This window comes from Lissotriton vulgaris, chromosome 1_1, assembly GCF_964263255.1.
Source record: "Lissotriton vulgaris chromosome 1_1, aLisVul1.2, whole genome shotgun sequence".
In the NCBI taxonomy this organism is placed as follows: domain Eukaryota; kingdom Metazoa; phylum Chordata; class Amphibia; order Caudata; family Salamandridae; genus Lissotriton; species Lissotriton vulgaris.
In genome coordinates, this window is record NC_141685.1 from 112,159,303 (window position 1) to 112,231,391 (window position 72,089).

Genomic DNA, 72,089 nt, shown 5'->3' on the forward strand with positions numbered 1-72,089 from the left:
GGATACATAAGCCCTGAGGAAGTCATGGATACATACCCAATGGCGACGAAACGCGTTGGTATAAGGGAGTGGAAGACTTTGATCAAGTGAAAAGAAATAAAGACACAAGACAAGTACAATAATTTGGAGATCAATCTGTATATTCTTTTGTATTGTCTATTTATATGTTATTTGGCTTGTGCTTCGGAAAACTGTTAAAATTGCATTCAATCTTCTGATTGATTTAATAGGAGGGATTGGGTGTACACTCTCCTTTTCTGAAGGCACAGCGATACATAGCAAATGTAAGGATACTGTGGGTTCATAACAAATTGTGTGTAAATTTTACATGAGCGCCCCAAATCTCTTTAGACAGCCAATTTTCAGTTTCTACCATTCCAATAACATCGATGGAAGCATTTGTACGTCCAATATTGAAGAAACCGACTGCGGATTCCCAATAACTCAGCAACTACCGCCCTATTTCTTTACTACCCTTATTGGGCAAGCTGCTGGAAAGTATAATTAACAAGCAATGAGGTTCTGTGAATTCTGGACCCGTTTCATAAACATTATCGTATCATGACGATTTTGGTATCAGCAGACCGAAAATGGCGAGTATAATATATACGAGTGTTTTCGTCATGTTCGAGTGACGAGATCACCATGAAATCAGAGATTCCGTTCTGAACCTTCGGGTTCCATTTTGTGCACAGCAGCCATTTTGTGGTTGCCCTCACATAGGCCGATAACTAAGGCCGAACGAGTCTTTGGGACACGTACACCTTTAGCTGACTTCTGTGTGACCTGGGCAAGCTGACTCCGTTGCCCGAAGCCAAACCTGTTAGGCCAGTTCCTTTCACAGCAGCTGGTCGAGATTGAGGATCAAGGCACAGCCTACCATAAACCCATTATTGCACACAACTATGTCTAATCTTACTCACACCTGTCTCTGCTCCTTTCTTTATGACCTGTTTATGGTGAGGAGGTGCCCGATTTTATTAGGGGTCCGTCCGTTTATCTGACGAAGAGTGTTGGGTCTTGCCGATTAATTGATGGTGGGCTGGACAATGAAATGGGGGTTTGCCATGCAATGCTTTTGTCGTGTACACATGGGATTGGTTTACTGTAAATAAGGAATGTTTGCCTGAAGCACAATATTTGGTATAAAAGGGATGACGCGCTTTGTAAATTTGAGCAGTCTCCTACGAATATACAGTTACTGTACTTCGTGGACCTCTGTTACTGGTTGCAGCCAATACATTTGATCTTTGACGTCACCAAGAAGTTGCCGCGTTTCTGTAACTCTGAGACAGGTGAATCCGGAGATTTCGGGTGTGTCCCCTGGCACCGCTGGGTTCTAGAATAACCCGGTTCTCCAGCAAGTAAGTCTATGCCTAGAGTCCAACGAAATTCTGGATCAATCACAATCCGGGTTTCAAACGGGCTTCAGTACCGAGACTGCCATGCTCGCTGTAACTTCCTCGCTCAGACAGAAAATAGACATTGGAGGATACTGATCCTTCTATATCTCTCTGCGGCTTTTGATACCATCTCACATTTAGTGCTCGCGGAGAGACTAGCTTCCTGTGGCATTCAAGGGACAGCCTTGAAGTGGTTGCAGAACTTTGTCAGACAGAACGCAAACTATCATGCTAGGGCCATATCTGTTAGAAAAATTTGTAGAACAGCTAGCTTTTGAGATAATTTTATATGCTGATGATACTCAGCTTATATTTACTATTGGCCCAAAGATAGAAGCAGATAAATTGCGGTTCTCCAGCAAAATGCTTTTTATCTCTAGCTGGATGACACAGAACTGCCTCCAGTTGAATCCTGGAAAAACCAAGGTCATGCTAACGGGGAAAGCCTTGGCTAGCTGGTCTGATGAATGGTGGCCCTCACAATTGGGACTAGCTCCTGTTCCTAAAAAATGTGTTAAAAATCTACGCCTAAAATTAGATCAGCCACTAACCATGAAAGACCACATTGTTGCCACTACTAGCTCTTGCTACTATAGAATGCGTTTACTCCGCAAAATTCTTCCCTACTTGCCCACTAATCACAGCAGAACCTTAGTTCAAGCCATGGTCATCAGCCAATTAGACTATGGTAATGCTCTGTTGGCGGAAGTGGGAGAGACCCTGCTTACTAAATTACCAGTGATTCAGAAGACGGCGGCCAGAATGTTACTGAACCGCCCTGCTGGCTCCCCTTCTGCTCCCTTGCTGAGAGAGCTGCATTGGTTACCTGTAAGGAAGAGATCCTTTTTCAAAATCTGTTGTCTCACTTACAATGCGCTGAATGGCAGAGGCCCTTCCTATCTACAAAAGAAACTCACCGTTCATACACCGAACAGAAATCTCAGATCCAGTACTCTAGGCCTTCTACAAGTTCCTCGTATACGTTTGAGTCAGACTGCTGGAAAAGCTTTTTTGTATCTGGCCCCAAGATACTGGAATAAACTACTGCTGTCCCTAAACTAAATTTCCATATACAGCACCTTTAGGAAACAACTAAAAGCATTCCTGTTCTAACTCTGTTCTGACTTTCAGTCCTCGGGCCAAATTTCTAGGCGAGCGCTGAGATGCCCCCGGGTGAGTAATGCGCTATAGAAATTCACTTAACATAACAACATACATAACATGCCTGAATGTAGCTAAACCAGAACCCCTAAATGTGCGCTGCCAGCTTTGCTCAGTTTGACTTCTAATTATTATAGCAGCGCTCCAGCACATGACAGCTCAGGAAGCCATAAAAATGTGTGTCTTTGCATTTCAGTACGGTGATGCGGACCACCACATTGAAATGTGTTACTCTAACCCCTGATGCGTGGTACTAGGCAGGCCTGCTCCCCTCAACGCAGGCACCCTTGCAGTATGGTGCAAGGCTGCCTGCATTGGCGCTAGGCAGCTAACTTCAGCACCAGCACAGGGAGAAATGCAGGGCTGCACCGTATTCTTGTAAATACGGTGTAGTCCCTCATTTCAGAAGTGGAGAGCGTGGCGTTAAGCCAAGGAGGCCAACGCCGTGCTCCACCACTTCCTTGTAAATATGCCCTTAATGACAACAGCCTGACCCATTTTATCAAGAGACAGAAAATCCTCTCATTTCAGAAGATGCACCGCCTTGATGTAGCATTGCTCCAGGACACACACCTGTCACCTAGTGAACATGATACATTCAGAAGGGATTGGATGAGTACGGTACTACATGCCAGCAGGATCCTGACTACCCTTACACACCCATCTACTCCTTTGGAACAGAGGGAGAGTGGGTTGGACATCTGTGTTCACAAATCCCTGGGGGTTTGCACACTGCAGACATGGTGGGACCACCCTGGGCAGATATATTTTTGCCAAGGTTCAGATTCTCAATGAGTCTTTGTGTGTGGGCTCTATCTATGCCCCGGCGGCTGACCAAACTCCTGCTCTCCTTTGGACAGCCAGGGTATTCATGAGGGGGGTGCTGGAATATGGCACCTTGACAAGTCCAGAAACCAAACGACCAGGCAGCCCGAGACCGGTTCATCCTCTCTGACATTATTGATGATCATGCCTTGATGGCTCCATGGTGGTAGATGCACCTGAGGGACGCGGACTTTACTTTCACCTCCTGCTTCCATTGTAAACGTTTACGCCTTGATCCTCCCAAACAGTACCTCTGATCCTGATCTTCTGCTACTCGACCATAAACTTTGATTGTTGAAAACCCCTCAGGCCTGTTGGCGTATGTATACAGCATGGTATAAAGCCCCTGAAGACAAGCACAGGCGGTGCCAATATCTGAGCCAGTACTTGGAGGAGAACGCTGGGTCCATCTCCTCTGCACAGGTGCTGTGAGAGGGTAGGAAGGCCGAAGAACGATTTGGCTGCCTATAAGTACCACTGTGAGGCACAACAGCGTTGGTTGACTGACCTCAGGCTTCTCCTGGCTCAGACGTATAACGCATTGCTGACACCTGCTCTTCTCAAGGAGCTGCTTGGGGCCAAGTATGATCTGAACTCCCATTACACAGTGGAGGGCCAGATGGATATGCTCTGTGGACGATATAGTAGGGGACGTTGAGTTGGCCCCCTTTGCTACTCTAATGCGTGATTATGGGCTGCCACAGTCGCATCACTAACGGTACAGACAGCTCATGCAGAGCCTGCCACACATGCTGGGTGCTCCCTCTTACGATCTAGAGACTGTCCCAATGTTGCATTATATCCTGATGTGGAAAGGATTCAAGGACACTATGGTGGGATTGTATGTTACCACTATGGACAGCCTTTTTTCGAGCACCACTGCCCACACTTTATGCTGTTTGTGGGAGCAGAGGCTGTGCCTCTCACTGTTTGAGCAGGACGGACACGACCTTTGGAAAGACCATGGCAGTTTCCTCCAGGAGGTCAGGTTGAAATTCAGTTATTTCAAGTCCCTACACCACTGGCGCTGGACGTTGGAGTGAGTCTATAAAGCACATACAGCAGACGATTCCACTTGCTGGAGGTGCAGACGGTGTGGCGCAGTTGCCTGTGACATTTTGCATTTCCTGCGGACTGTATAGCACTTTGTGCTGCTACGGCTCCATTTGGGATACATTGATGACCGACCTAGGGCTGCCACCGCAATTAATGGCCCGTCTGACCTTGCTTCACAAAATGTCAATATTCCAGGATTTAACACACCATGGTAAGAGTTTTCTGGCTACGGCCTTCGTCGTGGGAGTTGGCTTTTAGGGGGGTGACCATGGTGCCTGGCACCCTGACTTTTCTCTCCTGTTCCCACGTCCCTTCCTCTCGTGTTCCCCTTTGTCCTCCTTGCCTGATAATCTGCAGGATCTTCTGGGCTACATCACCTCTATCTGGACGGGTTATGTTATTTATTGTTTTTCTGGTTATCAATGTCTTCTCACAAGTTCTAGTTTACACAGTATCTTGGACTCTGCTGAATCGATAAACTTCCATCCCTGTAATATGCTCATTGTATATGAAAAATCAATAGAGAATTGAGGTATTAAACAAAGACACAGGGAGTGTTGTCACTTAGCATTTGACTTTGACAATACCAAAGGAAGAGACATTACTGAATTTATAGACATGATGAGAACACATGTAAAGTGATAATATTGACAACCAAGTCTCACTAAAATAGACATTCAATTTAATTTTCTACTGAACTGTGTGCAGTACTCATGGTGAAATATGAGGAAGGTTTTTCAAACAAAATGTGGGACAGAGGGTCTTGTCTGTGATGAATAGTCATGTGTGAAGTTCTAGTTACTCCCCATAGTTTGAAAGAATGGGCCAGGTTTGAGTGAGACCTCACCACAACCTACAAATGTGTGAGTGTCACTCGTGATGAGTGAGGCTTGAGGGCTCGGATGTATGCATGTCTTTACTAATGTCATTGTTGTGTCACCCAAGGCATCTTGCATGACAATGCTGCAAAGAGTTGATGCACTCACTAATCAACGGTGTACTGATGACGAGTGTACTATGATATAGGGGCCTATGTGAAGGAGTAGAATATTTTCGAGTAATTAAATGCCCCTCCCCTGTTCTTCAGACCAGTAACACCCACTCATTTTTATGATACACTGCAAACTGTGTGAGAAATTTCTGGTTCATACTTGGTTGCCCTATCTTAGGAATTAATTGTTTCAAAGATATATTGCTTTATTTTTTGTCAGTGAATCCTTGTTGAGAGAGGATGGTGGTTACTGTAAACAAAACACCAAAGCCTGGAAGAGGCCGCTATCTTAATATTTTAGGAGACAGTTGTGCTCTTAAACCAGAAACTCAAAACCTAATTAGGGCCTATATTTCAGTCTTGTTCGAGGATATAAAACCATATTAAATATAAGGAATAAGCCACATACATAGGAAAGTTAGAAATAAGCTGTTCCTTCAATTGTCGCTTTGGCACATGACCTATGCCTCATTGTCACTGATCTGGTGTCTTAAACTCCATGGTATTTACCTCTATTTACTTTGCTATCTAGGACGTTGTGGATTTGAAAAACTGCAAATAAATTATTTAAAAGAATAAATAAGCTGCCCAGTTAAATTGCAAAACTGACCGCATTACTCATATATTCATTAAAATACCGATCTATTCATTGAAATGCAGATATATTCTTTGAAATACAGATATATTCTTTGAAATACAGATATATTCATTGAAATGCAGATATATTCATTGAAATACAGACTGCCACTTCCAGTTGTCACCTTTCTGTAAATACACTTTAGTCCTCTACATCAGTGTTTGGAAGATGCTCATCTGAAGTGAAGCTATAAATACTTTTCCACAGCAGTAGCCAAGTGTGAGGCCCTGTACTTTAACTGTCTGACCCTTAAAAACATTCCCGTCTGTGACATCTGAAATCCCAGGTCTTTACAGGTATAAATGCTTGTTTGCGTGAAATGTATTCACTCCTGGAGCCTGGAGGTGGCGGTTCCGTCCGCGGCCACTAGAGGGCGCTCCTCCCCTACAGATGAAACTATGGAGCTGCACATGGGATGAAAGGAGAAGGGTTTCCTCTTCCGGGTCAGTGGCGGCAGAGACAGCAACAGCAGCGGATGCTGACATCACTTCCGGCCTCTACTCGTGAGTGCAGCCTGCAGCAGAGGAGGAAGGAGCCCTGTCTGGTGGGCAGATACCACCATCTACAGACCTCCCGCAGACCCCAGATCTGCACCTGCCCCTCCCTCTCCCCCCCCCCCACACCCGCCCCCAGCTCCAGGAGGAGGAGTGAGCCTGGACAGGTTTCTGCTCAGGCAGGAGAGCTGCCAACTCACTTGGCTGCAATTTTTAATCCATGGATCAGATGCCCCCCTCCCCTGGCATTCATGGTGACGTCAGGAGAGCTGCTGAGGCTGAGTGGGGAGCGGAAGAGGTGAGGCCTGTTCAGGGGTGCAGAGGAGGAGAGTCCTGTCCGGGGTGCAGTGGAGGTGAGGCCTGTCCAGTGGTGCAGAGGAGGTGAGGCCTGTCCAGGGTAGCAGTGTCTCTCTTCGGGGCCTGTGCAACCTGGTGTGGTTCTCCTTTTATTTGGTCATTCATGAGATTATAGACTGGTAAAAAAAAGCTGCTTTACATTCCTTCAAGATTTAGCCTGAAGGCTGCTCTCCATAGCTATCATCAATAAGGGTTGTTTGGACTGGTACAAGGTGCCCATTATAACTAGTGGACAGCATATACCAGGACAACTTCTCACATTGCCTATGTGGGGGCAGAGGAGATGAGGCATGTCCTGCAAGGGTTGGGGGTGCAGAGGAGATGAGGTCTGTCCTGAGAGGGTGCAGAGGAGGTGAGGCCTGTCCAGGGGGCAGAGGAGGTGATGCTTTTCTGGTGGGGGGTTGCAGAAGAGGCCTGTTCTGTGGTGTGGTGCCGTGCAGAGGAGGTGAGGCCTGTCAGGGAAGGGGGTTGCTGCAGGCAAGGCCTGTCCAAGGTAGTGCAGAGGAGGTGAGGCCTGTCCAGAGCTGGGGGGTGCAGAGGAAGTGAGGCCTGTCTAGTGGGGTGCAGAGGAGGTTAGGAATGTCCAAGGGATGCAAAGGAGGTGAGGTCTGTCCAGTGGTGCAGAGGAGGTGAGGCCTGTCCAGGGGGGTGCAGTGTGGGGGAGGCCTGTCCAGGGGGGTGCAGTGGAGTGGAGGCCTGTCCAGGGGTGCAGAGGAGGCGAGGCCTATCCAGGGGTGCAGAGGAGGTGAGGGCTGTCAAGGGGTGCAGAGGAGGTGAGGCCTGTCCAGGGGTGCAGAGGAGGTAAGCCCTGTTCTGTCCAGGGTGGTGCAGCCGAGGTGAGACCTGTCCGGGTGGTACAGAGAAGGTGAGACCTGTGGAGAGGAGGTGAGGGGCAAAGGAGGTGAGACTTCTGGAGAGGGGGGAGGGGCAGAGGAGGTGAGACCTGTCCTGTCGGAGGGAGGTTAGAAGAGTTTTAGCCTGTCCAGGGGGAGGCACAAAGAAGGTGAGGCCTGTCCAGCTGGTGCAGAGGAGGGGGGGACTGTCCATGGGATGTAGAGGGGGTAAGGCCTGTTTGGAGGTAGGTGCAGAGGAGGCGAGACCTGTCGGGGGTATGCAGAGGAAGCAAGGCCTGTCCAGGAGGCTCAGAGGAGGTGAGTGAGTGAGGCCAGTCCAGGGGGGTGTAGAGGAGGTGAGGCCTGTCCAGGGATGCAGAGGGGGAGAGGCCTGTCGAGGAAGGTGTAGAGGAGGTGAGGCCTGTCCTGTGTTTGGGTGGTTCAAAGGAGGTGGGGCCTCTCCAGAAGGGATGCAGTGGAGATGAGGCCTGTTCGTCCAGGCGGGGTGGTCGAGAGCTGAGTTTAAGTTTGTTAATTGTTGTCCCAAGAGATTTGTGGAATGAGTGTAAGTTGCTTGTAAACTGGCCAATTGAAGAACCACAGAGTGAAGTGCCTCAAAATATTGCATTATATTACAAGAGATTAGTGCAGAGTTACAGACAATATTGCAAAGGCAAAGACCGGATAAAAGAGGGCGCTTCTTTTAGCGTTGCATCCAGAGGTTAGTGCACATATCCAGAAAAATGTGAGGGGCTGCAGACTAACATTCCGGATGAGATTTTGTTTTACGCAAAGTTCTGTAGTGAGAATTTTGTTACTAAGCAGAAAAATATGAAAGAAAAAATAATGATGGCTCAGACAAAAAAGTTCCAAACGGGTGACGAAAGTGATTCTCACGGATTGTATTCTCGTTTTGATTCTGGGTTTGTTGCAGGTGTGAATTTGGGTATGCACGGCATTGGTGTGAGTAATGAGGTTCAGTATGTTCAAGGAGGAAATGTTGTTCCTCTGGGTCAGGGTAGGACTGGGAACCCAAACCAGGCCTGACAATTTTGACAGACCAGCACCCTGCCTCTTTTGTTGCTGGGGGGCGATATAGCAGCACCACAGCAAAACCAGCCCCCAGTAACAAATACGTTTCCCAGCACTGAAGAATCGGCCCCCACTCTTCCAGCCTCCCGGGGAAACACCCGAAGCTCGTTCCGGCCAGTCCGGCCCTGCTCAGGGTGTTGGTTTTACTGACAGTGGCAATTTAAATACCTCAAACACTAGAAAGGTACGTGGTTTATGACCATGTAACAGCTCAAAGGGAGAGTACCCTGTACTTTTTTGTTCTTTGCACCTAATGGCAAATAATGACAGGGGCAACATGTCCTCGCATTTCCTGGACTCCAAAGCTAGGAGTTTCTTGAGGGTGGTTTTAATAGTGGCATTGTATCTTTCAACTAACACATCTGTCTGGGGATGATAGGCAGCTGTCCTGATTTGTTTGACCCCTAACTGCACACAGACTTGCTTCATCAATCAGGACACAAAGGGAGTCCATTGATCGGTCAAGATCTCTTTTGTGAATCCCACCCTTGAAAGAAACGTTATCATGGTTTTGGCTATGTTAGAGGCATCCGGCCTGCGTAAGGGTATGGCTTCTGGAAAACAGGTGGTGTAGTCTACCATAACAAGAACATAACAACATCCACTGCGGGAAGGTAACAAAGGCCCTATTATGTCCATACCTATTCGACTGAAGGGTTATATTTATTTATTTAATTTGTTCAAGCAATTTGTAGAGCGTGCAAATACCCGTGGGTGTCTCGGCGCTATGGACGGAAGAAGCAGTAGTCAAATGGTGTGCTGCTCATTGGTTGAAAAGCCATGTTTTTATAAGCTTCCTGAAGGCCGGTTGAGTTGGGCAAGATTTAATTTGCTGAGGTAGGGTGTTCCACAGTCTGGCCGTAGCAACAGTGAATCTTTTGTCGCCCCAGGAGACCTTATTTGTGCGGGAAATCATGAGGAGGTTGGCAGTTGAGGATCGTAAGGTTTCTTGTGGGTGGTTTTATTATGGGAAGTAGTTGAAGGGGTGCTGTGGGAGGATGGTATCTGTTATTTTTTTGGCATACCGGGCATTCTCTGCAGTATATTTTTACATGTTGGTATATGCCGGGCCAATAAAACCGTTCCATGATCTGTTTTTCAGTTTTGTCTGCCCCAAAATGTCCCCCAATAAGTGGCTGTGGGCTAGATACATCATTTTGTCCCTGAATGGACCAGGGATCAATAGCTGGGGGTTCTGAGTGGGGCTCCCTTTTCTATACAACAACCGCTTTTTCTTAAAGAAATATGGACCTACGTGGTGTGGGTCTTTGTCCTATAGGGCCTTGTTTCAACACCGGATCTTCCCTTTGTGCCGCAAGGAAAGTTCTATCGGTTTCCCAGGGGTTCTCATCAAGCATGGGCGGATTTTGCGGATCCACGATCCGCGGATTTTGCGGATTTGCAGATCGTGGATCCGCAAAATCCGCGGATTTTGCGGATTTGCGGATCCGCGGATTTGGGGCGGGGCTTCCATGCGAGTGCACATGCCTCTTGTGTGTTTAAAAGGTCTGAGAAAGATCAGTTCAGCAGATGAAGAGAAAGAAGCCCCTGGTCACAAGAACAGCATGGGTATTGTGCTCGTGAAAGTCAAGGATGCAAAGGCCTCTATCCATCATCACAGCTGATGTTCCACGGTAGATTTGGGATGAAGGCACACCTGCCCAGCCTCGACGACGCTCACGATTGTTTTTGGGCTAATGAATGAGTCACTGAATTTGAGCTTCAACTAGTTCGAGCGACCATGTGTGTGTTACTATGCAATCGCCCGAAGGGCGCAGGGGTCCCTGAGTGAGCTGTCCATCATAGTGGGTAAATGGCGGGAAGACGGTGCACACCGCGAGTGTGTGAGCGGGACCAAACGTGCGGGGCTTCAATGCGAGTTCACATGCCTCTTGTGTGTATAAAAGGTCAGAGAAAGATCAGTTCAGCAGATGAAGAGAAAGAAGCCCCTGGTCACAAGAACAGCACAGGTATTGCGCTAGTGAAAGTGAAGGATGCAAAGGCCTCTATCAAGCATCACAGCTGATGTTCCACGGTAGATTTGGGAAAGGAAATTACACCAGCCTCGCCTGTTGTAACTATTTTACGATGGCGCCGGCAAGCTGCCAGCGCCATCCTAAAATAGTTACTAAATTAGCTTCAACAGGAAGCTCTAATAGATAAAATCGAGCACCTGCTTTATTTTATCTATTAGACCTTCCTGTTGAAGCTAACTTAGTAACTATTTTAGGATGGCGCTGGCAGCTTGCCGGCGCCATCGTAAAATAGTTACAACAGGCCAGGCTTCAACTTTTGCCCCCGGATCCGCCGCTCGCGGATTTGCGAATTCTCGGTAAATTCGCGGGAGTTCGCGGATCGCGAATTTATCGAAAATTCGCAAAATCCGCGAGCGGAACGGATTTTGAGCTCACTTGTGGAACGGGCAAAACCAATGGATTCCTGCCTTTTTCTGACCTCCTTTGTTTTCTACTCTTCCTAGTTTTTGATGGTGGTCACTCCTTGTCTGTATTCCTGTGAAAAAGGTGCTGTGGCCCACCATTCTTCATCTTCGAGTTTAGTGCTGTGCAACAACTGAGATAACTGTGGGTAATCGTTTCCGAGTAAAGCTTGTTCTGGTAACCGGGGTATAAGTCCAACAGTTAAAGTGGTTCCTGGGTCATGGGGGTGTTGTATTTGTACTTGTGCGGTGGGGTACGGTTTGGTGTCACCATGAACACAACGTATAGCTACAGTTCCATCAATCAGGCCAAGGCGGGATCCCAGGTCTTGAGGTTGGACTATGCTGTGTAGGCATCCCATTTCAGCCAGAGCTGTCACGGGGTGTCCATTCACTGATACTGTACAGCGATAGGGAGGGGATTTTTTTCTGAAGGGGAGCAATAGTAGTCGCGAGCCATACCTATTTCCATGGGGTCTTCCTGTTGGGGACAAAACCGGGCAATACGTCCCATCTCTCCACACTGGAAACATTGAGGACCCATAGTAGGAGGTCTGATAATAGGGGTTCCAGGAATTATTGTTACGGGTTCGGGCTTCTTTGCTAGGGTAGGACGGGGCTGACGATGTACTCCTGGGCCTCCTGTTTTCCCTGTTGACTCCCCTCGCCCTTTTTTTGAATCTCTTGGGCTCTGTTGTAGCCACTAGCAATCTCTACGGCAGTTTCTAGGGTCAAATTAGCCTGTTGACGCGCCCACCTCTGAATGGGCGGATGAAGTGAGGACAAATATTGCTCCAAATATATTTTGGCCATGATGCCATCTTTATCTGTAGTGACTGGCGTAGCTTCACGTAGTATACTTAAAACTTTGCGTAGTCTGCGCTACGCGCGTAGCTGAAGACACTGTGTACTTGTCTGTACTGTGCTAAAATTGCAAAATAATTGCAAAAAGCTTCCTGTACATGACCAGATATGAGAAAATAAGCTTTTCTATCTTTATATGCTAAAATGCATATAGTACTTTCACAATGGTGAAACTGAAAAATTGGCAAGCAGTGGGAGATGTGACCCACCTGTGGGACACCCCCGCGCCGCACGGCCACCAGCTGCTGCGTGTGCCCCTTGCCTGCCCTCTGCCTCGCTGCCTGCCTCGTTTGCCGGTTGCCGGCTGCCTCCGCTGCTGTTGTTTTTGCCTTGTTTTTTCAGTAATTTGTGCCTGTTTTTTATTTTATTTCATTGTGCCTGTGTTTTGGTTTTCCTTCCTTGTTGTCCGCCTACCTCGCCGCCCTCCGCTCTCCCTTCCCGCCACCGCCGCTTTTCCCCGCCCCTTTTTCTATTCTGTACCCTCCCCGCTCCCGCCTCCCAGCTGCTCCTCCCACCCGCGCACTTGGCCTTAAATGGCGACCGTGCGACGCAGGTGAGTGTGACCCACCTGTGGGACACCCCCGCGCCGCACGGCCACCAGCTGCTGCGTGTGCCCCTTGCCTGCCCTCTGCCTCGCTGCCTGCCTCGTTTGCCGGTTGCCGGCTGCCTCCGCTGCTGTTGTTTTTGCCTTGTTTTTTCTGTAATTTGTGCCTGTTTTTTATTTTATTTCATTGTGCCTGTGTTTTGGTTTTCCTTCCTTGTTGTCCGCCTACCTCGCCGCCCTCCGCTCTCCCTTCCCGCCACCGCCGCTTTTCCCCGCCCCTTTTTCTATTCTGTACCCTCCCCGCTCCTGCCTCCCAGCTGCTCCGCCCACCCGCGCACTTGGCCTTAAATGGCGACCGTGCGACGCAGGTGAGTGTGACCCACCTGTGGGACACCCCCGCGCCGCACGGCCACCAGCTGCTGCGTGTGCCCCTTGCCTGCCCTCTGCCTCGCTGCCTGCCTCGTTTGCTGGTTGCCGGCTGCCTCCGCTGCTGTTGTTTTTGCCTTGTTTTTTCTGTAATTTGTGCCTGTTTTTTATTTTATTTCATTGTGCCTGTGTTTTGGTTTTCCTTCCTTGTTGTCCGCCTACCTCGCCGCCCTCCGCTCTCCCTTCCCGCCACCGCCGCTTTTCCCCGCCCCTTTTTCTATTCTGTACCCTCCCCGCTCCCGCCTCCCAGCTGCTCCGCCCACCCGCGCACTTGGCCTTAAATGGCGACCGTGCGACGCAGGTGAGTGTGACCCACCTGTGGGACACCCCCGCGCCGCACGGCCACCAGCTGCTGCGTGTGCCCCTTGCCTGCCCTCTGCCTCGCTGCCTGCCTCGTTTGCCGGTTGCCGGCTGCCTCCGCTGCTGTTGTTTTTGCCTTGTTTTTTCTGTAATTTGTGCCTGTTTTTTATTTTATTTCATTGTGCCTGTGTTTTGGTTTTCCTTCCTTGTTGTCCGCCTACCTCGCCGCCCTCCGCTCTCCCTTCCCGCCACCGCCGCTTTTCCCCGCCCCTTTTTCTATTCTGTACCCTCCCCGCTCCCGCCTCCCAGCTGCTCCGCCCACCCGCGCACTTGGCCTTAAATGGCGACCGTGCGACGCAGGTGAGTGTGACCCACCTGTGGGACACCCCCGCGCCGCACGGCCACCAGCTGCTGCGTGTGCCCCTTGCCTGCCCTCTGCCTCGCTGCCTGCCTCGTTTGCCGGTTGCCGGCTGCCTCCGCTGCTGTTGTTTTTGCCTTGTTTTTTCTGTAATTTGTGCCTGTTTTTTATTTTATTTCATTGTGCCTGTGTTTTGGTTTTCCTTCCTTGTTGTCCGCCTACCTCGCCGCCCTCCGCTCTCCCTTCCCGCCACCGCCGCTTTTCCCCGCCCCTTTTTCTATTCTGTACCCTCCCCGCTCCCGCCTCCCAGCTGCTCCGCCCACCCGCGCACTTGGCCTTAAATGGCGACCGTGCGACGCAGGTGAGTGTGACCCACCTGTGGGACACCCCCGCGCCGCACGGCCACCAGCTGCTGCGTGTGCCCCTTGCCTGCCCTCTGCCTCGCTGCCTGCCTCGTTTGCCGGTTGCCGGCTGCCTCCGCTGCTGTTGTTTTTGCCTTGTTTTTTCTGTAATTTGTGCCTGTTTTTAATTTTATTTCATTGTGCCTGTGTTTTGGTTTTCCTTCCTTGTTGTCCGCCTACCTCGCCGCCCTCCGCTCTCCCTTCCCGCCACCGCCGCTTTTCCCCGCCCCTTTTTCTATTCTGTACCCTCCCCGCTCCCGCCTCCCAGCTGCTCCGCCCACCCGCGCACTTGGCCTTAAATGGCGACCGTGCGACGCAGGTGAGTGTGACCCACCTGTGGGACACCCCCGCGCCGCACGGCCACCAGCTGCTGCGTGTGCCCCTTGCCTGCCCTCTGCCTCGCTGCCTGCCTCGTTTGCCGGTTGCCGGCTGCCTCCGCTGCTGTTGTTTTTGCCTTGTTTTTTCTGTAATTTGTGCCTGTTTTTTATTTTATTTCATTGTGCCTGTGTTTTGGTTTTCCTTCCTTGTTGTCGCCTACCTCGCCGCCCTCCGCTCTCCCTTCCCGCCACCGCCGCTTTTCCCCGCCCCTTTTTCTATTCTGTACCCTCCCCGCTCCCGCCTCCCAGCTGCTCCGCCCACCCGCGCACTTCGCCTTAAATGGCGACCGTGCGAACGCGCAGCGGTCACGCGCAGCGGGTGCGCCGTTTGTGCGCCGAAGGCGCGCCAAAGGTAAGCCCGTCTACGCCCGTCCGCGCCTGGACCGCGCCCAGTGCCAGGACCCCTGGCCCACGAGGACCCCGACCGACCCACCTGACGTACTCCGCCGCCACCCTCATCGCACTCAACACCGGCCGACTCCCAGAATGCCATCAAGCCACTCCACGACGTACCCACGGACCTTTCAGCTGCCACGCCTGCAAGTTCACCTGCATCCGGACCAGCCTCGCACCAGCACCCGCCAAGTCGAACACCAGCAGCACCCACCTCAAGTGCATCCTGCTCAACACCCGCTTCGTCCACAGACACGCCATCGAACTCTGGAACCTTCTAGACGCCACAGCCCCTGACGTTGCCTTCCTCACGGAGACCTGGATGAACGCCTCTTCAGCTCCCGACATCGCCATCGCTATCCCAGAGGGCTACAAGATCGTCCGGAGGGACCGAAACGCCAACCAGATGGGAGGAGGCATCGCCATCATCCACAGGAACACCATCCGTCTCATGACCAGCACCGACAACACCCTGACCAGCGCCGAACACCTGCATTTCCAGATCCACACCAACCCGAACACCACCCTCAGAGGCACCCTGATCTACCGACCCCCTGGACCACGCACACAATTCAGCGAGGACATCGCCGACTTCGTCAGCCCGCATGCCCTCCCCTCCGCTGACTACATCCTCCTGGGAGACCTCAACTTCCATCTGGAGAACAACAACAACCGCAACACCAGCACCCTGCTCGACAACCTCGCCAACCTGGGACTCAAGCAACTGGTGTCCACCCCCACCCACCTCGCCGGACACACACTCGACGCAGTCTTCTCTTCCAGCACAGACATCGACTTCAGCCACGCCACAGAGCTTCAATGGACGGACCACAGCTGCGTCCACTTCACCTTCAAGAGAACGACGACCCACCAACACCAGCAACAGGCCGCCCGCAGAAGCTGGAACAAGATCACAGCAGACCAGCTCGCCACCTCCCTGAGCCAGCACCCTCCTGCCAGCTCAGCGAACCCCAGCCAGGCCGCCGACAACCTCACGAAGTGGATCAGCAACTGCGCGGACGAACTCGCCCCACTGAGGACCCCGCCTAGCAGACCCGGCAGCAAGAAGGCCCCATGGTTCACCGACGAACTCAAGAGCTCCAAGAAGAACTGCCGAGCCCTCAAGAAAGTCTGGAGAAGGGAACCGACACCGGACAACAGGACCTTCTTCAAACTTGCCACCCGGAAACACCACCAGCTGATCCGCGCCGCCAAGAAAACAGCATTCAAGGACCGGTTGGACAACAACGCACACAACTGCAAGGAACTCTTCAACATCGTGAAAGAGCTTTCCAACCCCAGCACAGGAAACAACGACATCACCCCATCGCAAGACCTCTGCAACTCCCTCGCTTCATACTGCCACAACAAGATCGCGGACATACACAACAGCTTCAACAACCAACCAACGCACACCATGACCGAACAACCACCCCCCACCACCACCCTCCACTCCTGGACCCCGATCAGCACCGAAGACACCATCCGCACGATGAACTCCATCCACTCCGGATCACCGACCGACCCCTGCCCTCACCACGTCTTCAACAAGGCTGACGCTGTCATCGCACCCCACCTGCGAGACATCATCAACACATCCTTCGACACCACCATCTTCCCTGAGAGCTGGAAACACGCCGAACTCAGCGCTCTACTCAAGAAACCAACAGCGGACCCCACCGACCTCAAGAATTACCGCCCCATCTCGCTCCTCCCGTTTCCAGCCAAAGTCATCGAGAAGACCGTCAACAAGCAGATGGCCGCCTTCCTCGAGACGAACGGATCCCTCGACCCCTCACAGTCCGGCTTCCGAGCCAATCACAGCACCGAGACCGCCCTCATCGCCGCCACCGATGACATCCGAGCCCTGATGGACAATGGAGAAACAGCGGCCCTCATCCTCCTAGACCTCTCCGCGGCATTCGACACGGTCTGCCACCGCACCCTAGTACGGCGCCTCAGCAACATCGGAATCCAGGACAAGGCGCTGGAATGGATCATCTCCTTCCTCGACGGAAGAACACAGAGAGTCCGCCTACCACCGTACAAGTCAGAGGCCTCCGAAGTCATCTGCGGCGTCCCCCAAGGATCATCTCTGAGCCCCACCCTCTTCAACGTCTACATGAGCCCCCTCGCGGCCATCGTACGCAAACACAACCTCAGCATAATCTCCTACGCCGACGACACCCAGCTGATCCTCTCCCTCACCAACGACCCCGCCGCCGCCAGAGCCAACCTGCACGAAGGGATGAAAGAGGTAGCCGAGTGGATGACGACCAGCCGCCTGAAACTGAACTCGGACAAGACGGAGGTCCTCATCCTGGGCTCCTCACCCTCCGCCGGGGACGACTCCTGGTGGCCTCCCGCCCTGGGCACCGCACCCAAACCGACAGACCATGCACGCAACCTGGGCTTCATCCTGGACTCCTCCCTCTCCATGACCAGGCAAGTCAACAACGTCTCCTCGGCGTGCTTCAACATCCTACGCATGCTACGGAAGATCTTCTGGTGGATCCCCACCGAGACCAGGAAGACCGTCACCCAGGCCCTCGTCACCAGCCGACTGGACCGTAGGGCTTTGTGTGCGTGGGTGAGGAGCTGGAAGGTGATTCTCTTGTTGACCGGGAGCCAGTGCAACGCCCTCTACGCCGGTACCACCGCCAAGCTCCAGAAGAGACTCCAGCGGACCCAGAACGCCTCAGCCAGACTCATCCTCGACATCCCACGAACCAGCCACATCTCCGGACATCTGAGAGACCTTCACTGGCTCCCCGTCAACAAAAGAATCACCTTCCGCCTCCTCACCCACGCACACAAAGCCCTACACGACCAAGGCCCGAGCTACCTCAACAGCCGAGTCAACTTCTACGCTCCCAAACGCCACCTCCGATCAGCCAACCACGCCCTCGCCGCCGTCCCCCGCATCCGAAGAGCGACTACAGGAGGAAGGTCCTTCTCCTACCTGGCCGCCAAGACCTGGAACTCCCTCCCGACCGACCTGCGCCTGACCCAAGACCACCTCTCCTTCAGGAAGAAGATGAAGACCTGGCTGTTCGAGCAGTAGCGGCACCCCCCCCCCCCCACCCCAGCGCCTTGAGACCCTACGGGTATGTAGCGCGCTTTATAAGTGTCACTGATTGATTGATTGATTGATGATTTTGAGATCCTCCCTAACCTAGGGGGAGTACCAAACAGATGCCTTGAATAAGCACATCTTATTGAACGATTTAGTTGTGGACCCAATCTCTTAGGACACACCCAAGCACAGTTATTGGCAAAAAAACATTCCCAACCAAAGGCCCTGCAAAGCATTATGGGATGAAATTAGCAGTGGACAGTGAATATTATATAGTATACAATATCAAAAGAATTCTACAAAGAGCTGCAGTTCCACTGGTCGTCCCTAGATGTCCCTCACGAGTCAAATGCAAATACTTGATAAAAGGGTTTCAATGGTTTTGCATTTCACTCGTGAGGGACATCTAGGGACGACCAGTGGAACTGCAGCTTGAGTAAGAATAATTTCAATGCTTTGCATTTGACTTGTGAGGGACATCTAGGGACGACCAGTGGAACTGCAGCTCTTTGTAGAATTATTTTGATATTGGATACTATAATATTCACTGCCACGGCTAATCTTGTCCCATAATGCTTTGCAGGGCCATTGGTTGGGATTGTTTTTTGCCAATAACTGAGCTTGGGGTGGTCCTAAAATAACGGGATCACCACTGAAGTTCAACAAAATGTGCTTTTTGTTTATGCTCTTTGTGTTCAAGGCATCTGCTTGGTGCTCCCCCTAGGTTAGGGGGGGGGCAAAATCATCAGCTCTCTCATTACCTAATGTTTTCATTGTAAAAGTTCATTTTTGTGAATTGATTATATGCTGTTAAGCATGTAAAATTGCTTTTTCAAAGCATCTGAGAATATTGTTCATTCAGATGCTATATGCTATGTGCGTATTAGCACAAACTTTGCATGCTCCGTCAGCGTAGTGAAGTATTAAGCCCAGGGTTACTCTTTATATCAGCATAAGGAGCTATCCCTTGAACTGTAGCGGCCTGGTAGGCTGCTTGTAAGTCACCAGACAGGAGAGGTCCCAAGTACTGGACCCATTTATCAAATGGCCAAGATGCTGCCGTGGCCATCCTTTTGAAATTATTGAAAAAATAGTCAGGGTCTTCCCCACTCATGTACCGTTGTACTCTCTGAGTAGGACAGGCACGACCTTTGGAAAGACCATGGCAGTTTCCTCCGGGCGGTCAGGTTGAAATTCAGTTATTTCAAGTCCCTACACCACTGGCACTGGACGTTGGAGTGCGTCTATAAAGCACATACGGCAGACTATTCCACATGCTGGAGGTGCAGAAGGTTTGGCGCAGTTGCCTGTGACATTTTGCATTTCCTGCAGACTGTACAGCACTTTGTGCTGCTACGGCTCCATTTGGGATACCTTGATGACCAACCTAGGGCTGGCACCACAATTAATGGCCCGTCTGACCTTGCTTCACAAAATGTCAATATTCCAGGATTTAACACACCATGGTAAGAGTTTTCTGGCTATGGCCTTCGTATTGGGAGTTGGCTTTTTGGGGGGTGACCATGGTGCCTGGCACCCTGACTTTTCTCTCCTGTTCCCACGTCCCTTCCATGATAATCTGCAGGATCTTCTGGGCTGCATCACCTCTATCTGGACGGGTTATGTTTTTTATTGTTTTTCCGGTTATCAATGTCTTCTCACAAGTTCTAGTTTACTCAGTATCTTGGACTCTGCTGAATCGATAAACTTTCATACCTGTTATATGCTCATTGTATATGAAAAATCAATAGAGAAATGAGGTATTAAACAAAGACACAGGGAGTGGTGTCACTTAACATTTGACTTTGACAGTACCAAAGGAAGAAACATTACTGAATTTATAGACATGATGAGAACACATGTAAAGTGATATGATTGACAACCAAGTCTCACTAAAACAGACATTCAATTTAACATTCTACTGAACTGTGTGCAGTACTCATGGTGAAATATGAGAAAGGTTTTGCCAACAAAATGTGGGACAGAGGGTCTGCTCTGTGCCGAATAGTCACGTGTGAAGTTCTAGTTAATCCCCATATTTTGGAAGAAAGGGCCAGGTTTGAGTGATACTTCAGCACGACCTCCAAATGTGTTAGTGTCACTCGGGATGAGTGAGGTTTGAGGGCTCTGATGTATGCATGTCTGAATTAATGTTGCTGTCGAGGCATTCAAGGCTGCTTGCATGACAATGCCACAAAGAGTTGACTCACTCACTAATCAGCGGTGTATTGATGACGAGTGTACTGTGATATAAGAGCCTATGTGAAGGAGTAGAATATTTTAGAGTAGTGAAATGCCCCTCCCCTGTTCTTCAGACCAGTAACACCCACTCATTTCAATGCAAACTGTGTGAAAAATTTCTGGTTCATACTTGGTTGCCCTATCTTAGGAATTAATTGTTTCAAAGATATATTGCTTTATTTTTTGTCAGTGAATCTTTGTTGAGAGAGGATGCTGGTTACTAGATACAAAACACCAAAGCCTGGAAGAGACCGCTAGCTTAATAATTTACGAGACAGTTGTGCTCTTAAACCAGAAACTCAAAACCTAATTAGGGCCTACATTTCAGTCTTGTTTGAGGATATAAAACCGTATTAAATATAAGGAATAAGCCACAGACATAGGAAAATTAGAAATAAGCTTTTCCTTCAATTGTCGCTTTGACACATGACCTATGCCTCATTGTCACTGATCTGGTGTATGAAACTCCATGGTATTTACCTCTATTTACTTTGCTATCTAGCACGTTGTGGATTTGAAAAACTGCAAATAAATTATTTAAAAGAATAAATAAGCTGCCCAGTTTAATTGCAAAACTGACCGAAATACTCATATATTCATTAAAATACCAATATATTCATTGAAATGCAGATATATTCTTTGAAATACAGATATATTCATTGAAATACAGATATGTTTTTTGAAATAGAGATATATTCTTTGAAATACAGATATATTCATTGAAATACAGATATGTTCATTGAAATACAGACTGCCACTTCCAGTTGTCACCTTTCTGTAAATACTCTTTAGACCTCTACATCAGTGTTTGGAAGATGCTCATCTGAAGTGCAGCTATAAATACTTTTTTACAGCAGCAGCAAAGTGTGAGGCCCTGTACTTGAACTGTCTGCCCCTTAAAAACATTCCCGTCTGTGACATCTGAAATCCCAGGTCTTTACAGGTATAAATGCTTGTTTGCGTGAAATGCATTCAATCCTGGAGCCTGGAAGTGGCGGTTCAGTCAGCGGCCACCAGAGGGCACTCCTCACCTGCTGATGAAACCACTGAGCTGCACATTAGGTGGAAGGGAGAAGGATTTCCTCTTCCGGGTCAGCGGCGGCAGAGACAGCACCAGCAGCAGTCTGACATTACTTCCGGCCTCTCCTGGTGTGTCCAGCCTGCTGCAGAGGAGGAAGGACTCCAGCCCTGTATGGTGGGCAGTTACCACCATCTACAGACCCCCCTCAGACCTCAAATCTGCACCTGCCCCTCCCCCCCAGCTCCAGAAGGAGGAGAGAGCCTGGACAGGTTTCTGCTCAGGTAGGAGAGCTGCTACTGTCCAGAGGAGGTGAGGCCTGTCCAGAGGAGGTGAGGCCTGTCCAGGAGTGCAGAGGAGGTGAAGCCTGTCCAGGGATGCAAAGGAGGAGAGGCCTGTCCAGGGGTGCAGAGGAGGAGAGGCCTGTCCAGGAGTGCAGAGGAGGTGAAGCCTGTCCAGGGATGCAAAGGAGGAGAGGCCTGTCCAGGGGTGCAGAGGAGGAGAGGCCTGTCCAGGGGTCGGGAGGAGATGAGGCCTGTCCAGGGGTGCAGAGGAGGTGAGGCCTGTCCAGAGGAGGTGAGGCCTGTCCAGGAGTGCAGAGGAGCAGTGGCCTGTCCAGGGGAGCAGTGTCTTTCTTCGGGGCCTGTGCATATCGCCCCGAGGCTCAGGGCGGAGTCAGAGCTGTATGGGGTGCAATGAACTCTGGGCTCCTCTGTCCTTGATGAGGATCCTTCACAAAAAGCTCCTGTGAAAAGCACCGAGAGGCCTGTCCAGGGGTGCAGAGGAGGTGAGGCCTGTCCAAGGGTGCAGAGGAGGTGAGGCCTGTCCAATGGTGCAGAGGAGGAGAGGCCTGTCCAAGGGTGCAGAGGAGGAGAGGCCTGTCCAAGGGTGCAGAGGAGGAGAGGCCTGTCCAGGGGTGCAGAGGAGGAGAGGCCTGTCCAGAGGAGCAGAGGAGGAGAGGCTTGTCCAGGGGTGCAGAGGAGGTGAGGCCTGTACAGAGGTGCAGAGGAGGTGAGCCCTGCCCAGGGGTGCAGAGGAGGAGATGCCTGTCCAAGGGTGCAGAGGAGGTGAGGCCTGTCCGAGCGTGCAGAGGAGGAGAGGCCTGTCCAGGGGGTGCAGGGGAGGAGAGGCCTGTCCAAGGGTGCAGAGAAGGAGAGGTGTGTCCAGGGGTGCAGAGGAGGTGAGGCCTGTCCAAGGGTGCAGAGGAGGTGAGGCCTGTCCAAGGGTGCAGAGGAGGAGAGGCCTGTCCAGGGGGTGCAGAGGAGAAGAGGCCTGTCCAGGGGCACAGAGGAGGAGAATTCTGTCCAGGGGTGAAGAGGAGGAGAGGCCTGTCCAGGGGCACAGAGGAGGTGAGGCCTGTCCAGGGGTGCAGAGGAGGCAAGGCCTGTCCAGGGGTTGCAGAGGAGGGGAGGCCTGTCCAGGGAAGCAGAGGAGGTGAGGCCTGTCCAGGGGGTGCAGAGGAGGAGAGGCCTGTCCAAGGGTGCAGAGGAGGTGAGGTCTGTCCAGTGGTGCAGAGGAGGAGAGGCCTGTCCAGAGGAGCAGAGGAGGTGAGCCCTGCCCAGGGGTGCAGAGGAGGAGAGGCGTGTCCAGGGGTGCAGAGGAGGTGAGGCCTGTCCAAGGGTGCAGAGGAGGTGAGGCCTGTCCAAGGGTGCAGAGGAGGAGAGGTCTGTCCAGGGGGTGCAGAGGAGGAGAGGCCTGTCCAGGGACGCAGAGGAGGAGAGTTCTGTCCAGGGGGTGAAGAGGAGGAGAGGCCTGTCCAGGGGCACAGAGGAGGTGAGGCCTGTCCAGGGGTGCAGAGGAGGCAAGGCCTGTCCAGGGGCTGCAGAGGAGGAGAGGCCTCTCCAGGGAAGCAGAGGAGGTGAGGCCTGTCCAGGGGTGCAGAGGTGGAGAGGCCTGTCCAGGGGTGCTGAGGAGGAGAGGCCTGTCCAGGGGAACAGAGGAGGTGAGGCCTGTCCAGGGGTGCAGAGTAGGTGAGGCCTGTCCAGGGGAACAGAGGAGGTGAGGCCTGTCCAGGGGTGCAGTGGAGGTGAGGCCTGTCCAGGGCTGCAGAGGAGGTGAGGCCTGTCCAGGAGTGCAGAGTAGGAGAGGCCTGTTCAGGGGGGTGGCGGAGGCGAGGACTGTCCAGGGGGTGCAGAGGATGTGAGGCCTGTCCAGGGGTGCAGAGGAGATGAGGCCTGTCCAGGGGTGCAGAGGAGGTGAGACCTGTCCTGTCGGAGGGAGGTTAGAAGAGGTGAAGCCTGTCCAGGGGGAGGCACAAAGAAGGTGAGCCCTGTCCAGCAGGTGCAGAGGAGGGGAGGACTGTCCATGGGATGTAGAGGGGGTAAGGCCTGTTTGGAGGTAGGTGCAGAGGAGGGGAGACCTGTTGGGGGGATGCAGAGGAAGCAAGGTCTGTCCAGGGGGTGCAGAGGAGGTGAGTGAGGCCTGTCCAGGTCGTTGTAGAGGAGGTGAGGCCTGTCCAGGGATGCAGAGGAGGAGAGGCCTGTCCAGGGTGGTGTAGAGGAGGTGAGGCCTGTCCAGGGATGCAGAGGGGGAGAGGCCTGTCCAGGAAGGTGTGGAGGAGGTGAGGCCTGTCCTGTGTTTGGGTGGTTCAAAGGAGGTGGGGCCTCTCCAGGAGGGATGCAGTGGAGATGAGGCCTGTTCGTCCAGGCGGGGTGGTCGAGAGCTGAGTTTAAGTTTGTTAATATTTGTCCCAAGAGATTTGTGGAATGAGTGCAAGTTGCTTGTAAACTGGCCAATTGAAGAACCACAGAGTGAAGTGCCTCAAAATATTTTATTATATTACAAGAGATTAATGCAGAGTTACAGACAATATTGAAAAGGCAAAGACCGGGTAAAAGAGGGCGCATCTTTTAGCGTTGCATCTAGAGGTAGTGCACATATCCAGAAAAATGTGAGAGACTGCAGACTAACATTCCGGATGAGATTTTGTTTTACGCAAAGTTCTGTAGTGAGAATTTTGTTACTAAGCAGAAAAAAATCAAAGAAAAAATAATGACGGCTCAGACAAAAATGTTCCAAAAGGGTGACGAAAGTGGTTCTCGCGGATGCTATTCTCGCTTTGATTTTGGGTTTGTTGCTAGTGTGAATTTGGATATGCACGGCATGGAGGAAAAGTTGTTCCTCTGGGTCATGGCCGGACTGGGAACCCCAACCAGGCCTGACAATTTTGACGGCCCAGCTCCCTGCCTCTTTTGTTGCCGGGGGCGATATAGCAGCACCACAGCAAAACCAGCCCCCAGTAAGAAATACGTTTCCCAGCCCTGAAGAATCGGCCCCCACTCTTCCAGCCCCCCGGAGAAACACCGGAAGCCGGTTCCGGCCGGTCTGGCCCTGCTTAGGGTATAGGTTTTACTGACAGAGGCAATTTAAATACCTCAAACACTAATAATGTGCAGAACAAGACATGATCCTTGTGAGGTTTGCAGGAACCTGGGAAACTGGAACATGAATCAGATGGCACAGAATGGGATGTCACAGCCAATGGTCCCAGCCCAACTGGCCTCTGTGCCGAGCATGCAGAGTCAAAGACAGATATATTAGAACATGCTTTCAGTCCCGATAGTCCCAAAGCCCAGTGTAGAATAGAACGCCAAAATTCTTAACAAATTTAAGATTTCAACAAAATTCTTTTTTAATTAATAAGGATTTTCCACAACTTGCATCAACACTAGGAGTTTCTACTGGACTGAATCAGACACAATGACTGTGCCTGAGACGGGAGAAGGATTGCATGCTTGGTGCAGTCCTAGAGGTCACCCAGAGTGGCTCTTTTGTAGAAGAAGTAAATGGAAATCCGGCATCACTTTAATCAATAAATGTGCCTCCCGTTCCACAGTCAGACTGACGAGAGCGCCCAACCCACCCCTCTTGGGAAAGGAGTCCAAGTTGTAGGCATTTCTAATAAACAACCAATGAGCTGTCAGCAAATGTTCCCATGCAAATTAAGTCAATGATGAACGGCTAAAAACTTAAACTGTGATTAAGATCCAGTTATTATGTTAGGAAATAACCATGTAAAATGACTTGTGGCTTTTAGTTGAAGAGTCACAATTAATTATTCATTTTGTAGGTGTGGTTTATTAAATTTCATTTTGTTGTGCCATGTTTTCATGAACATTCATTGATTGCTGTCATTTTTACCTCATCATGAACCATGTCAATAATGTGTTCTCTCTGTCTAAAAACGTATAAAATGACTGTTTTGGGATATTTGCTGGAATTGTTTTATTTTATCCTTTTCCTAAAGGCAGACTACATGTCAGTCCTCTTACTGATATTGGACTTAAGAACTTTTTCTTGATTTTTAAAAAGCAGATTCTATGTCAGTTTGCTATTTGATATTATAGAAAAACTTTTTCTTATTTCTTAGCACACATTTGTTGTGGTGGTCTGTCTGTTGACTTTACATCGAGAGTTATTTCTGATTCTGGCTTTTGATATACTTTAGATGTTACTTTTATGTGATCCGCCTGCAAATATTATGATAATTATTTCTCTGACTGAGTACCCATGTTTATGCCTTCAGTAATTATTTGAAACCTTTAATATAGCTTTGAAGCTTGTTGCAGCTCCAAAGGCAAGGGCCTTTACCAAGGGAGCGGTCCTTTAATGGGCAGTATTGCCTGCTATGGCTGACTATAAGGTCATTGAACTGTTTGCCCTATGAGGGCAGAATGTGTTAATTAATAAAAACAACGGTGTCCCATAGACCGAGAGGGGTTGAAACTCCTCCGGTACTCCGAACTGCTGTAAGTGGTAATGTTGAACAGTTAACAGCCGCATGCAGGACCACGGCGGTTAATAGTTGAACATTCACAGCAATAGCTGTGAAAGGAGGCTGAAGTCTGCCCCCGGTTCTCTCTGGGCTCGGCTAAACTGCTTTTCATCATTCAGGTGAGCCGGGAGATGTAGGAGATGAGCAGAACACCCCCACCTTCCGAGACACCAGTGACACTGCGAGATACGGGGGAAGGAAGGGAGGGCTCCTGTGTGCCCTGCTGCAGGCTGTATCTTCTGCCTTCTCCTGTCCAATCCCTATATTTCAGAGAGGCAGAGGCTGTGTATTAGGACATTGTAATGTTGAGAGCAGTGGGCCTATATCAGGTTGTATAGGCTGCTGCTGCTCCATTGTCTCCAATGGAGATCTAAACATTTCAATGTTCCCAGCTTTGTCTCGTGAAGGATTTATTTATACTGACCCTCCGCATCATCCCTTCAGATAAGTTATAGATAAATAGCACCAACACATTGATGCTTTGTTGCTTCCATTGCTCAGCATTCAAACTCTGCATCAGCTTGAACGTGAATTGCTGTTGCTCTGAGAGCATGGTTTGTATGAATCTAAGAGTCTGGTTGACTGATTTATGAAGTGTGGGCAGAATTATGTACAAGGACATTAACATACCTTTGCAAACCAGATTCTTTTAATTTGCAAGTTTCATGGTCTGCAAATGGAAAGATGGGGGTTATGAAAACATGGACTGGGTTGTTAGGGTTTGTTCTCTGAGACTGTGTGTGCACTCTATATTCACAGAGACCTTTTCCAGCATGGGATCATGGTTCTTGGTGAACCAAAAAAGTATTTATTCATACCCATATTTGCATCACAATGGCCTCCAGAGAACAAGAGATTCTTTTGTTTTGCAAGTACAGGACGTTTTTTTTGTAAAATGGGATGAAGTGTGATAGTCGTCTGACGCAAAACTATTTCTTTACTTCCTCTCAAGGTATTCTGGGATGACCAGGCAGTGCAGTGTGGCTGCCACCCTTGGAGGAACAAAATATAACATAACTGTCAGGTAAGGATTTCTATAACTCTTAAGTTTCCTTTTCCCTTGTTTCTTCTTTCTCTATTCCCTTTCTTGATCTCTGTTTTGTTTTTGTCTCTTCAGCTTCAACATTTGACTCCCTCTGTGCACTATTCTTGTTGTTATCAAACTTCTGATAATAATATGATGGAGCCACATTCCTCCTGGAAATGTTGGGGGTGTAGTGCAGGTCCAGTTCCTTCTTAGGTCAGTTTTGCCCAGCAGTTCCTTAACTATTGGCACATTTGGCTTCTCCTCTACACCAGGTGATACTCTCCCCCCTCTGACTGTTCTTTCGGCGTCTTTTCTCTCTTGATCTGACTTCCATCTCTTTACTTCCTCCTAAACTATCCTTTTCTGTCTTATCTACTACAACCAAAAGACAGAGTATATGTGTGTGGACACACATGCACACAAGGCTTGCTTTAGGGTGGTGCAACCGGTGGAGCCGTACCTGGTGCTGACCTTGGAGGCACTGTGTTTATATGTAACTTATGGGTTCACAAGCATCTGCTGCACAGTTTCCTGTGCTGGACCCCTGAGGTCAAAGTGGAAGATAGCTTTTTTTCCCCTTTGCTCTATTTTGTGTTTTTCTTTTCCTGACCCTTTTTGGTTTCCTTTACTGTTGTGCTGTTTTTTTCACTTTTTCAGGTGTTGCAGTGCCTGGGTCCTGTTGGAGGAGCATGATGAGTTCTGAGCCACCAAGTAAGTCCTTATCATCCGCACAATTTGAAATAGTGAATTCCACTGAGCTAACTGGACACAGCGTCAGTCTACAGTGGCATTTAAAGCATTGATTACAACTAGGCGAATTCCTTTTTTCAATAAAATGTCCCTTCCTAGATCCCTTGAAAAAGGAATAGATGAATAGTTTAAGTGAGTAGGGGAGTAAGTAACATCTAATAATTCATTAAAAGAATTACAAATATCTCAATATCATGCCAGCCTGTTTCACAGAGAGTGTAAATTGATAGTGTTGGCTGCTTCTAAGAATCTATGTTGCAATATATGTGCAACTTGTGTTTCTTTCTTAATTATTAAATATGTTTTCTCTCACATCCATGAGCTCCAGTAATCCGAAGCTCCCAATCTACAGTGTCCCCGAGCTGTTTCACCACTATCAGAAATGATACTCAACAGATTTCCTGGCTTGTTTTTGTCAATACTTTCTTTGTGCAAAGTATAAGGTCACATATATTTTTTCTTTGTGTTCATTTACAATTTTTGACTCCATTTCTACAGGTAACTGAAGCATGAACAGAAAAAAGAAGGTTTAAATTTAGTGAAACACAACGAAAAGGATTATTTTAAGGAAAGTTAAAACATTCTCGAGCTCTTGAGAAGAAACACATTCTATGTGCCAGGAATGGTGAGGATGTTGGTGCGGAAGAAACTGGTGAATGAGAAAGTTGTCAAATCCCTATAGTAAAATTGCCATAAATGTTTACCAAGTGTCAGTAACTCAGATTGAGGAGAACATTGGCCACAATTGATCCCCACGCAGTGCACTTGAGAAAACTCAGTGCTGTACATTTTGTTTTTATGGTTTATGAGAAATGCTTTGGAGACCTAAACCCTCCCCAACCGATCAGCATCTGTAGACGTGTTGTGATGTGACAGAACCGTCAAAAAGACTAATATTCATGGTTTACAAGCGCAAGCTTTTGTCTCTGTCTCCTGAAGACGAGAGGAGAGAAAAGATTGTTTAAAAGAAAGTCATTGTAAATACTCTTTCTCAGATGTCGTTACAGCAAAGATGCTGGATTATCAGTTCAAGTCAAGTCAAGTCAAGTCAAGTCATGAAATTTGTATAGCGCACTACATACCCAGAGGGTTTCAGTTCCAATATAGGAAGATTTTCTCCACCAGCTCTGTCTCTTGGGTTGATCCGAGTGGTTTCAAAGTGTCCTGTAACTCCAAAGTCTTATCATGTACCTGTCTTAGCCACTGAGCAAAAAAGCATATACTGGCACAGGAAGTATAAAAGGGGCCAGTGTTAAGCTATTGATAATTCATAAACCACCCTGGCATGCCCTAATCATCTGTCATTACTTGTATGAACAAACATACCTTACAGGCAAACACTAAAGCCCAAAGACCTTATCAGTGCTTTTAAAACTCCTAAATCAAATGTGATCAAACTAGAATCAATAAATGAGACTAATTAAACTTTAGAAAATTCACCCGGGCATAACTTGGAGAAAATGAATCCATGAGAGGCCTCTTAATCAATACAAGGGGCTCCTCAGTGAAAGTTAATAAGACAAGTTAGATCGGTGCCTTTAAAGGTAGGAAAATAATTTCCAGGTAAAAACTATAATTAGTTGAATACATATGTTAAGAAGAGCATCTGGAATGTATTTTAGAAGTTAATGCTGAGTTGTAACATAAACAAGTACACAATCAGAAATCAGATTCAGTCTTAAGATGGCATGTATCCAGGAACAAACCCAGCTTGGAGAAACAAACAACTCGAATAAGAGCAATGACTGTGAGAACAGCTTTAGTTATCAATCCCACCTCACTAAACATGAGAAAACTAGCGCTGGACGAAAACCCTATCAATGTCCCGAATGCCAGAAACACTTCAATCACAAATCCAACCTTATTGTACATGAAAGAACCCATAATGGGCATAAACCGTATCAGTGCTCTGAATGCTGTCAAAGCTTCAGTCAGAAATCCAGCCTTACTGTACATGAAAGGACCCACACTGGACAAAAACCTTATCAGTGCTCTGAATCTGTAAAAGCTTCAGTCATAAATCCAGCCTTACTGTGCATGAAAGAACCCACACTGGGCAGAAACCGTATCAGTGTTCTGAATGCCAAAAAGGTTTCTATCACAAATGCGGTTTAACTCAACATGAGAGAATCCATACTGGGCTCAAACCCTATCAGTGCTCTGAATGCCAGAAAAGCTTCAGTCGGAAAATAACTCTCACTTACCATGAGAGAACTCACACTGGGCAAAAACCTCATCAGTGCACTGAATGCTGTAAAAGCTTCAGTCATAAATTCAGCCTTACTGTACATGAAAGGACCCACACTGGACAAAAACCTTACCAGTGCTCTGAGTGCCGGAAAGGATTCAGTCTGAGATCCAGTTTAATTGAACACGAGAGAACTCACACTGGACTAAAACCTTATCAGTGCTCTGAGTGCCGGAAAAGCTTCAGTCAGAAATCTCACCTTACTGTGCATGAAAGAACCCACACTGGGCAGAAACCGTATCAGTGTTCTGAATGCCACAAAAGTTTCTATCACAAACGCGGTTTAACTCAACATGAGAGAATCCATACTGGGCTCAAACCCTATCAGTGCTCTGAATGCCAGAAAAGCTTCAGTCGGAAAATAACTCTCACTCACCATGAGAGAACTCACACTGGGCAAAAACCTCATCAGTGCACTGAATGCTGTAAAAGCTTCAGTCAGAAATACAACCTTACTGTGCATGAAAGAACCCACACTGGGCAGAAACCGTATCAGTGTTCTGAATGCCAAAAAAGTTTCTATCACAAATGCGGTTTAACTCAACATGAGAGAATCCATACTGGGCTCAACCCTATCAGTGCTCTGAATGCCAGAAAAGCTTCAGTCGGAAAATAACTCTCACTCACCATGAGAGAACTCACACTAGACAAAAACCTTATCAGTGCTCTGAATGCTGTAAAAGCTTCAGTCATAAATCCAGCCTTACTGTACATGAAAGGACCCACACTGGACAAAAACCTTACCAGTGCTCTGAGTGCCGGAAAGGATTCAGTCAGAGATCCAGTTTAATTGAACACGAGAGAACTCATACTGGACTAAATCCTTATTAGTGCTCTGAGTGCCGGAAAAGCTTCAGTCAGAAATCCAACCTTACTGTGCATGAACGAACCCACACTGGGCATAAACGGTATCAGTGCTCTGAATGCCACAAAAACCTCAGATTGAAAACAACTCTCACTAGACATGAGAGAACTCACACTGGGGATAAACCTCATTAGCTCTTTGAATGCTGGAAATGTTTCAGTCGGAAATCTGTTCTCACTCAACCTGCGAGAACTTACCTGGAAAAAACCTCATCATTGTTCTAAATGCCAGGGAAGAGTCTGCTGGAGATTCAGTTTCATTCAACAAGAGAGAACCCACAATGAGAAAGAAAATGACTTGTGCTCTCAATGTGACAAAAACTTTAGTTGTAAATGTAACCTTTCTACATAAGAGAGACAATGTGGGAAAATAAAAGGTGCTCACTGTAAACCCTGGGGGAGGAGCTTTCAGACTCGCAAAACATTTACATGAAGCAGCCACAAAGACATTGATTGTCCATCAAACTGTCTACTGAGAAAAGCACACAGCGTGGGATGGAAATGCTGGAATTAACCTCATTCTTTTGTAACTATTTGTGGCCTCATTCCATTCAGCGTGTTTTTTTTGCTGAGTGTTTATAATCCATGGCTCTGACTCACAGAGTACATTCGATCCTGAACTTTGAGGCCACGCCTCCAAGGATCAGGAATGCTTGAACCTCAAACTGTTTCCAGCCTTAACGAGCCTCACCAGGGGGCTGCAGCAGGAGTCCCTTTGTCATAGGTCTCTATGGGACCAACATCTGTTTATGTCTGTACCACGTAGGGTTGATCATTGAGAAAAACTAAAGGTGATGGATGGACTGGTAGTTAATCTCTGCAACATCCCGCCACATCATTCTCTAGTCTCTGTGTAACTACAGACGAGGCCAGCCATATGCAAACCATTCTTGGCGTCATCCTAAATAGTCCTAATTGTCACGTCCTCTCTGGCTCCTCAGGATCAGGGTGATACTATATGGGGTCCACCTCCTGACTTCCCCCACACTCTGACTATTGAAATATACAGAGTATAGAGATAATCAAGCGAGGGATGGGAAAGGGTAGGAACTGCGGTGGAAAGGGATTACCTGTAACAGAAAAGCATAACATTAATACTGTACAGCAATCATTTCTACTCTCATATGTTCTCGCTTTAATCCTAACTATACCTTATAGGTCTTTCCCAACAAGATGTTCTTCTTGCGAACAGATAAACAACACCACCTGTAAAAGACAATAACCATTCATCAACACCACACCAGTAACCGTGTATTGAAACACAAAAAATCCTTTTACTCAATCATACTCACATCCACACCCCGCGGATCCCAGAACAAAAATAGAACAAAATTATCCTTCTCCAAAGATTAAAAATAGGGTTCAAATCCAGTAAGTTCTTGGTGGAAACAACTCAGTCTCAGTCTTGAGCCAAGAAAGAAAAAACAGTTTAGGGTTCCACCCAACGTGGAAAAAACACAAAAGGAAATCCAGAACTTTAGTCTCCCACAAGTATACTGTCTGAACAGGATAGGAAGTCACTCAGGAATATATATATATATATCTTAGCATATATCAATGAGGCCAAGTGTTTGTCAATGAAAAGGTACAACTATACCCTTTGAAGATCGAGTCCAGGGTGAGATGCTGCCGTGGCTCCTTATCTGAAAATCACCAGACACAGAAGGAATCCACAAGTTCTCCGCAGCCGCGAGAGAACTCACTTCTGTGATCCACACGCTCAGAAGAGCGGTGATCAGGAATACAGCCCAACGCAGCCGCGACCGGGAGAGGAACAAGAGCAGTTCACGCTCAGCCGAGCGGAACACAAGAAGACGCCCGCCGCAGCCACGAGCGGGCAAAAATGAAGGAATCCGGATCGCGTCCTCACGGAAGATGAGACGCGAGGTGGTACAGCGGCTCAGCCGAGCCTCCAGCGATACATGGATCTAATCCCCAGGAAAACAATGGGAAGGAACACAGGAATCCAATCCTCTAACAGCACGGCTGTTGACAGAGTCCAGGAAAGCCAGAATCACGTACAACGCTATCGCTTTGTCACGTGATTTTTATCAACTAGCGCTGCTTCTGCCTGAAGGCATTCTGGGACATGTAGTTCTCGATGTCTGTAACAATGTAGGCGCATGCAGATCTCAGTTCCTGACACTAATGACTTCTGTTCCAAAAGGACACAGCCTCGTATTACAAAGATCCACATGAGTGGCCTCTTTCCATCTTCTTTTTGTTTCAAATGGAACCTGCTATCCCCTTAACCATGCCTCAGGCCTGCCACGTTCCATGCTTTGGCTCTTATCCTCAACCTTGAACCATTTCCATAACTTGGAAGCTCCGAAGACTTTGCAGCTGTTGTAACTGCTTGAAGTTTCACACATTTTGATGGCCGTGGATTCAGGTTCAACTTGATGACCCAACTCTACTCTGTGGGAATTTTGCACTTCAAGCCACTTCTGTACAGCTCGTCACCTTCTGAGACTGATTCAGCCAAAAACCTTGCATCAAATTCCAGTGTTAATCATTACCTGAGACTAAACTTATCTTTGTCCTCTCGAGCATAGCTCCCAAAGTCAGCTACAATTTTGTAGGTGACTTCCTGATTGATTCAGTAGAACTGCTTGTTTTTTATTTATTTACCTTTTTGTTTGGATTTGACAGTTGTTTTTGCTAATTAATAATCCTTAAATCACAGCCCACCTTTAGATTTTGCTTCTGAATAATTATTAAATATTCTTTTTGCTCTAAACTTGGTTTGAATCTTACAGTTCCTTGTCTATTTTTAATAAACTGTATTGAAATTTGTGACTTTTACTGTTTTGCTTTTCCTTCGAGCGTGTCTTAGGCCATACTGCTCAAGCCACGTTACCAAAAGCGTGCTAAGAACACTTTAGTAGAAGACACATTTACCTTTGCTGGCCAAAGTTTGGAAAAAGCAAAGCAGGCTGACTCCAGAGAGCACTCTAAGGTTACGGTCTTAGGTGGCGTCTGCACCACCTGTAGATGCAAAAATCAAAGATTATGAGGGAAGCTGTTGGTAGCTGTGCCCCGGGAATTTGAGACTGCCTCTCAAACAGTCTCAAACAGTTGAAAGAGCTCAAGAGGCACCCGTCAGAGATTCATGTCTCAGCAACTAAGACTGCCCGTTCCTGTCATACAACACTCACACTGAATCACACTCCCTGTGCAATGTACAAACTTTTACATAAACAAGTTGTGTTGTGCTTTGTGAACAGGCTTTCACCCCCCTTTGTATGCAAATGAGTTTCTGTGATCAGACACCCCAGGCTCCCATCTCTTCTAGTGCTGTGATAATGTGAGAACTGTAACGAGATCACAAACAAGGGCTGTATTGAGAAATAATCGTCTTCCAAGTCACACAGTAGTTTGTAGTTCTTTATTAGTATTTTAAATGTACATCCCCCATCCCGTTCCAAGGTAGAGTAAAGTTTGCGAAGCGCGACTCTCTTGGGGCCCGCTCCCCAGATTAAGTCCATAAGAACAGAAACAGAGTCCAATTTCCTGAAGAAGTGCAGAGGCAGATAAACTAGAGTGGTCGAGAAGCAGTATAAATGTATTAACAGCATTTTTGCATTTCCACTCTACCCATGGGTTGATAGTTGCAGGGAGCCCCAAAACAACAGGGAGCTGCAAACCTTGGATATCACCTAAGTTGCCCTGTACACGTTCATTGTCGTGTGGTAAGTTCATCGCTTAATACCTGAAGATGTTAGGGTGCCACCCCAGTGCTAATTTGGGTAGCACTTCCTGTTTTAAGTTGTTAGTTTGCGCATGGGATATAAGCTGGATTTGGTCAAATTTAGCCTTAGTCTAGAAACCCTACCAAAATCGTCTAGAACATCCATCACCTGTGGTAGATACGAATGCATGTTCCTGAGGTACACAAATGCATCATCAGCATACAGTGATATGTCCTCTCAATTTGACTCACTCGGTATACAGATTGCTGGGTCCTGTGACCGAAACAGGACAGCGAACAGATCCATGGCTAGGGCGAAAGTAATCGACAGCATGCATCTTTGCTGCATTCAAAAGAAACTGAGATCTCTGCCTGTCCGGATGCGGGCCAGCATGTTTGTGTAGAGGAGATTTATCCAGTGTAATATTTTTGGCCTAGTGTCATGCCCATCAGCACTTTCATTAAGTAAAACTACTCAAGGGTGTCGAAGGCCTTCTCTATATCTAGTGAGAGTGCTGTGTATGGAGACAATTCATGAAGATTCTTTTCCATCAGCCGGAGAGGCGCCATAGGTTAAGACATATTTTTCTCCCAGGTACGAAATCATTCTGGTCTTGGTGCCAATGAAGAGAGGCAGGGGAGCAACCTGTTTGCAAGGACCTTCCTGCAAATCTTGTGGTTGGTGTACAGTGGCCAGTAGGAGCGTAGCTCCAGGGGGTCCCTGTTGGGCTAAGGCAGGACTAATATCATGTCCTCCCATAGGGATTCCGGCAATGTGCCCACCTGCCGGGCCTGTTGGTACATTTGGAGTAGCTTTGGAGAGAGGGTTGCTCTGTAGGTGAAGTAAAAGTCCACTGCGAACCCGACCATCCAAGGAGTTTTGTTGCACGCGATCTAGTCAATCATGAAGCAAATTTCCTCAGTGGTCAGGGTTTCATCTGGTGTATGTCCCTGAAGGGGGTTAAGTCTGGGGATTGTCAGTCTATTCAAATACTCATCTAATTGGGGCGCTTGCACTCCCAACACATATTTACAACAAGGGGTGGTGAGGGACAGAGTCTCTGAATTAAACAGAAAGCTCTCACCCAGTCAAGAGATCAGGGCTAGATCCAACACCGTTTTTTAGCTCACTGCACCATCCCAGTTTCAGAACCTGGCTGTATGCAAATTAGTCTGTTCCTGTCCCAGTGCATGATGGGAACAGGGCAAACCAAACTACAAAAGCCAATTCTTACACTGGGAAGGAAACAAGCTCCCGGGGACCGGTTTCTGGCATTACAGCCGTCTTCGGCCCGGTTTGCTTGAATCCTGATGGTGCAATGAGCAAGGGTCTCACATCTGAGAATACCCTTCCACGCTTAGGGTGGACAAAAATATTTACAACAAGGGGTGGTGAGGGACAGAGTCTCTGAATTAAACAGAAAGCTCTCACCCAGTCAAGAGATCAGGGCTAGATCCAACACCGTTTTTTAGCTCACTGCACCATCCCAGTTTCAGAACCTGGCTGTATGCAAATTAGTCTGTTCCACTCCCAACACAGCATGGTATACAGACGTCTGGTACTACAGGAAAGCCTGGTTTATATCTGCTTGTACATTCAATATCACTCCCACCGGGGATCTGCTGGCCTTTCTGGGGGTCTTTGGGGTCAATGACCTTAGTAGCCATGCTAGTATCTGATAGTGTAGTGTTCCTAGTCTGACCACCGCCTCTCTTTACTCCTTTCGCAGAGGGGTGATTATGTTCTAGTTTCATGCAGCTACCTCACATTTATTTCCGTTGTTCATATTGTTTGTTCAAGAGAGAGGTTCTGGGCTCGCAAGGCATGTTTTACACAATGCTACATCTTGATGCACTGGCCTTATGTGAGACCCTTAAAGGTACCCCACTCTATCACTGTCGTAGAGGCAGTCCCTTCCTTCGTCTCAAATATGGCGACATGTGTACCTTCAGTATCACAGAAGACTCTGTCCTGTAGGGCCGGGGCACACAGCCTCCTAGTAGATACTGGTGCATGTCGTCTGCCCCACTGAATCATCATTTTGAGGTGGTTGTGGTCTGAAAGTGTGTGGCCTAGACATTCAGGTCACAAGACCAAGGAAGCAACAGAGGGATTGCATAGGAGCAAGCCGATTCTGGGGTGCAGTTAGTGTAATGGTGAGAACAACGAGTATTCTCGTGTACGAGGATTCATCTGCCACCGGATGTTTCACATCTGGGTAAGCATAAGCCAGTCCACAATGCATAGGTCATTCTGATTGCATTCCCGGCTTGTGGTGGGAGAAGGATCTATCTAGGGAGGTGTCGTGGGCAGAATTAAAGTCACTACCCCATATACTCGGCATTGCCAGGGCTTGTATCAAGGGCTTGGATGAAGTACACCTGTCTCAAACTCAACACAGACAAAATGGAAGTCCTCATTTTTGGGAACAACACCTCACCATGGAATGACCCATGGTGTCCCGTGGAGCACGGCACCCCTCCCCCATATCAACATACCATGCCCGCAACCTCTGCATTATTCTGGATAGCAAGCTATCCATGAAGAAACAAGTCAATGCAGTCTCATCCACCTGCTGCCACACCATTTGCAGGCTCCACTAGATCTTCAGATGGCTCCCGGCAAACACCAGAAGGACCATCATGCAAGCCCTCATCACCAGCAGACTGGACACTGGAAACACAATCTGTGTAAGAATTACTGCACGCCTCCAGATGAGACTCCAGACGATACAGATCTCAGCGGCAAGACTCATACTCAACCTCCCAGAAGGATCCAAGTCACACACCATCTCAAGAAACTACACTGGCTCCCGATTCAGAAGAGATGCCAGTTCAAGATGATGAGTCATGCCTACATGGCCTTGCACAACGTAGGACCAGCATACATCAACAAATGCCTGACCTTCCACTAACCGACCAGACAGCTACAATCAGCTTCCCTCTCCTTCACAGACCCCCACAGATCTGCTGAGCCAACAGCAGAGGACGCCATTGGAACTGCTGGAGCACAGCGTTTACCCAGCACAAGATCCTCGCATCTCCTGTGGACAGCAACCTTGATGACAACACCGACACTGGCTTCGTAGGGCGTTAGTTCTATCAAAGTTCAAGCCATCATGTAACCCCATTTCTCACCCTCCCTTCTGCACATCAAGAGCACCGTTGCTTTCCTTCACTATGTTCATTCTAAGGCTGTCAATGCAGGGTCCTAGTGGTGTTTCTGGGGTCATATCACCTTGTCCTCTGTCGTCAGGGCAAGAGCAGGGTCCATTCACAGTTCTGCTGGAATGTTCTCCAAGGGGAGGGCCAACTCTCCATGCAGCAAGGCTCCCCCCTGAAGTGTAGGTGATGGGGTGGGGCTGCTGCAAGATTTCAGTTTCACCATGACCCTGGCTTGTTTGCATACTGCTTGCCCATTTGTAGGCTTCCTATAGGAAGACCTACGCAGCCCTCTCTTCTTACAGGGGTTGTGCCAGTCTTGTTGTGGGAGGGTACAGCTTGGGACCTGGGGCACCCCTTTTGTCTTCATCCATTCCCAGGCATCCACATTGTTTCGAAGATTAGCGCGGCATCTGCATCCACTACTTGCAGTTTGTCTGGGGAAATTAGTGAGTATTTTATCCCCATTTGAATCAGCTTCTGCTTGGTTGACGTGACGGAACCCCAGAAGCATTCCACTTCAGCTGTATAGTCCGGATATATATTCCCTGTACTATTATGAATTTTTCAGGGGCAATTGGTACTCGACACTTGTAGGATTCGGTTGCGATCCCAGTAGTTGAAGAGTTGTGCCACTACTGGCCACAGCAGGGAGTCTGGGGATTAGGCCCTACCTTGGACCCTATGCACCCTTTCTTTTGAGTAGAAGGTCTATCTCTTACTGCCAAGAACTGTATCAAGGAGCCATTGTTCTAAGAAGAGCTCCATGTTAGGCCGCTCTGCCCCCTCTGGGAGTCCCACAAATCTTATGTTGTTTCTGCATGACTCTCTGCATCTTTCACCTTGTCTCACAGCTTTGCGACCTTCCCCTGTAGGGCCTAGAAGTGTGACTGCAGCTCGGTCAGTGTAGGGCACATTCCTCCCAAGACGCAGTCATACGTCTCCAGCCTGACTGTACATCCCCACCTCTATTCCCAGAGTGTCCAGTTTTTGTCTGAGTGTGGCCTTCACATCTTTGATTGCTTGCAAATGTTTGTCAAAGTGCTCTCCCTGGGCTTGTGAACTCTGTGGGCAGTGGTCTGCAGTGCATCTTGTTCAATGAGAAGATGGAAAGGTTCCTTTCCCCCACTGTCCGTGTCCCCTTTGTGCTGTTGTTTTTTTGACCATCTTTGAGCAGGAGCGAGTTGAGAGTGGTCGGCGTCTGAAGTGCTGTGAGGGCCCAGTGCGCAACCCGCTATTCAATAGGACGCGTCCGCCATAGCAGCCACTCCTGCGGGGTAGGCATAAGGAATCTCCCCTCTGGTGCCCCGCTCTTCAACCCTTTAATCAGTAGGACACGTCCGCCCCACCAATCACTGCTGCCAGGTAGGTGTAAGGAATCTCCCCTTTGACGCCTCGCTCTTCCCCCTCTGTTGCTCACCAATGCGATGAAGGAGTCCAATATTCCGTGCTAGGGTGGTGATTGGATTACTCCTGGCTTCTAGTACGGGGGGAAGGTTGTGAGAAGTTGGACTGGTATATAATGCTCACTAATTCTTAGTGATCACTTTGTACCATGCCAAGCAACCCTTATGATGATGGTTGTAATTCAACCTTGTAGACCAGTTATCCTAGTGGTAACGTGGACAAAGCAGTCTTAGGCTAAACTCTGAAAGGCATGTGAAGCCAGCTGTTATACCATACACAACCCCCTTGAATACCAAATGAAAGGGACACCACACAGATATATATTGAAAATATATATTGATTTATTAACTATAAAATCCCCGGGACTCTTTATGAGCACAGAAGCACAAGCGTTAAATCACAAGACAGTTTAAAATACACAAAAGTTGCACAATATGGATGAGCCCTAGGGGCCACCTAAACCATATACTAAGAAAGTGGTAAAAGAGATACCAATAGGAAAGGGAACAGGCCTAGGGCCTTGGGAATCGCTGGAGCTATTCGAGACTAGCAGTGACTAAGTCGGGAAAGGCGCGCAGGACTCGGGTGCAGTGTTCAAAGTGCACGCACTTTCCAATGTAAAGTCTATGGTGCGTAAAAAGTACAAAGTTAGAAAGTTAGGAACTTCCGAATGACCTACAGAGCTGAAACTTAAGACACAGGCCCTTGAGATGTGTACCAGTGCAGAACCACTGGCGGAGCTGAGTTACCTCACACACAGGAAGCGGGTGCACAGGGTCGAAGTAGTGTCGGGTTTCGTCACGCTGGTCGATGGTGCTTGGAGCTGAAGAGGCTGCAGGCGGCTCGATGTGAAGAGTTCTGGTGGATCCAAGGGTGGATCTGAAGTGGTGAAGACCTGAAAGCAGAGGGGACAATGTTCAAAGTCACTAGCCAGTGACTACCGTGGAACCAGATTGGAACCAGGCGATGTCGGGTGCAAACAGGCGTTGTCGGGTAGCTTCTCTCTGCAGCCACGTGGACACCGGGGGTCGAGGACGTCCAGGAGTCGGTCACGAGCTGTCCCACGCAGGCTTCTCGCTGTTGGCGGTGTCGGCGACCTGTTCGGAGCAAACAGGCCTTGGCTAATGCAAGCCACGCAGGAATCGAAAGATGCTTAACACTCGGACCAGCAAGGTCAGAGTGAGTGCTCCTTTTCACAGGAGCTTGGGTAGGCCTGGAGCAACCAGACCTGCTGTGTAGTTTGTCGGTTTCGTCACCAAGATGGCCGCTGACCACGTGGCTAGTGGCCGGGATGGCGCGTCGAGTGGCACAATGCAAAAGGGCCCCACGCAGATCGTGGAGATGCTGGGGGGCTGATCTTCGTGTGCAAGGGCTGCTCGGTGGTGGGCGTTCTCAGTCCCCAAAGCACAACGTCGAGGATGCCTCAGAAGCTGCGCAGTCAGCTTTTCGAGTGTCTTCCAAGAGGTCCTGTCCCACGTCACTCGGTGCCTCCACGGGTCCCTTCTTTGCAGGGACTGTGGATTGGGCTCTGAAAGGTCTGGGAGTCTGGTTCTTGTCGGGCTCTGGGCTCGGGCTCCGGCGGGAGGCGGCGGCAAAGCAGACGTCGAGTTGCTGGTTGGTGCCTGTGTTCACAGGGTGGCCACTCCTAGGCCACAAGGGAGATTCTCTTCAGTCTTCTGAGCAGCAGAATGTCGAAGTCCAGTCTTCTTCTGTATTTCAAGTTGATTCAGGATGATCTGAGTTGCATTGGCACTGCTCCCACTCTTATTCCAATCTGAGGGGTGGATCTCCTGCTAGGTCCCTCCCCTATGGGTGGGACCAGGAAGGGGGGTGGTTACACCCCCTTTCCTTTGTTCAGGTCTCACTGGAGCTGGGGCTGGGCTGCCCCAGAACCGGTTTGACCGGATTATGCAAGGGGAAGCTGTGTGCTCCCCAGGCACTGTCTGGTTTCTTTCAAACCTCCCTGCTACAATCCACTATCTCCTGTCTGGGGTGGTGAGACACCTCCCTGTGACAGGAAATCCTTTGTCCAGGCCTCCTCTGCTGAGTTTCGGTCAGCAGCAGGAGGTCAGACATGTGTCTGTGGCAGAAGCATCCATTTTGTGGATCTGAGGCTCTGGTTAACTTTAACCGGGGTTAAGGCTACACACATGTCGTGTCCCTCTAGAAGGGTGGAATGCTATCCCCGTCGACAGAACTGTCGAGGGGATAGTATTCCAATTCATATGACACCTTACTCGACATGTTTTGATAAAGCCAAACCAAAGATAGCATTTAACCGCGAGGATTATAATGCACTTAAGAGTATATGGTATGGCAATATCCCGGAACAGCTTAGGGAGTGGTTCCCGACAGCTGCAGTCAGGCTCGGCTCATGCTAGAGCACCATCTCACATATTTCCAAGCACTCTGCCTCCAGGATTGATGAGGCCTTCCATAGGAGTGGCTGATAGGAACATAGGTGTCCAGTTTAGGGTTAGATATAGGGAGACTATATCTAAGCAAGAGGTGATTACACCAACTTACCCCAGCTGAGTGATCAGCCAGTTGTGTCAAATATGGAGGCCATGTTTGTTAGAGACAAGGGGACCCCATACAGTAGAACCTGGGGTAACAAGATGCTTTGGAAGAACAATGGTTCAGGGTAGGCCTCAAGAGGTCCTTGGTAAAAAATAGAACAGGGAGCGAAAACTTAATAAATCGCTAGGGAGCAGAGGTAGTAGGTACAAGTAGGAGTATTTTATTTTACTCTTTTCTCAAGGATATACATAAATAATCATACTCTTTTTCAGGTGCTCAAGTGAATAGTGTGGTGCAGGAAGTGACATAAGTGATCAAAGTGAACGGACTGTCACACAACAACAACAACAAGGATAAAACACACAATTATATACAAATAAAGCTAATGAAATTCCTTGGGTAGGTCGACGGCGTTTCGATCTATATAGTTTTTAGATCTTCATCAGGACAGATGAGCCTCCTGAAAATCAAGAATTTTTCAAAGGATTTCGATTTACTTAGCTGGTGTCCTTTTAGCGCTAGCGTCGCTATTGCTTTCAATTTTTCAGATGCCTGAAACTAGTTCATTCAGGTTTCCGGCAGGAGAAGAGGGGGTCCGAGTACCGCTTCCGAGGTTGCTCACTCGGAAGCGGTACTCGGACCCCCTCTTCTCCTGCCGGAAACCTGAATGAACTAGTTTCAGGCATCTGAAAAATTGAAAGCAATAGCGACGCTAGCGCTAAAAGGACACCAGCTAAGTAAATCGAAATCCTTTGAAAAATTCTTGATTTTCAGGAGGCTCATCTGTCCTGATGAAGATCTAAAAACTATATAGATCGAAACGCCGTCGACCTACCCAAGGAATTTCATTAGCTTTATTTGTATATAATTGTGTGTTTTATCCTTGTTGTTGTTGTTGTGTGACAGTCCGTTCACTTTGATCACTTATGTCACTTCCTGCACCACACTATTCACTTGAGCACCTGAAAAAGAGTATGATTATTTATGTATATCCTTGAGAAAAGAGTAAAATAAAATACTCCTACTTGTACCTACTACCTCTGCTCCCTAGCGATTTATTAAGTTTTCGCTCCCTGTTCTATTTTTTACCAAGGACCTCTTGAGGCCTACCCTGAACCATTGTTCTTCCAAAGCAAATATGGAGGCCAGGCCAGGGGTGGCACAATACATGCTGCAGCCCCTGGTAGGCCTTGGATGCACCTATGCCCTGGGTACCTATGGTACACTGTTACAGGGGCCAATAAGGTGAACCAATTCCAATTGTGTTATGCACCTAAGGTACATGGAGTCCATTTTAAGGAGAGAGCAATCAGCCTGGGGCCCCTAATAGCAGGATCCCAGGCCAACTAAGTCAAAAACCAGCTAAACACCAGGCAAAAAGTTTGGGGGTAACCATAGTCAGATATCCACCTTCCTACAAAGGTCATCACATGTGGGACTCTTCACGTTGTTCTGAATGCTCCATATCCTCTTTGGTCCCGCCGGCTCAGGGTATCAGGCTCGCTTAAGGTGTTCTCAGCGCATCCCAAGGTGTTAGTCTGCACTGAGAAAGACAGCAACAATTTGTGTTCACCAGCTATACTATTGGAAAGCATCATGCCCAACGTTCCATGCCTGTTCCAATGATCAGGGTCCTCTGTTTCGCATAGTAGCCCCTGAGGGCGATGGGACGATGGTGCACCCTGTTGTGGTGACTAGGGAGGTGCTGCACGGCATGTATCCCAGACCTGCAGCCTGTAGATTGACCAGAGGGTTTGCTCCTCTTGCCCATGCCTGTCTCTTAGTGGGCATCTCCTTCTGGGGGTGCCTGACCAGAGTTATCTAGACCAGCAGCCCTCCAGGCCCGTCTCTGCGATATCTTCCCCTCTACCAGTGCCAACCAGCTCCGCCCCCAGGTGGCCAGAGCAAACCATGGGAGACCACGGCTACAGATGCATGCAGGCCACGGCTCTCTGGGTGGGTCATGGCAAACTGGAGAGTCTTTCAATAGTGGGGACACTCATGCTACACCTCCACAAGTTCAGTGTGGTCCCTGATGTTTGTCGGTGCCTTTTATGTGTGTAGGGAGCTGTCAGGATGATGTCAGATGGGCCAGTCGGCATCTAGGCCAAATCAGAGCTCCGTGTTAAGGTCATGGAACTCTGAGGTGACTTGAAATATCCTTTTAATGCACAGCAGAGGGTATTTTCTAACTTATGACTCATTGGCTCGACAGATAAATGTGCCCTTTAGTGTGTGTGGGAAAGCGTAGTCGAATGATGCTTTGAACGTTCAAACTTCCAAGAATGAAAGTGTCACAGTCTTGCCCCCACCCTCCCATGACCCGTAAGGGTTGAATTTCAAACTCCCTGGGCACGGACTCAGTTCAGGGCACCAATACAAATTGGAAACCTCGTTGAACTGTGTTCATACACTGCCCACTGTGCAGTGTTGTGCAGGAAGTGTTTTTCTGGTCGTTATCATTCCCACTAGGTGATTCAGGGACAAAGTGAAACTCCGAACCCTCTTTCATAAGTGAATAACACTCAAAATTGGATATGCTTTAAAATATGTAGTAATAAAACCTAAGTGTAGTGCATAAAATATGAACGGTAACCACACAGAAGGTGAAAATAAATGTAGTAGTGCATGACCTGGTCAGGGAAAATAATATAAACTTTTCTAATATGGTTGGAAAGTTCTTTCATCCTACCACCCTAGATCTACTTCCAGGGTCTATGCTAAAATGTAGTACAAGCAGTACACAGAAACCCTGTGAATCGAGTTTCTTGAGATGGATCACTCAGCATACCTTCCCTTGGTGTTTGGCTGTTCTCTATCACAGCTTTGCCCAGGTATGATATCAATCAATCAATCAATAATCTTATTAAGCGCGACTACTCACCCATGAGTGTCTCAAAGAGCTGAGTGTGTGTGGGGGGTGGGTCTGCGGTTCAGTCGAATAGCCAGGTCTTGAGGTCCTTCTTGAATTGCGGCAGCGATAGTGATTGCCTGAGGTGCGGAGGCAGGGAGCTCCAGGTGTTCGCAGCGAGGTAGGAGAAGGATCATCCTCCAGCCGTGGTCTTGCAGATCCATGGGATGGTTGCCAGGGCCACTTGTACAGAGCATAGATGTTTAGTGGGAGCGTAGAAGGAGCAGCGGTGGTTAAGGTATGCAGGTCTGGTGTTGTGGAGGGCTTTGTAGGCAAGCGTGAGAAGCTTGAAGGTGATTCTTTTATTGATAGGTAGCCAGTGAAGGTCTCTCTGGTGGCCGGTGATGTGCTTGCAGCATGGGAAGTTCAGGATAAGTCTGGGGGAGGCATTCTGGGAGGTCTGCAGTTTTGTTGGGAGTTTCTGGGTGGTGCTGGAGTAGAATGCATTGGCGTAGCCTAGTTTGCTGCTGACGAGCGCATCGGTGACCATTTTCCTGGACTCAGTGGGGATCCTACGAAGGAGGCCGAGCGCGTGGATGCCGGAGGATGAAACAGCGTTGATTTGGTGGTTCATTGAAACCGAGACGTCCAGGATGATGCTGAGGTTTCATGCTTGGCCCGTGGGTGTGTGGGGAGTCTGAGAGCTGTGGGCCACCAAGATCCATCCGAGGTGAAGGGAGAGGAGCCCAGGATTAGGACTTCTATATTGTCTGAGTTAAGCTTGAGGCAGCTGTCCTTCATCCATGTGGTGACTGCCTTCAACCCATTGTGGAAGTTGCTCTTGGCGGCTGTGGGTTCATCTGTGAGGGAGATAATCTGCTGGATGTCGTCGGCGTTGAAGACGATGGTGAGTATGTGGCTCCTGACGATGGCTGCAAGCCGAGCCATGTAGATATTGAAGAGGGTGGGGCTCCGTAAGGATGCCTGAGGCACTCTGTAGCTGATCTCTGTTCATTCTGAGTTGAACGGTGAAAGTCTGACTCTCTGCGTTCAGCCGTAAGGAAGAAGCAGATTCATTCTAGGGCTTTGTCGCGGATGCCTGCGTCATGGAGTCTTGCACAGAGGTTGTGGTGGGAGACGGTGTCAAAGGCGGCCAAGAGGTTTAGGAGGATTAGGGCAGCAGTCTAGTCTCAGTCGAATAGAGTGTGGATGTCATATGTAGTGGTGAGGAGAGTGGTCTTGGTGCTGTGGTTGCTTCTGAAGCCCGATTGGGTGAGTTCCAGGATGTTGTTCATTTTGATAAACTCGGAGAGTTCGGTGTTGATGGCTTTCTCGATGACTTTGGCTTGGAAGGGGAGCAGAGAGTTGAGTATGTAGTTCTTGAAGTCCGTCTGGTCAGCAGGGGTTTTCTTCAGCAGGGGGTTGATCTTTGCATGTTTCCAGTCTTCAGGGAAGGTGGTGACTCAATAGAGCAGTTGATGGTGTGGCAAAGCTCGTGTGCAATGGAGGTGCAGGCACTGTTGAAGATGTGGTGAGGGCAGGGATCCGAGGGGGCTCTGGAGTGGATGCTCTTCCTGATCCTGAGAGTGTCTTTAGAGGTGATGTTACTCCAGGTGGTCAAACTCTGCTGGGGGCTAGAGCCATTGGGTGCGGTGGTAGCGGGTGAGTCTTGGACTTGGTAGGGTTTTCATACGAGGATTGCGCCTGATTTCTGCATGGTTTATAGGCCTGCATATATACACTGTTTTAGCACCATGGTAGAGCTGTACCTACTATTTACTATTTTGATGCGTGTAATCACCTTCGCTCTGTGTTTGGCTATTCTCTATCACCACTTTGCCTGGGTATGATAATCAGGGCAAGGCTGAAGGCCACTTCTCGACACTACTTCCGGAGCCTGTCTCTGACTGTTTGTCACTGCAAACTGGGGTGACTTCCGATGTGATAGCTCCATTGTGAAGCTCGTCCTGTATTGGGGGCATGGTGTGTCTAGTCTGAGCCTCAACCTGTATAGGAGTAAGTAGCACAACAAAAGTATTGCCACCTTAAGAGGTAAACAAGTTGTGTCTAGTCTGACCCTAACCTCATTGTAGTGTAAATGACACAACAGGGTATTGCCACCTTATGAGGGAGTGCAAGTTGTATCTAGTCTGATCCTCACCTGATACAGGAGGAAAGGCAGCAATAAATAGAAGGACACCTTATGTTACGTTCCTGGGTTAGGCCCATGTAGCAAAGCTGCTCATTTCTTACATTGTCCACTTTTTCACAATAACATTTCTATCCTGAACTTTTGCAAATATTTGCAAAGACAACAATGTTGGAGTAGTTTCTCTGAAACTAATTTTGTACACATCTAGCTTTGCACAACATTATCATGATGCCTCGAACAGCATGTACAAGGCCTCTTTATGCACTATGTACAAATGTCCTTCTATCTTCATCCATGGGGTGACAGAGCTATCTACATATCCATAACATCGCTAATCTACAACATACATAGCAAGGCTGATTTCTATTATAAATAATGAGCTTCCCGATAGACTAGCAGGGGAGGCTCTTCATCTGACATTGAAGGTCCCTGCATGCTGAGATATCTAGGGAACATTTTCCATATGTGGACATAGAAATTCTGTTAACTTACCAAAAACATATAAATTGGTTTAAAAACTTTAAAGGCGCCCTCCCCCATACCATAGAAGATGTAAGACTGGGTCCGCTCAATAAAGAAGGAGTGACTTGGCCAGAACTAGTTGTTCATACACCACATCCTAATCTTGTCAATTTAGATGCAGCAGAAATAACAACACTATATGAAGATTTAGTAAATATTTACATAAATCTCACACAGTACAGCATGAGAACACTGACAGTTTACTCTGCGCAGATGGCTAAAGCTGCACAACCTCAATTGGTTGCTACGGGTATCAGCCCTTAATTATAGGAAAAGTTCTCACCAGTCAGGAGCAAATTACATTCTGGATTGCACAGAAAACAAGCCAGCATTAAGTTTTTTGTCCCCATATGGGACCACAGAATAAACACAAAATATTAGCAATTCGATTGTCAATGAGATTGGCCCCCTCTGGTGAAGATTGTGCCACTTGGGGTACAGTCTTCGCTGCAGTCTACACCAGAACTCATAGCACCCCTTCAATAGCAGTTCTACCTGATGTACCGAAACAGTTACAGAATGAGTACGGGGCAAGAACTGCCCTGAATTTAGGGATGAAACTGATGGAAATGTTTCAGCAGTATCGACCATTATGTTAAGTAACATAAAAGGGGAAGCAGCAGCATCGGCTGTACAACAATGCCTGAGGGAATTCACTCCTGCACAGCAGGAATGGGAATCACCTAGACTTATCGAAGAAACCTATGCTACGTTAGACAGTTAATTTGGGAGCAAGATCTGGGAAAACACAATTATTTATTTCTTTATTTATTTTTGTGTTTTATAGAGCGCAAACGAGACCCATTAGGGTATCACACTGCTTTACAGGAATTATAGGATTGTACAAAAAGACGTATATCAGGGTCATAGTGGTAGTTGAAGCCAAAATTTAAATGAGGAATTCACCCATAAGAAAGGTTTTGGTATCCTTTTTGAAACGTGACAGAGAAGGGATTATTCTGATGGCGGGTGGGAGAGAGTTCCATATTCTAGGAGCGGCCACAGAGATAGCATGATTGTACTTTTTTTTCTGAAAGTGATCAGGTTGCAGCAGGAGATCTCTAGCGGACCGGGAGTTTCTGATTCCTCCAGAAAGTTGAGAGTAATTCTGAAAAGGATAACTCTAAGCAAGCACCCAATTCTTCCAGGAATAAATTATATAATAAACAAAAAATTAAACAAAATATCACACAATCAGGGTGGGTCTCCTAAGCAGGAATCCACTGCCAAAAAATATGATCTGAGAAATCATGATAACATTAAAAAACCTGACAGGTATGAGGATATTGATACACAATCCTCTTCTTCCTTTCAGGATTAATCTGGTAGAGGCTCTGAGAGAGGTGGATGGTCAGAGCGCAGATTAGAAGAGCATGTGAAGCCAAAAAGGGAAACGCATTACACTTCAGATTACATCCTGAAAGAGGACAAACAAAAGACTCAAAAATCTCAATTTAAAAAGAAGAAGGTAGAGGGATTAAAGTAAGACATGCCCAGACTACTTATGACTCTGCCTCTGAAACAGGAGTGGAAGTGACAATGCTGGACAGCGTGGCAGAAGTCGCAATAGGTCACCGGAACCTGATGGATTTGCTGGTGATTGTAACACTAAATGAGCATATCACGGTGGAAACGCCTGATACAAGGGTAAGTATCCCACATCTTTTATACAAAATAATGCTCCAAATAGAGGGGGACATACCCAGGAAGATAAAGGCTCTCTTTTGGGAGAACCCGATACATGGTCTGACTTTCTTTATCCTGAAAAGGATTGGCCTCCTGAGTTTGTAATGAAATGCCCACTGGGAGAAAAGGTTATTTAACCTGCCTTCTCTGACTTCGTTCCAGAATCAGTTAAACAGGCATACGTGCAGGAGCGGGCATTAGCGCTAGCGCCTGCATTTTACCACTATCATGTTGTGTGGGAAGATGAGTCTCCTCATCACGAAATACCATTAAAACCAGTTCCTCAGCCGCTGAACAATACCCAATAAAACATGAAGCTAAAATGCAAGTTAGGGAAATCCTAGGACAACTTGAGTATCAAGGTGGATAGAAAATTACACTTCACCTGTGAATAATCCTTTGTTTCCTGTATTGAAACCGGACAATTCAGATCGTCTCGTCTTAGACTATAGACATTTGAACACTTCCACACGCATATTTGCATTACAAAATGCACATAGTGCCATGCTAAGAATAACATTGTGCAGAATAAATACAAAACAACCCTAGATATATCGAATTGATTTTTCTGCCTGAATGTAACGCTTGAAAGCAGATATTGGACCGCATTTTCAGTGTTAGGTTCACAGCATCAATTTTGTCGTTTACCTCAATGGTATAGGAACAGCCCAGGGCTGTTTTCAGCCAGGGTAACGGAGTTACTTCAAACTTTTGCTGAGCAAGCATTGTCCTATGTAGATGAAATTTATCTGACGGACTATGAGCTTATGGAACACTTGGCTAGAGTGAACCACATAACCCTTGGGTTCGCTCACCTGGGTTACACATTTAATTTCAAAAATCTAAAATTGCCCACCTCATTATCCTGTTTCTGGGAAATGAGTTGTCAAGTGAAGCCAAAAGCCTGGCAGCACATTTTATCTGAAAAATGTGCACTTCTCCAACCTCCAACAACTCTGAAAGGATTACAATCCATTTTAGGATTTTTTTTAATTTTGGCAGAGCATTCATTTTGGATTACGCAGAATGAGTAAAACCGTTCACGACTTAATTAGACCTGATTTTTCAGTCAACCATTGTACACTGGACCATACAAACATTTTATGTTCCGTACAAGCTGATATGATATCTTCCAAACATTTGCACACACGTGTAAACACAACTAACCTGGTGATCCGCGTAGCTGCTGAAACCACTAGGTACATATATATCACTTGCAATTAAAGTTATACCGTACAGATTGCATACAAATCACGTTTGTACACCAATGCTGAAATGCGTTTTGCACGGAAAACCTCACCGTGGTACAGACTGCTGTAGACTGTTCCCATGAGGCACAGGGTCAGATTGAATTGCATTTGGCCATGTCTGAACTGGGATGGCAGAGTGGGCTAAAGAACGGTGATGGATTAAACCCAGATCTTTGACTGGGTGTGAGTGTTTGATTCGTTCAGATGCTCTGTCCATCACCACCCCCTTTTGTACCCCAGTGAGAGAGAGAGCACTGGCTCAGGATAATCGAGTAATAGTCGGTAACCCAGTACAGACCTTAGAGGCCGTTACCAAAGCAAGCATTCTAGACGCCAAAGCATTACATCCTCGATGGATACAATGGCCTAACGCTCTCATTGCAACAGATGTAGATTACAGATTCAATTCTACATTACAAACACAAGCATTCATGCAGAATGAACAAGAATATCCTTTGCCGAATGAAATAATGCCTCTATATCGCTTTATATATATTATTTAAACCAATGGCCCAGCCTGCCATAGGTACACAATAGCAACATTCTGCGGCATGCGCAATCATAAAGGGGCGCATGCTTGATGGAAAGTTCTGTCCTGAAAAAACACACACTCAGTCCCTAGGGGACTGTACAGCGCAGCTGGTGAAGCTCAACAGTCTGATTATGGCACTACAAACTACGGATCATGGACTCCCCATACTTATAGTGTGTGATTCATTCTACTGTGGCCAGTCCTATAATGAACACCTTCACTACTGGGGCCAGAATGGATTTCGAGATTCATAGGTTGTACTAACAGGCTCAAGCTGCTTTGGGAACAGGTGGCAATGCTGAAAGAAGACCTTCTACTGGCTCATTGTATTCATACATTGAGTCATGAATGTGTTGGTGTTCACGTTGCAGGGAATTTCATGGCTGATTAGGCTGCCAAAGCAGCAGCAGTTCGCACTACTGCCTTTGCTGAAATCACTGGTTCGAGAACTAGAATAGACAGAGACATCATGGTGGATGTCAATGCTGGTCACAATGACACTCTCTTGCCAAAAGGCTTTCAACTCGAGTGCTCCTGCAAGTTAGATGCACCAAACATTCCATATACTGAAATTCCAGGAGTGTGGGATGGAGTAATACCAAACACTGCTCGCAGATTGGGTTTAATACTAGCTGCTCACATAGGTCTGGTGTGAGCACACACTGGGGGCGTGGATATAGTTTAATTACTGAAGTATCGCTGATAATATCTCACCTGGACTATGCCAACGCACTATATCTTGGCATCACAGTAGGCCTATGCCACAAGTTACAGACTGTCCAGAATGCTGCTGCTCGGCTGGTGGAGAGAATTCCTGCCAGACATCACATCTCCCCACACCTCCGTAAACTCCACTGGCTCCCCATTTCCAAGAGATGTATTTTTAAGGCCATGACCCTGGCTTTCCGGGCCTCCAAGGGCAAAGGCTCGGCCCATCTGAAAAGCACTCTGAGACCGTATGTCAACACCAGGACATTACGCTCAAATTCCCTACTTCTGCTGGAAACCCCTAGATTTAAACGTACTCGCGCCGGAGGGAAAACATTCGAGGTCTGTGCCACTCGGTGTTGGAATAACCTCCCGGTTGCATTACGAGCCTGTCAAACCGAATTAGCATTCCGAAAGTCCCTGAAAACACATCTCTTCCCCATATAATGCCCCATTGGTGCCTAGCCTCTAAGTTCCATGATTTATCAGCGCCGGGACGCCCCGTTGGGGCAGCTGTTGCGCTTTACAAAATACACAAATAAATAAATAAATCGCTATTGGTGGCCTGGTATTACAAAATAGACCAAGGACTTAGTCTTCAAATGTGACATCTGCAGCAGAGGAAAGGCTCAACCATAGCACGTCCACCTCAGACACCCCTATTGATCTCAGACAAGCCTTTAGCAGTTGTTTATTTGGATCACTGATGCCCCTTTACGCTAAGTCAGGGTTTACAAGTACATCTTGGTGGCAGTGGATCCATGATCCAGATTCCTGTAGGTTTGGCCACAGCGCTAGGCTTATGATCAAACTGTTATTAAGGATTTGTAAATCTTCATTGGAACATAAGCAATTGGCACACTAAATTCTGACCAGGGCCCAGCGTTTAGCTCTCTTACAAAGAAGCCATGGGAAGTATGGGTATGACCTTGCTGTACTTCTCCCCCTACTATCCTGAGGGAAATTCTGTAGTTGGGAGGAAAAACCTTGGGGCATATTACCAAGCAATAGCGATAATTATCGCTATTGCTTGGTTAGAGACAAAAATTTACCGCTGGGCTGCGGCGATTTTTATCGCAGATAAACCTTGGTATTACCAAGGTTTATCGCAAATGCGATAAAAAACTACCGCAATGCATGAATATCGCTGAAAAGTCAGTGATATTCATGCATTACCAAGCTAATGCTCTTAGCCATGTTATCCACCTCCCATTGGATAACATGGCTAAGAACTGCTCAGAAAGGAGATAATAGACGACAAGGCTTTGAACAACGCTAAAGAAGCGTTGGAACGCCTTGAAAAAACACTGAAAGACTTCGATACCTTCACTCAGTCGACTAAATTAGACAAACTAGCGAAGGATCTGAAGTTTTACGATAAGAAAACGGTCTACCCGTATCTGGCAGAGGGTTATTACAAACAGGAGTCCCAGGGGAGGTTCTCAACTAGGGGGAGGGGTGGATACAGGAGGTACACCACCTTTTCCGACTCCTCTGCCACCAGCAACTCAGAAAACGAGCAGGAAAGACCTAGCACCAGCAGCAACTCATACCCTGACTACTCAAACACTTTTTTAGAGGAGGAACAATGGGGAGGTTACCAAGGCAGAGGCCGTCCCTGGGGGAGACCCAGGGGCCGCGGACAATCGAACTGGAATCAAGGAAGGGGTGGAACAGGAAAGAAACAGGTCCACTTCAGACCGGAACAACATGGGGAAATCAGAACCCGGCAGAAACACTACAGGTGGTAGCATTCCAACCTGAAACTAGGCAAAGCAGCTCGCTAATAAATCTGTCTACCTATGCCCTGAAACCAGAGGAGTCAAAAATACTTGAAAAGGGCCTCTCGTTTGTCCCCACCAGCCTTCCTAACACATTCAATTTGAAAACTGAGTTGCACCAGTTTTTCAGAAAGGTGAGATTGAAACATCATTTTAACAAAATCCCTTTCAAACCGATATTCAGCAATACCGGTCTACGGCCACCTTCCACCTTTACGCCACCAGCACAAATGATGTCGAATAAAATTCTGGCATTTGAGCAAGTGGTGATGAAAGATATCAACCAGGTCCTCGCTAAAAAGAAATACTCAAAATTCAATACCAGCAAGCAAGAGAGACTGGCACTGGAAACACTTAAACAAAACCCTGATATTGTGATCAAACCAGCCGACAAGGGTGGGGCGATCGTCATACAGAGTAGGGATGACTACAAGTCTGAGATAATCTCACAGCTTGGGGTGGAAGGCAACTACAAAAAACAACAGGCAGATCCTACTAAAGAAATAAGCGCTGACATAAAATCTATCACTAGCAAGGCCTTAGAGGATGGTTTCCTAACCAAACATGAATATGAGTATCTTAACAACAGCCACCCTAGGCTACCCACGATTTACACGCTCCCCAAGGTGCATAAACGGTTAGACAAACCCCCGGGACGACCGATCGTTTCAGGCTGTGGTTCAGTGTTAGAACCCCTCTGTAAGTACGTGGATATATTCATGAAACCTATTGCTGAGGCAACCACGGTTTACTTAAGAGATACCATGCAGGTGATACAACTGGTGGATGAGTACCCCTTTCACCGAACTAACAACTTGTTGGTCACAATGGATGTAACCTCACTCTACACCAATATCCCACAAGAGGCTGCACTTGAAGTCATCTAAGGGGTTCTGGATGAGAGGCCGAGACCTTGCCAGGTCCCGACGACTTTCATTCTGGATCTCCTAGAAATTGCCATGAAGAAGAACTTCTTCTACTTTGATGGAGACTACTATGTTCAAACGAAGGGCGTAGCCATGGGGGCAAGTTTTGCCCCGGATCTGGCCATAATCTTCATGAACTCCTATGAACATAACTTTGTACTAAACGAGACCAACTCTTTCCATGACAACATCGTACTATGGCGTCGTTACATAGACGATGTGTTGATGATATGGCAGGGCAGTGAGGAACATTTAAGAAACTTTCACATCTGGCTCAACACCCGATCCAACGACATCCAATTCTCACTTGACTTTAGTGATAATAAGATTAACTTTCTTGACATAAGCATAGTTGAAGATGAGGGACACCTGCAAACCACACTCTATAGAAAACCTAGCGAAAGGAACACCCTGCTTCGCTACTCAAGCCATCATCCTCGCAACCTCAGGGATAACCTACCTTACGGGCAATTTCTGAGGTTGCGTAGGAATTGTAGCCGGAAGGTTGATTTCTTCAATGAATCATCGCTATTGATTGAGCGCCTGGCAGACAGGGGCTATCCACGCAGATTGCTCAAAAAGGCCCGCAAAAAAGCATGGTTCTGCCACAGGGAATTCCTCCTCGAACCCAAATCGAGAGAGAAGGATACTAACAACAGAATGACCTGTGTTACTACCTTTAACACCAGGAGTAGTGACATTAAGAGAATCATAAACGGTCACTGGCACTTAGTGGCAGATGAGATAGGGATCCCAGACCCTCCGATGCATGCGTTTAGGAAAGGGAAGAGCGTGAGGGACTATGTAGTCCGATCCCTGCTTCACAGCAAACCCAGCAACACACAAACAACCCTTTGGAATACTCCACCAGTGATCGGCCACTATAAATGTGGCTCGTGTAAAGCCTGCCCCATGACTCTGGAAATCAAACAGTGTACGCATAACAACTACACCCACACCATGCGCCAACAAACCAACTGTAACTCGGCCGGTGTTATCTATGCGATCAGATGTCCTTGTGGGTTCCTATATGTTGGCCAGACCATACAGAAGGTTAAAGCTCGCATTCTGCAACATGTAAGCAGAATACGCTGCAAGGTACAGGGCGCCCCCCTGGTGGAACATTTTCTGACCTTCGGTCACCCGCCAGAAAGCATCCGTTGGTGGGTTCTGGAGAAAGTCCAAGTGAATGTAAGGGGTGGGAATTTTGCAAGTATCCTTAGCCTCCGAGAATGCAAATGGATGCATATATTTGACACAGTCAACCGGGGTCTGAACAAATATGAGGAAACAACAAGGCAAATGGCTACCCTGTATAATGGTTAATGTAAACTTGCTGGTTTTACTTGTGTTGCGGGCAGTCATAGGAAACTGTATGTAAATATGTGACCTACATGTATATAATTCTTTCTGCATCTCGTAATTATGTACTGTATAACATATACCCTGTAAATTATTTTCTTTTACATACAGTTGTTTCCTTTGTTTACTATGTTTTCCAAACCTCTAATACGCCTGGAGTCTGTCTTCTCTCCAATCCACGCATGTTGCTAGGCAACAGCCCCGACTCTAGCGTGAGTCTTAGTGGCGTGCACGTTGCCGTCACGTCCACTACTTAATTTGGCACCGACTGAGCATCTCTCAGCAGTCACCAACAGACAGAGCCCCATTGATAGGCCGCGCAGTTCTACTGAGGAGGTATGTTATGGCAATAAGCATCCTTGAGCTTTCCTACTCATCCTCTCTTTTTGGACTGTTGATCCAGTTAGCTAACTATACACTCTTGCCTACAGACACAGCGTGTATACTGTTCGACCGACTAATCAATTACCATCCATCGCCCTACACAGCGAGGGTGAGTGCAAACCAGCGTATTCAAGCGCTTTTTATGTAATGTCACTGTGTGTAGTACTGTCTCAGTCCAGTCTATGTTTTTCATGTCCAATTGTATTTGAGGAAACACAGCACTGATGGCAATGTGTTTTCATTCTCTCTCCAGTACTCGAGAGCACGTTTGGACGGCTTTCATAAACCGAATTGACCTTTTCGCATAATGGCACACCATTAAAGGGTGAGTGCCTTTGGAGTACTGTCATTCAGGTCTAAACCTTCATGTTGTTGGTTTGAAATACTTAGCCCTTACATTTTTGTTACAGGTGTCCGCCCACACTGCTGGGGTTACATGAGTATAATGTAACTTAGCTCCTTCCCTTCACCTTCCCGTCCTGATGAAGACCCGTCCATGAGGATATAAACTGCCCTTCGTATCCTTGGGTCGAAACGTCGACAATCTCCCCTGCATTGAGCCTGCATCTCCTATGCCCCTGCCCACTCACCCCCTCTGAAGATACGAAGCTCCGAGCGAATTGATCGCCGCAAAGACAAAAAGATTGACATTTCTTTGCAAAAACTATTGAGGGCAGGCTCCTGTTGAACCAAACCAAGGATTTATCTTAGCCTTGGACTCAAAGACAATTGTGTAATTCACCATCCCCCGACCTCTCGGTCCTTTCTCTCTTTCACACGAGCACTGAACTTCTCACTCTATGCACCTTACCCCTTTTTTGGTAACCCCTTTTTTTTCATAATAACTGCATATTTATGTACTGTACCATGAGGAGGAATTTTATTGAGAATAAACAGTAGAGTCTTCTCTCCTCTACTTTTAAAACGATTGAACAATTCTTTTGTGTGTATACTGGACATCTGTTTGTTTTTGGGCTATTGTGTTTTCTCCCTTTTTTGTTCTCCAATATTCTTCATTGCAGGATTGATTTTGCATGTGGAATAAGAATTGAGAAAGTTTCTTTGAAATAATATCAAATATTGTGTGTGGAAGTTCACGTCTAGGACCACCATATTTGTAACACAGGGGGGTCCTCTGAGCAGGCACTGCAAGAGGGGCTCCTCTGAGCAGGCACAGCCAGGGGGGCTCCTCTGAGCAGGCACAGCCAGGGGGCTCCTCTGAGCAGGCAGAGCCAGGGGGGCTCCTCTGAGCAGACACTGCAGGGGGCTCCTCTGAGCAGGCACTGCCGGGGGGCTCCTCTGAGAAGGCAGAGCACCCGGGGTCTCCTCTGAGCAGGCACTGCAAGGGGCGGCTCCTCTGAGCAGGCACTGCAAGGGGGCTCCTCTGAGCAGGCAGTGCAAGGGGCGGCTCCTCTGAGCAGGCACTGCAAGGGGGGGCTCCTCTGAGCAGGCACATCAAGGGGGGCTCCTCTGAGCAGGCACTGCAAGGGGGGGCTCCTTTGAGCAGGCACAGCAAGGGGGGCTCCTCTGAGGAGGCACTGCCGAGGGGCGCCTCTGAGCAGGCACTGCAAGGGGGGCTCCTCTGAGGAGGCACTGCCGGGAGGCTCATCTGAGCAGGCACTGGGCTCCTCTGAGAAAGCACTGCAAGGGGGGGCTCCTTTGAGCAGGCACTGCAAGGGGGCGCTCCTCTGAGCAGGCACTGCAAGGGGGGGCTCCTCTGAGCAGGCACTGCAAGGGGGGGCTCCTCTGAGCAGGCACATCAAGGGGGGCTCCTCTGAGCAGGCACTGCAAGGGGGGGCTCCTATGAGCAGGCACAGCAAGGGGGGCTCCTCTGAGGAGGCACTGCCGAGGGGCGCCTCTGAGCAGGCACTGCAAGGGGGGCTCCTCTGAGCAGGCACTGCAAGGGGGGCTCCTCTGAGGAGGCACTGCCGGAAGGCTCGTCTGAGCATGCACTGCAAGGGGGGCCCCTCTGAGCAGGCACTGCCGGGGGGGGCTCCTTTGAGAAGGCAGAGCACCCGGAGGCTCCTCTGAGCAGGCACTGCAAGGGGGGGCTCCTCTGAGCAGGCACTGCAAGGGGGGCTCCTCTGAGCAGGCACGGCAAGGCTGGGGGCTACTCTGAGAAGGCACTGCAAGGGGGGCTCCTCTGAGCAGGCACTGCAAGGGGGGCTCCTCTGAGCAGGCACTGCAAGGGGGGCTCCTCTGAGCAGGCACAGCAAGGGAGGCTCCTCTGAGCAGGCACAGCCGGGGGGCTCCTCCAAGCAGGCACAGCAAGGGGGGCTCCTCTGAGCAGGCACAGCCGGGGGCTCCTCTAAGCAGGCACAGCCGAGGGGGCTCCGCTGAAAAGGCACTGCAAGGGGGGGCTCCTCTGAGCAGGCACAGCCGGGGGGCTCCTCCAAGCAGGCACAGCAAGGGGGGCTCCTCTGAGCAGGCACAGCCGGGGGCTCCTCTAAGCAGGCACAGCCGAGGGGGCTCCGCTGAAAAGGCACTGCAAGGGGGGGCTCCTCTGAGCAGACACAGACAGGGGGGTTCCTCTGAGCAGGCACTGCCGGGGGGCTCCTCTAAGCAGGCACAGCAAGGTGGGCTCCTCTGAACAGGCACAGCCGGGGGGCTCCTCTAAGCAGGCACAGCCGAGGGGGCTCCTCTGAAAAGGCACTGCAAGGGGGGGCTCCTCTGAGCATACACAGACAGGGGGGTTCCTCTGAGCAGGCACTGCAAGGGGGGCTCCTCTGCGCAGGCACTGCCGGGGTGGCTCCTCTAAGCAGGCACTGCAAGGGGGGGCTCCTCTGAGCAGGCACTGCAAGGGGGGATCCTCCGAGCAGGCACTGCCAGGGGGGCTCCTCTGAGCAGGCACTGCAAGGGGGGCTCCTCTGAGCAGGCACAGCCAGGGGGGCTCCTCTGAGCAGGCACTGAAAGGGAGGGCTCCTCTGAGCAGGCACTGGAAGTGAGGGCTCCTCTGAGCAGGCACTGCAAGGGGGGCTCCTTTGAGAAGGCACTGCAAGGGGGCTCCTCTGAGCAGGCACTGCCAGGGGGGCTCCTCTGAGCAGGCACTGCAAGGGGGGCTCCTCTGAGCAGGCACTGAAAGGGAGGGCTCCTCTGAGCAGGCACTGCAAGGGGGGGCTCCTCTGAGCAGGCACAGGCAGGGGGGCTCATCTGAGCAGACACTGGAAGGAAGGCCTCCTCTGAGCAGGCACTGCAAGGGGGGGCTCCTCTGAGCAGACACTGCAAGGGGGGCTCCTCTGAGCAGTCACTGCAAGGGGGGTTCCCTGAGCAGGCACTGCAAGGGGGGCTCCTCTAAGCAGGCACTGCAAGGGGGGGCTCCTCTGAGCAGGCACTTCAAGCGGGGCTCCTCTGAGCAGGCACTGCCGGGGGGGCTCCTTTGAGAAGGCAGAGCACCCGGGGGGCTCCTCTGAGCAGGCACTGCAAGGGGGGGCTCCTCTGAGAAGGCACTGCAAGGGAGCTCATCTGAGCAGGCACTGCAAGGGGGGCTCCTCTGAGCAGTCACAGCACTTGGGGGCTCCTCTGAGAAGGCAGAGCACCTGGGGGCTCCTCTGAGCAGGCACTGCAAGTAGGGGCTCCTCTGACCAGGCACTGCAAGGGGGGCTACTCTAAGCAGGCACTGCAAGGGGGGGCTACTCTGAAAAGGCACTGCAAGGGGGGGGCTCCTCTGAGCAGGCACTGCCGGGAGGGCTCCTCTGAGAAGGCAGAGCACCCGGGGGCTCCTCTGAGCAGGCACTGCAAGGGGGGCTCCTTTAAGCAGGCACAGCCGAGGGGGGGGCTCCTCTGAGCAGGCACTGCAAGGGGGGGCTCCTCTGAGAAGGCACTGCAATGGGGGGCTCCTCTGAAAAGGCCCTGCAAGGGGGGCTCCTCTGCGCAGGCACTGCCGGGGTGGCTCCTCTGAGCAGGCACTGCAAGGGGGGCTCCTTTGAGAAGGCACAGCAAGGGGAGTGCTTCTCTGAGAAGGCACAGCACTCGGGGGGCTCCTCTGAGAAGGCAGAGCACCTGGAGGCTCCTCTGAGCAGGCACTGCAAGGGGGGCTCCTTTGAGAAGGCACTGCAAGGGGGCTCCTCTGAGCAGGCACAGCACTCGGGGGGCTCCTCTGAGAAGGCAGAGCACCTGGGGGCTCCTCTGAGCAGGCACTGCAAGTAGGGGCTCCTCGGACCAGGCACTGCAAGGGGGGCTCCTCTGAGCAGGCACTGCAAGGGGGCCTCCTCTGAGCAGGCACAGCCAGGGGGGGCTCCTCTGAGCAGACACTGCAGGGGGCTCCTCTGAGCAGGCATTGCCGGGGGGGCTCCTCTGAGAAGGCAGAGCACCCGGGGGCTCCTCAGAGCAGGCACTGCAAGGGGCGTCTCCTCTGAGCAGGCACTGCAAGGGGGGGCTCCTCTGAGAAGGCACTGCAAGGGGGGCTCCTCTGAGCAGGCAGTGCAAGGGGCGGCTCCTCTGAGCAGTCACAGCAAGGGGGGCCCCTCTGAGCAGGCACTGGGCTCCTCTGAGAAAGCACTGCAAGGGGGGCTCCTTAGAGCAGGCACTGCAAGGGGGGCTCCTCTGAGCAGGCACTGCAAGGGGGGCTCCTCTGAGCAGGCACATCAAGGGGGCTCCTCTGAGCAGGCACAGCAAGGGGAGGCTCCTCTGAGGAGGCACTGCCGAGGGGCACCTCTGAGCAGGCACTGCAAGGGGGGCTCTTCTGAGCAGGCACAGCAAGGGGGGCCCCTCTGAGGAGGCACTGCCGGGGGGCTCCTCTGAGCAGGCACTGCCGGGGGGGCTCCTTTGAGAAGGCAGAGCACCCGGGGGCTCCTCTGAGCAGGCACTGCAAGGGGAGGCTCCTCTGAGCAGGCACTGCAAGGGGGGGCTCCTCTGAGCAGGCACTGCAAGGGGGGCTCCTCTGAGCAGGCACAGCAAGGCGGGGGGGCTACTCTGAGAAGGCACTGGAAGGGGGGCTCCTCTGAGCAGGCACTGCAATGGGGGCTCCTCTGAGCAGACACAGCCAGGGGGGGCTCCTCTGAGCAGACACTGCAAGGGGGGGGGGCTCCTCTGAGCACTCACTGCAAGGGGGGCTCCTCTGAGCAGGCACTGCAAGGGGGCTCCTCTAAGCTGGCATTGCAAGGGGGGGCTCCTCTGAGCAGTCACTGCAAGGGGGGCTCCTCTGAGCAGGCATTGTCGGGAGGGCTCCTCTGAGAAGGCAGAGCACCCGGGGGCTCCTCTGAGAAGGCACTGCAAGGGGGGCTCCTCTGAGCAGGCACTGCAAGGGGGGGCTCCTCTGAGCAGGCACAGCCGAGGGGGCTCCTCTGAAAAGGCACTGCAAGGGGGGCTCCTCTGAGCAGGCACTGCAAGGGGGGCTCCTCTAAACAGGCACTGCTTGGGGGGCTCCTCTGAGCAGTCACTGCAAGGGGGGCTCCTCTGAGCAGGCACTGCAAGGGGGGCTCCTCTAAGCAGGCACTGCAAGGGGGGCTCCTCTGAGCAGTCACTACAAGGGGGGCTCCTCTGAGCAGGCACTGCAAGGGGGGCTCCTCTGAGCAGGCACAGCCGGGGCGCTACTCTAAGCAGGCACAGCAAGGGGGGCTCCTCTGAGCAGGCACAGCCGGGGGGCTCTTCTAAGCAGGCACAGCCGAGGGGGCTCCTCTGAAAAGGCACTGCAAGGGGGGGCTCCTCTGAGCAGACACAGCCCGGGGGGTTCCTCTGAGCAGGCACTGCCGGGGGGCTCCTCTGAGAAGGCACTGCAAGGGGGGCTCCTCTGCGCAGGCACTGCCAGGGTGGCTCCTCTAAGCAGGCACTGTAAGGGGGGGGGCTCCTCTGAGCAGGCACTGCAAGGGGGATCCTCTGAGCAGGCACAGCCAGGGGGCTCCTCTGAGCAGGCACTGCAAGGGGGGCTCCTTTGAGAAGGCACTGCAAGGGGGGCTCCTCTGAGCAGGCACTGCCAGGGGGGGCTCCTCTGAGCAGGCACTGAACGGGAGGGCTCCTCTGAGCAGGCACTGCAAGGGGGGCTCCTCTGAGCAGGCACCGCAAGGGGGTCTCCTCTGAGCAGGCACAGCCGGGGGGCTCCTCTGAGCAGGCACAGCCAGGGGGGCTCATCTGAGCAGACACTGAAAGGGAGGGCTCCTCTGAGCAGGCACTGCAAGGGGGGCTCCTCTGAGCAGGCACAGCCAGGGGGGCTCATAGGAGCAGACACTGAAAGGGAGGGCTCCTCTGAGCAGGCACTGCAAGGGGGGCTCCTCTGAGCAGGCACTGCAAGGGGGGGCTCCTCTGAGCAGACTCGGCCAGAGGGGGCTCATCTGAGCAGACACTGCAAGGGGGGGCTCCTCTCAGCAGGCACTGCAAGGGGGCTCCTCTGAGCAGGCACTGCAAGGGGGGTTCCTCTGAGCAGGCACTGCAAGGGGGGGCTCCTCTGAGCAGGCACTGCAAGGGGGGGGCTCCTCTGAGCAGACTCAGCCAGGGGGGCTCATCTGAGCAGACACTGCAAGGGGGGGCTCCTCTGAGCAGGCACAGCAAGGGGGGGCTCCTCTGAGCAGGCACAGTCGGGGGGCTCCTCTGAGCAGGCACTGCAAGGGGGGGCTCCTCTAAGCAGGCACTGCCGGGGGGCTCCTCTGAGAAGGCAGAGCACGTGGGTGGGGGCTCCTCTGAGCAGGCAGAGTACACGGGTGGGGGCTCCTCTGAGCAGGCAGAGCACATGGGTGGGGGCTCCTCTGAGCAGGCACAGCCCAGGGGGCTCTTCTGAGCAGGCACAGCCGGGGGGCTCCTCTGAGCAGGCACAGTTGGGGGGCTCCTCTGAGCAGGCACAGCCTGGGGGGCTCCTCTGAGCAGGTACAGCCGGGGGGATCCACTGAGCAGGCACAGCCAGGGGGGCTCCTCTGAGCAGGCACTGCAAGGAAGTCTCTGAGCAGGCACTGCAAGGAAGACTCTGAGCAGGCACTGCAAGGGGGGCTCCTCTGAGCAGGCAATGCAAGGGGGGCTCCTCTGAGCAGGCACTACAAGGGGGGGCTCCTCTGAACAGGCACTGCAAGGGGGCTCCTCTGAGCAGGCACTGCAAGAGGGGCTTATCTGAGCAGGCAATACAAGGGGGGCTCCTCTGAGCAGGCACAGAAAGGGGGGCTCCTCTGAGCAGGCACAGAATGGGGCGCTCTTCTGAGCAGGCGCTGCAAGGGGGACTCCGCACTGCAAGGGGGGCTCCTCTGAGCAGGCACAACCAGGGGGGCTCCTCTGAGCAGGCACTACAAGGGGGGCTCCTCTGAGCAGGCACTGCAAGTGGGACTCCTCTGAGCAGGCACTGCAAGGGGGGTCCTCTGAGCAGGCACTGCAAGGGGGGCTCCTCTGAGCAGGCACTGCAAGGGGGACTCCTCTGTGCAGGCACTGCAAGTGGGGCTCCTCTGGCTGTGCCCACCCTCAAGCAGGCAACCAGTGTCCATCCTTAAGGGCCTGTGAGGCTGGTTGATGCATGTATGAATGAATGAATGAATTACACACTTATATAGCGCAGAACCGCTGCCCTACGGGTATCCTGGCACTTGGATTGTTGAATAGACACCACAAAGCAGATTCAGTTGTCAGTGAGAGGATCTAAAGATCACCCTTTGGAAATAGCCAGGTTTTCAGGCTCTTCCTAAAGCATGTCAGGGAACTGGCCTGTCTAAGGTTCAGAGGTTACTCATTCCATACACGCGAGGCAGTCATACCAAAGGCTCTGAACCCCACCTGAGACCTCTTACATCTGGCAGTTGTTATCAGATTTACATTAAAAGAGCGGAGCTGCCTCCCAGGATTATACCAGGTAAACATCTCCTGTGGGGGGACAGGACCCTGACCAAGTGCTGCTCTGTATACAATGCAGAGAGATTTAAAAGTGTCTTTTGGAAGTAGCGGAAGAACCTTCCATAGCATGCTTAGCAGGGTGAAGCAAACACTGGCCATTTTATTGGCTTGTGAGTCCATTTGAAGATTTTCATCCACCATGACCCCCAGGTTACCCACCACTTTAGCTGGAACCAGGGGTTTGTCCTCGGGGGTGAGTTTGAACTCCACTTATAGATGACAAGATATTCTAGTGGTAGGACTGTACACCACCTCTGTTTTCCCCCCATTAAACTGTAGGGAATTTTTCCTACGCCAACCAGCAGTCTGGCACATACACTTCTGGAAGGTGTACATAGATGCAGCTTGTTTCCCCTCCAGGGAAAACACCAGTTGGGTATCATCTGCATAGTTGACCAGGTCTACCCCATAAGATTTAATAATGGGGAATAGAGGGCGCAGGTAGGTATTGAAAAGAATTGGACTAATCGCTGAGCCCTGTGGCACCCCATGATGTACTGGGGACATGCCTGAGGTGAACGGCCTCAGAGATACAGCCTGTTGTCTTCCTGACAGGTAAGATAGTAACCACTGCAGGGCCCGTCCTTTAACCCCTGTACCTTTCAGACTCTCTGCTAACACGGTATGGCTCACCGTATCGAATGCAGCTGACATGTCCAGTAACACTAGGACAGAGGAATTCCCATTGTCAGCACCCATTCGTAGATTGTTCATTATGGTTGCCAAAGCAGTCTCCGTACCGTGTTCCGGGCGGAAGCCATATTGGTCCCTGTCCAGCAGGAGATTGTCTTCAAGGTAGCACAATAGACTTTTACTAACTACCTTCTCTAAAACTTTAACAGGATATGACAGTAAAGAGATTGGCCTAAAATTTGCTGGATTAGAAGGGTCCAGGGATGTTTTTTTAAGCAAAGGAGTTACTACTGCTTGCTTCCATACCTCCAGTACCTCCCCCTCCTCCAGCGACTGACAACGGATCTTCCATAGCCAGGGAAAGGTTTCTTGACCAAACATTTTCCAGATTTTATTTGGAAGCGGATCTAACGGGGAGCCCGAGGATATACTTTGAGCCAGCTGGTTAAAAGAATCCTCCATGAGGGCATGAAAGATATTCAAAGAGGTTTCTATCTGAGATTCTGCATCTAACGTCCAGGCTAAATCATCCGGACCATCATGATGTAGTCCTCCAACAAGTTTAGTTATTTTTTCCTCGAAGAAAATTGCATTCTCATCGCAGAGTTTCTGCGATGCGACCACCTCATTGCTCGTGCAAGCAGGACTAGATAAATCCCTAAAAATATTAAAAAGCTCTTTTGTTCTATTTGGAGCTTGCAGAATGGATTTAGCATAAAAGTCTGCTTTGGCCCTAACAATAGATTCCTTGTACTGGGCCTGTACCGATTTCAAGTCTTTCCTATCTGATTTTAGGTAGGCCCTCCTCCATTTCCTCTCGGCCTTTTTGCATGTACCCGTGGCTGTTTTAATTCATCATTATACCAGGAAGCAGAGATTGTTTCCTGTTTTTGATACGTTTTACTGTAGCTGTTAAATCCAGGGTTCCTGCAATATAATTACAGTACGTCTGATAATTTTCACCTACAGGGGCAGAGGGAGTAAAGAGATTCTGGTCCTGAAAGATCGGCAGTGCTCTATTTTTCACCAGCTTGGCCCATTCTCTTCCTTTCTGATAGGTCGATGACTGGTTATTATTATCCTCTGAGCTGGGTGTCATGATACGGAAATGATTTAAAGAATGGTTGGTCCAGCTTTGAGGCAGCACATCGACCACCTCAGTCTCGGCCTGGTTCGCAAACAGGAGATCTAAGACATGACCTCCTAGATGAGTCGGTGGTAGGACCATTTGATGTAAATTAACGTTCTCACAAGTGTACTATAAGTCTCTCAAATGGTTATCTAGGCTGCCGTTATCCCATAAGTTAAAATCCCCTAGTACGATCATTCTCGAATGGGTTAGGCTCAGGTCAGTGATGGAGTTGAGCAGATCTTGAAACTGGGTGTCTGCAACCCGGGGGTCTGTAACAGACCACTCCTGTGAGTAGCCTACCTTTAGCCTCTTGCAACGAGAAGCCCAACCGTTCAATCCCAGTAACATCGTCGACTTGTAAAGGTGAGAAGTTCAATTTTTCCTTGAAAATCCCCCCAACCCCTCCTCCTCTCCCAACAGTCCTTGGTTTGTGAACATGTTTATACCCATCCGGGCGAGCAAAGCTCATTTGTACCAACGACCCAGTACGGATCCACGTTTCTGTTAAAAAGAGGACGTCCAGATCCATGTTTTCTAACACGTCGGACACCTCCTGATAATGTTTCACCAGGGATCTGCAATGAAGCATCCCACAACCAGTGTCATTCCTTAAAGGCCTGTGAGGCTGGCTGATGCCTGTAGGTAACCAGTGTCAATCCTTAGGGGCCTGTGAGGCTGGCTGATGCCTGTAGACAACCAGTGTCAATCCTTAAGGGCCTGTGAGGCTGGCTGATGCCTGTAGACAACCAGTGTCAATCCTTAGGGGCCTGTGAGGCTGGCTGATGCCTGTAGGCAAGCAGTGTCAATCCTTAAGGGCTTGTGAGGCTGGCTGATCCTTAAGGGCCTGTGAGGCTGGCTGATGCCTGTAGGTAAGCAGTGCCAATCCTTAAGGGCCTGTGAGGCTGGCTGATGCCTGTAGGCAACCACTGTCAATCTTAAAGGGCCTGTGAGGTTGGTTGATGCCTGTAGACAACCTGTGTCAATCCTAATGGGCCTGTGAGGCTGGTTGATGCCTGTAGGCAAGCAGTGTCAATCCTTAAGGGCCTGTGAGGCTGGTTGATGCCTGTAGACAACCAGTGTCAATCCTTAAGGGCTTGTGAGGCTGGTTGATGCCTGTAAACAACCGGTGTCAATCCTAAAGGGCCTGTGAGGCTGGTTGATTCCTGTAGACAACCGGTGTCAATCCTAAAGGGCCTGCGAGGCTGGTTGATTCCTGTAGACAACCGGTGTCAATCCTAAAGGGCCTGTGAGGCTGGTTGATGCCTGTAGGCAAGCAATGTCCATCCTTAAGGGCCTGTGAGGCTGGTTGATGCCTGTAGGCAAGCAATGCCCATCCTTAAGGGCCTGTGAGGCTGGCTGATGCCTGTAGGCAACAGGTGTCAATCCTCCAACAAAAGAGGGCCAGGAAGGAGAAAGCTTGTGCCCTGGACTGAAGACTGTGGTGAAACTGTGAGAGCAAATACAGTGCAGGGTGAAGAGAGGCAGCACCGCCTGTGTTTGAATTCATTAGAGTGTAAACACATTATTTCTACCTGCTCCCAGTCACAACTTATCACTTATAAAATGTAATGATGCATCCCAATGTTATCCAATGGGAAAGATGGGCCTTCAAGTAGTGAAAACGAATTAAGGGTTTTTTCACTACCAAGACATGTAATATTTAAAAACACATGTCCTACCTTTTACATACAGTGCACCCTGTCCTGTGGGTTGTTTAGGGCCTACCCTAGAGGTGACATATGTTTTTGAAAAGAGGGTATAAATGTTCATTTTACCAGGTTGAAATGGAAGTTTTAGGCTGCACTTCCCGGCTGCAGTGGCCGGCCTGAGACATGTTTTAAAAGGCTACTTTAGTGCGTGGCATAATGGATGCTGCATGCCCACTTGTAGCATTTAATTTACAGCCCCTGGGTATGTATAGTACCACATTACTGGAGACTAACAAGTAAATTAAATGTGGCAGTTGAATGCATGCTGACTTCATCATGTTTAAAAGAGTAGCCCAAGCACGTTTGCTTTGGTTAGCAGTGGCATAGTGAACATAGTCCTAAAAGCCACCTAAAACTGGTTAAAAAACGCAGGAGCAGTGAAAGCAAAATGTTTGGTGGTCACCTTGCAGAGAGATACAAGTCCAGCAAGTCTGAAGTCTTTTATCTTAGACTTCTTGTTGTTGCTTACTGATAGGGGAAAGAAACTTCTAAATCGTTTAAGAGTATAATCATGGGGGCGTGGTCTGGCCACGCAGGAAGATGGCCGCCTGAAGGGAAGCCTCCGCTGTGGGACGGGCCCCTGACGAGATTTCTGCACTTACCCCGGCTGCTGGAGTCATGTCTTCACCTCCTGGTACTGTTTGAAGACTCCCGGAGAGGATTGGCAGCAATTAAGGACGGCGGGCGTTGCTGGTTTTCTCTCCCTGGATGTCGATGTGGAGACTGTGCAGCTCCGACTTGGGACGTGCGTCAGCCCCTGCACGTTGCTCTCGGCTGCGCCTCCTCACACTGCCAGGCCGCGCCTACTCATACTGCCAGGCCGCACCTCCTCCGGCTTGTACGAGCCCAGAACTGCACCGCGCCTCCCTTTGGTGTTAGGGTGGCGCTGCGTCTTCGTATTAATTTATTGTGCCATACCTGTCAGTGAGGTATTTTGTAACCCTGGGTGAAGCACTACGCTACGCTCGCGGAGTTTGCGAAGTTTGCGCAACTTCGCACTACGCGAGCTGCACGTAGCACAGTGAGTACATGCGTAGTGCAGCGTAGCGTAGTGCAGCACTCATTTTTTGCTTGTTTGCGGTCCTGGACGTCATGTTCGCGACCGCGAGCAAGCAAAATGACATCCCGGCGAGATTCTCAACGCGGGGAGGTAAGGTATCTCATTGTGAGTGGTTGCGCATGCTCGCGACCGCTCTCAATGAGAAACTACCAGTTCACGTTGAGAAAGCTGCAGCTTGAGTAATAATCTACTCGAGCAGTAGAAAACTACAGCTCGCACTGTGCAAGATGCCGTTTTCAATGATTGCACAGTGCCGGTTGCTTGTCCGCACTGTGCAATCATTGAAAACACTTCTTGCACAGTGCGAACATGCTACTACGCAGCTCGCGAAGTGCTACGTGAAGTCTTTGAGCTGCGTTCCTTCAGTATACTAGGCCAGCCTCCTCATCTCTTCAGACCACGTTTTCTTAAACTCTGAGCGCGCTGTGGTCCTTACTGTAATTTCCTTGAATACTGAGGAATTATCTTTCTTGCTGCTACTGCTTTTTATTCCCTCCCAAGCAGTGCTTCTTGTTTACTTCATGAAATCCACAGCTTCCCTGTACTTCTCATGACTGCGCTTGTGTTTATTTCATACCATGTTTTTTCTGGACATATATTATTTCACTAAATTACGTTACTACGATGGTGTGGCATAATTTGTATCTATGGGAGTATGCCTATTTTCATTACCTGGTCCAGTTTTCCCCATGATATAACTGATTGCTGCGCCTTCTTTCTTCAAATGCATTTTACTTGTCTGAATGTCACAGTCATTGGAGGGGAACTTTCTTGATATATATGCTACCTCCTCCTCATAATGTTCTCAGATACTCAATGCTTTGCAAGCTGTTACAATAAGTCCCTATATTAATAGGACTGCTACCTTTGCATGCTCCCCAATTATCTCACATGTTTTGGCTTACTGCATAGGGCCTTGTTTATATCTGATGATTATTCTCATCATATTTACATGCGTTGTGATTTACTGATTTTCACTATCGCTACTTTTGTTGTGTAGTATATGACATAGCACCAGGTTTAGTTATTTCTGTGATAACAAGTACAGTGCCTTTTCATTTTGCTGACTTACCAGTGTACACATATAGGATATTAATTTGTGCATATGTCTCAGCATTATTAGTATAAAAATGTGTTTTCATCCTTTACTTGGTCACTTGATGCACTATTGTTTTCATCATTGCTTCATATCGCAACATTCCATCAATTCATTTTTGTAGAGCACCTGTACATCCGTGTATCACAATGTCTAACAACAGGAATGGTGGCAGAACGCCTAAACAACCACTTTTCTAAATCTAATTCGCGTATTTATATCAAAGCTCCTTTATGGCTCAATTCTGCTGTTCGTGTTGGCGGTCGCACTTTGTCCTGGCCTATGTGGCAGGAAGCTGGTATCCACACTATAGATCAACTGTTTCATTGTGACACTTTTAAATCCTTTTCTCAACTTAGTGAGGAATTCCATTTACCATCCACACAATCCTGTAACTATATTCAGCTTCAACAAGCTATCACGAAACACTTGGGTCCTCCACCTGACTTGCTATCCGTATCTCCTATTTTGTCTTATCTACAGTTGCGGGGAAATCTTAAAGGTGTGACTTCTGGTCTTTATAAGACTTTCCTGCATCCTCTATTTTCGCAACCTCTTTCGCAAGCTCTCCAGTTGAAATGGCAATCTCGCTTTTCAGTTGTATATTCTAATACTCAATAGGATCAAATCTTAGAACAGCTATATAAGGGAGTTCGGGAAGCCCGTCTCAAATTCTGCATTTTTAAAATTGTACACGAATGGCATTGGTCTCCAGTTAAATTGCATCATACTAAGCTGCTATCAATACTTTGTGTTGGAGATGTTCTGCGTCCGGTTGTGATATTACACATATCATATGTGAATGTCTCCATACTAGATCCTTTTGGCTTTTTGTAAGAAACACGTTGGCTACTACGATGTCACTTCCTCTGCCCTTTACTTCTACAAACATTATTTTACATGATTTTTGCAGTCTCCCGAAGCTTTCTAAACCGCAAATTCGTCTTCTTCCTACTGCTCGACTACGGCCAAAATATGTATACTGCGTCACTGGAAATCTCCCCTTCCTCCTTCCCAGGAAGAATGGTTGGTGGCAATGGTGCAAACAGCCTTACATGAACTTACAATTTATAATTTACAGGATCGGGCTTCCATTTTTCTTCAAGTATGGTCCCCTTTCCTGGAGACCACTGTGGATAATGACTCTGTCTCCACTCCTTCTTCTCCTCCGACTACTATTTCTTCTTAATCCTATTCTTATATGGTCCTTTTTCCAGTTACTCTGCTATAAAATCTTTCTACCCTCCTTAATGCCATTTCTCTTAATATCTGTTCTAGTTGCTCTGGGAATTTTTTTTTTTCTTTTTCTTTCTTTTTCTTTTCCTTTCTTTGTTTTCTGTGTTTTGTTTTGTTTTCTTCTATTATCCTTTTCTTGATATCACCCCATTATCATTACATTTAGGATTATGGAATATATGCTATTTTTGCTTCCTCATATTTGTTATATCCTATATATTTTCTCTTCTCATTTGTACTATTTTGCATTTATCAATATTTTATTCTGCTTTATTATCGCATTTGTATTTTCATCTGAAATTTTTAATACAAAATTTCAACACATAAAAAAAAGAGTATGATCATATTTTTGTCTTTTGACTTGAGTCCCTGGTTCATCTTTTAAGTGATACTATTTTGCTTCTTTATTTCTTAACTTTGCGGTAGGTGGCCAGGAGTTCCCTTCTATATTCCTTCCAATATTTCATCACAATGTAATGCGGCGGAGGGGGTTGTCTTCAACATATGTACATTTCTTGTTAATGTACACATTTTCTAGGCTTTGTTTTACTTCTCTTTCGTAGGGCTACAGATCCTTTGGTAGTCTCTAGATTTATTTTGGTGGCTAGTGCTATATTTTCTCTACTAAGACATGCTTTGTGGGCACAGCACAATCGTCTTTTTTTAATCTGTCTGTGTCCTTAATATTAGAGAATTCATTAAGGAATTTTCTGAAAAGATTTACTTTATCTGGATTATTCAGCAATTATTTGTAAAACTGTCAACTGGAGTTGTATACAGGGACAGAAGTGTTGTGAAATACCAGTGATATTGGAGTATGGCCTGATAACATTATTGATCCAAAGCTGACATCAGTGGGGATGTTGAGTAAGTGTTTTTATGTTGGGAGTAATAGATCCTGATGTGTGAATTATCAACATTGGAGAGAGAGGTGTTTCTTGCTTTGTCACATTGGCAGTGTGCCATACAGCAAGGTTTATACTTTGAGTCAACATAAAAAAAGCACTGTTTGTGATAACATTCCCCGCCATGTTGGGGAGTAGCAGTCTACCTGTGCCCCAGATTGCAGTGAAGCAGCAGAGTCTGGAAGTGGTAGGGAGGCAGACTTCATCTGTTTCTTTCCCTTGCTCTGTGCTAAGACCTGTATGTGAAGCAGTCCACCCCCAGCGCCCATTTTGTGTTAGCAAGTGAGTGAACCCAGCCATCCCCCCTAGCAACAGGGATATTTTTACATCAGAGAGAGATCAGAGGGTGCTCTAAGACAACAGTAATCTTCTGTTTAAGCTGTGTTTATTAGGGACTGTGCACTTAGTCGTTTTTGGACAGGAAAAGGCAGTGCAATTTTATACAAACATTATTGTTAGAGGCAGCGGTGGCTCCTCTACAGGGGCGTTTGGGCCCCCCCTCCTGCTTTCTGGCGGTGCGAGAAGGCAGAAACAAATGGTAGTTATTACCGTAATAACTACCATTTGTTTCTGCCTTCTTGCACAGCGAGAAAGCAGTAGTTCCTCGTTGGGGGTGGGCGGAGTTGCTCGAGGGCAG

General features: G+C 49.0%; 1 long non-coding RNA gene and 1 pseudogene across 1 annotated transcript; both read left to right on the plus strand.

Annotated features, from left to right (window-relative positions):
- The first annotated feature begins 6,725 nt into the window (after window positions 1-6,725).
- LOC147737654 (uncharacterized) lies at window positions 6,726-27,970 on the plus strand. Its single transcript, XR_015300364.1, has 3 exons — window positions 6,726-6,865; window positions 27,011-27,082; window positions 27,743-27,970. It is a non-coding gene; the product is annotated as an uncharacterized LOC147737654 (long non-coding RNA).
- Window positions 27,971-28,344: 374 nt separating this feature from the next.
- On the plus strand, window positions 28,345-31,061 carry LOC147737655 (uncharacterized; annotated as a pseudogene).
- The last annotated feature ends 41,028 nt before the right edge of the window (window positions 31,062-72,089 follow it).